Source organism: Glossina fuscipes, unplaced genomic scaffold (assembly GCF_014805625.2).
Source record: "Glossina fuscipes isolate IAEA_lab_2018 unplaced genomic scaffold, Yale_Gfus_2 115, whole genome shotgun sequence".
NCBI lineage: Eukaryota > Metazoa > Arthropoda > Insecta > Diptera > Glossinidae > Glossina > Glossina fuscipes.
Genome location: NW_023998458.1, coordinates 636,247 through 708,335, shown reverse-complemented (window position 1 = coordinate 708,335; position 72,089 = coordinate 636,247). Strand labels below are relative to the sequence as shown.

Below are 72,089 nucleotides of genomic sequence, written 5' to 3'. Positions count from 1 at the left end.
TTCATTATTGCGGTTATTATTATTATTAATATTATTATTATTAATTTGATTTGTTTTAACATCGTAATGTTTGCTGTTGTTTGCCGTAATTTTTTAAAATGATTGCATAACTGTTTAGAAAGCACTCTCAGCCGTTGGTCAAGATATGGTTGATTTCTTTTGTATCGCTAGCTAAAAACGAATGGATAATATTTGCTCTCTTCGTATACCCACACATAAGTATAAAATTCCTTTGGGTATTATATTAAAGTTAAAGTTATACGCCATTGTTGGTTTTTTATTTATTTATTTTTCTTTTTTATACACTACACCATTTGTGGTGCCAGGGTATGTTAAGTTTGTGTGAATGTATGCAACACCAGAATCATGTTCGGAACCGATATAAGCTTCTCTATACGCCTATCCGCCTTGTTTCCTTGTGTCCACCCTAAATGTCGTAGGTCTTGAGATATTTTGATGAAATTTCATACACTCACGTATTTTGGGCCAAGAACGAACGGTATTGAAGATGACTTGGATCGCTTGTTTGAACTCTTTCCATATAACGCCTTACTTTAATAAGCCGATAACATAATAACCATAATGCTCCCACTCGTTTGCGTATAGAATCGCTCAGGGTGCAATTCAAGACCAAGATCGTTCTTCAAGGTCAAGTTTTAAAGCATTAGTCGCAATTTCAAGGGATAACAGCTATACAGACATGCCTATATCAATTCAAGCTATTGAAGAATGTACACAATTTGTGGGTCACTGCTATATCTTCATCAACTTTTTTTACCTGACATATGGACCATTTTAGTTGGCTTTCGAATACGAGTTCACAAAAGGTTCTAAAGGAAATTATAAAACGATTTGATTTTTCTAGTCAAAGATCCCAATCAATATAATCAATAATCAGATGCATACTCTATTGAGGGAAATTGTATAGGGTGTTTAATGGTGAGACGAGGCCCATTTTTTTTTAGTTTTGTTTGCTTTTTCTTATTTGATCGTTGCTTTGTTTGCTGACTGGTTGGTCTTTGGGGATTTTCTTAATTTTAAGTGTTTACTTAAGCTCGCACATGCATTTCTATAATAATCACACAATCATATCAACAAGCAAATCAGGTGAACGGTAGCCATATCCTGTTATCTTGAAACTTGAAAATCGCAAAAAAAAAAAAAAGAGTTTTTTACTCGAGTACTCGAGTGTTTACTTTTCGTATGAAATGAAACGGCGTTCGTTTCTGCTTTACCGTTAAGTGAGGGTAATTGCACTTTAATTTTGAAAAATATTAAAAAACATTTGCTGTCGTTGTGCTTTTCACTATTTTCTGCGGTCCCTCCTTCTCTCCCTCGCTCACTTTTTCTCACTCTTTCCATCTCTCCTTGCCTTTTAGTGCTTGCGGTTTATGTGGGTTCTTCTCATTAATTTTCTACCCGGTTTTATTTTCCATTTTCCATTTTCCATTTTTTTTGTTTTTGTTTTATTTTACTATTTACTGTTTCATTGTTTATCTTTTGGTTAAATTTTGTGAATTTATTTGTTTTTTTGCTTCGTTTGTATTAAAACATTGACTTTTTCTATTATTTTTTTAAGGGTTTTTTGCAATTAATTTAATCTAAGCACAGATTTGTGATGTTGATGATAAACTTGTCACATTTTTTTTCTTTTTTTTTTCTAGTTTTACTTTCAAACATCATTAGTCGTCATAGCTATGTTTAATCCCTGACTCTCAGTCACGAAACGGGTTATAATTACTTTTAAGTTGGTCCAAAAGATGAGGGCATTCCACTATAAGTTTATACAAAAATTTGTGCAATAATTGACGAATACTCGAATCAATTTGGTCGTACGGCGTAATTAAAAATCCTTTTAAGTATGTGCGTAATTGTTAGCATTAAATAAAGGGTTTTTCATTGCTTTCGTCGCGGGCTTTAGTGCTGGGAAAAATTTTTTTTCTTCTGCCTGACATTTGAGAACGATTCTGAGAGGTCTGGGTGGGTTAGATCCGGGTTATATTAAATTGCGCGTAAGCCGCAAATGCTTAAGCTCTTGAGAGTCTTTCTGCTACCGGTTACGCTGCCAATAGAAAGGCCTGACTTTATGTCACTTGCAGAAAGATACGCATGGCGTAGGTATTTAATATCTTTTTAAGCGTAACTGGTAAGACGACCGGAGCGAGATATATTGTATTGGCCCAAGCTCCTAACTCTTTAGATTAAGGATTTTTGTGAGTCTCGTCATCTTCTTCGAAATTGTTAGGGAAGTTTTCTTTCTTTCTTTCGTTTCTTTTGTGAGGTTATCTTTTCGTATTTGAGTATATAGTACAATATAGAGTAGTGAACAATTGAACAATGTTAACAAATTTATCGATATTTCAACGACTCATTAACTGAAAACTTGAGTGTTGCCTTGTCAATGGTATGCCAGAATGGAAGGGGTAAACATGTCAATAGCAATAGCTATTCAGTGACTGAGCATTAACGCGGACGCTTTGTAACATTTTTAGGGGACGAATAGGAAACAAATGGGAAGAAAATATACTACACTGTCCCTGAACGTTTGGGGATAATAAGCTTCGATTTTAGCAAAATACTTTGTAGAGGAAATGTCAAAAAATTTTAAATACCCAAACTAAAACTAAAACTATTGTTGTCATTACAATTTATTAAAACCAAAGAAATAAGCTTTAGGATTGGGTGTAGGAAAAGCACTAACAACTAAGACTAAAACTGAACATTTAGTTTCCTGATGTAAAGCAAGGTTTTCATGTTCTTCCCCACTTTCAGCTTTTTCACTCCGTATTGTTTGAATTGTGTCTTTTAATCTCCCAGGATAAGTTACAGTAAGAATCATCCTTTGCTATATAGGTGTTACGAATACCAGTAATTAACGAGTTTAGACTTTAAAATACAAAAATAAAGACAAGAGATATTTTCGCTATCCGTTATCTATGGATGTTTTTGCTAAAATATGGTTAAAGGTCCGATCGAATAGCGGTTCGCCGTCTACTATGAACTCTAACACAATCGAGGCTAAAGATACAACACTTGCCTGTTGTATGCATATCCACTAGGCTACGGTTGCTCTCTACAGCACGCCGTAGAGCATAATCATTTTATTGGGGTTCCAATCTTTGGGATAGTAAACATTACATGCACTTGTGCCTTAATGGTAAAAGAATGGTATAAAAAAATTGTGTTTACTTTGTGCAGAATTCTGGGAAAATATCAAGCGTTCAGATTTACTTAATAATGAAGAAGAGATTTAAATAATCAAATCCGACAAATTTATACAAAATAGGACGAAGCTTCGAGGTCGGAAAACAACTAAAATACATATGAAAATATATGAATTAGATAAAGTAAGTGTCTTTAAGTATATATCAATGTAGTTTTCATTCTTCTATGATTACAAGGCTGAATGCGTTAATCTAAACTAGGCATTATAGTGGAGCACCATAAAAGTTTTCACAATGAAGTGTTATGTGAGAAGTGGTCGGAAAATCGTCCGATCTGAATCATTTTCAATAGCGTTTCTTCTTGATCCAAAACGCTTCAGCGTACCAAATTTCAAAACTTAAGCCTTGTGGATTGAGCACAAGAAACCAAGACGACCAGACAGGCCAGAGGGTGATTTTGAATCGATCGAAGTAATAAACGGTTGGTCTACCTAATGTCCTCTTGAAAGATGAACACGACCACGCAAAATATATCCTTGTATCACAGGTTATGTAGGGTATTAAGAATTTTTTTCTGTAATTATTTAATAAATTCGTTTAATAAAATCCACAAACACATTACTTCTGACATAAACCTTATTTCTGTGAATCACAAGCTATTGTCCTGCATAACTTTTTGCTCCGGAGGAAAATAGTTTACATAACATATTAATATTTTGCGAGATCAGATAGACGAATGAAAGCCAAACTAAAAGCTGCTCACATGCAACTGCTATGCAGCTTCAATCGCCACAATAATATTAGAACTTATGCTTCTAATGTCTTGCGTATGCAACAGCCAGCTCACCACTCTTGGAACTCCAGTGATCGTCATGTTCAACAGAAGTAATTAAAAAATGGTTGTCTTATGTCCTTGTAGATAGGACGTTTGACAAACCGAACCCAATCCCATCCTATTATTTAATTGTAACAAATTTAATAATTTATCATTTCAAATTTCCTTTACCCCTGCTTGGCATAATCAAAGAAAGGTGGTTGTTATATGATGCAGATAAGTAAATAAGGCTGGGTTTTGCTTAACAACTTTCGATTCACATTAAGCCCATATGTAAATTTCAAGAGTGCAGTGCTTAGGGTAATTTTAAAGTTTTATTTTCTTTCATTTGTTGACTCTCTGTCACCCGTAATTTATAAATTATCGTCAGCGCTTCATTTCCAGAAACAATTTAAACGAGCAGCAGTTAGCAAATTATATTTTATAGTTCGTGTACCTTATAGAGGAACGTTTATGCGTTTATGATTTTTTGTTTAAATTCAATGAAGTGCAAGAATTCAAATTTTTCACTGACGACACTTCTCGTGAACATATGAACATATGAAATTTATAATTAGCGCAACTAATCTGTATGATGTGTAAATAAATTACTAAATATTGTCAATCGGGAATTTATCTCAAAAGCTATCAAAAGAAAAAAAAAACACTAAAGGGGTTGTGTTTGCTTTACCTTCTTCAGCTAAAGAAGTATTTTTAAGGTACACTATTTTTTAAAATTTATATTGAAGTTATTTCTTTCTTCTTCTTCTTCTTCTTCTTCTTCTTCATCTGCTTCTTTTTGTAATATTACACTCAACCCTTTCGCTATGTTTTGAAAATTGTCCCTGGAAGCATTTCGTTCTCTGCATCCATTTGTGTTTGATTTATTTATGCGTAGTGGGTAAACATTTATTATATTGATTGCTTGTAATTTATCTTAAATTTCTTTTAAAATAAAATTTAATTATTTATTTAGGTTTTACTTGCATACATTACCTACTTACATGACACATGTTATAATAAATATTTATTTAGGTTTAAATACTCGATTTAGAAAAATTTCTTTGCAAAAAAAAGAAATCGAGTATAACACGACTTCGGTTTTTTTCTTCTTTTTTTCCTCTGTCTTCGTCATAACATTTTATGTGCACTCCCTTCAACTAAAACTTAATTGGTCTTGCAAAGCGGCTGGTGGCCGCCATAAAATGGTTAGCTAACAAGTGACAATCTTTGCAATTTTTGTTCCCCATACACTACACATGAAGAAAATCGTATGTAACTCTATAGTATCCTGCCAGGATATGAAATCTCTAAGAAAAGTTGTAGAGAATGTTGTTGTTTAAATTTCACAATCTCTTCTTATCTCCGTTGGACGTCTTTTTTTATTATCATCCTTAACACTTGAGCTTAAGTATTATACAGAATTTGTTGTTAAGACCGCAGAAAATCAAAGTTGGCACTTAGTAAATACATTGTGTTCCTTCCGTTACCTTCCGTTTCACTGGCGTGTTCTAGTCCTTGACTTAGTACGACTTAGGCTTAGTGCTGAGAGATCTTAAATAGTTCGTAAAGAGAGTTCGTGAGAATGGCTTCTTATCGTTAGATGCAGATGAGAAGCTTGCAAGGCCAACTACATTTCTAATATATCCATGTTTTATTAAAGGGACAGAAAAATCACATAGAGTTTATGTCGAACATTATTTCCAAAAAGCCTACTTCACTTTACTTTGCTTTCTATGCTTCCGCTAGCCAGGTGACACTTTCAATGTTTTAACAGCGTAAGCCAGAGACAGCTTTGTTCAAAAAGTTGGTATGTGGTTATTCTTTCTGACTGGGCACACGTTCAACCTTCCCCTCACATTACTGCTTTCTGACCGCCATCGTATTACGCGTATAGGAGACATTCTCTGAATGATTGGTCATATTAAAAAGAAAATCGAGCCCAAGATTTAATTGCTTTGGGTTGAAATTAAAGTACGATCTAATAAAGCTACCAAGAGAAATGTTGTAGGCTTAAACAATCCTTATCGCACAGAAGCTTAACGGAAGCTCATATCTTTGCTCGGTAACTATAAAAATGTATAGGGTTTCGGTTGGATTTGAACCTCGGATATCTTTAAAATTAAATTCGCGGCATACCCTTACAAAGAGGTTCACAAGAAGATGTCCAGAAGAAAGAGGTTGCAAAATGGATCCTTTCTCTATGTATAGTATCTTATACAGATTTCAGGCATCAAAAGTGAGAGGAGTATTATTTTCTCTCAGTGTGCAATGAAAGTTCTAAAAAAACTTTGCATTTTTTTTCAGAAACTCTTTCTTTCTCCCTTTTTCTCTCTCTAAAACCTTGTGGCTTGCATCTTTTTTACAATCAGCGTCCAAGGAAAAGATAAATTAGGTTTGTCATTTTATAAGTGACGCTTCGAAATACCCTCAGAAATTCCCATTAAGCGCGAATATATGTATATATGTGTGTATTATTTAAAACTTTTCAAGACTCCTTTTTATGCGCTCTTCAAGTAATTTTTCTACGTTTAACATCTTCTTATAGATGAATCCTTTGTTAACTAACGAAAAATTTTGGTTCTATTTTTCGTCTCAAATTTAGTTGAAATTTTACGAATCCCCTAAATAAGAAGTATTTTCTTGTTACGGAAACAGGCTTATACTTGCTAGAATCCTTGTTGACTAGTGAACGACAACCCTTTACTGTTCTTTCTTGTGCTGTTTTTCTGACACTTATGAAATTCAAAAAATGAAACGCCTTTAAACTTGTTCCTGTAAAAAAGCCGCTGAAGATCATGTAACCTCGTCTTCGGTATTGCTTATCTAATTGAGCATTAAGTTCAGCAAATACGCTCCATATTTAGAAAATTCTTGGGCCATGAAGCACGAAAATTATAAATAAAGCTTGTTGTTAAGAGGGCATTGTTTTGAAACTTTAGAAACGGTCAGGAGCACGGAAGGCATACGTTCCATTCTAACGTGGTGCCACAAAACTAAGCTTCTTTGATGGTCGTAGAAGGAAAGGTACTCCTCTTCAGCCATCTGCACTTCCACAGAAAAATAAAATAGGACAACTTACGATTCTTCATTCCATTCATCTCCGTTTTGATTCAGCTCATAGGGGCGAGAGTATAGCGGAACTTTGAAGCTTCATTTTAAAATACTTTCAAGAACAAATCAAGTATAAGAGATATCTTAAGTTAGTGTCACAATCGGGGAGTTTTTGGAGTTTAGTGCAGTTTCTCTTTTGAATCTTTACGAAGACTGAATGAAGTCGTCAACTAGCGGCCGAACGAGGCAATCAAATATTTCTAATGCTCGCATTTTATGCATTTACCGCAGCTATTTTTGATGGATCCCTTTACCGCCTCAATTAAGGGCGAATACGCTCATCAGCTGCTATCCGTAAAAACAGGTATAAAAAGGCCGATAATAACATTACCCGTAGAAACAAGTGCATAGAGATCAAGTTTCGAATGCACTTAAGTTTTGCGATTAATTCAAATGATGTTCAGGCTAATGAGGTATATTTTTTGTTTGTTTTTGGTTTACGTGATGGGTATCGAAGATTCGTTTCAAAGTGTTTATAGCTCTTGAGGTTTTACGCGTTTTTTTTTTTTATAATTTTGCTTTTATTTTCATATGGACGCGAATATAAATTGAAGTTTTTATCAAAGCTCGTGTCAAATCTCGTTTAAATTAATGAGTTTGGTCATTGTTTTCAGCAGTACATCAGGGAGTTTATTGCAATTTATAGCATAAATACCAAATAAAAGCGAGGAAGGAGTAGCAGCGTACTATAAACGACAAGTAAAAAAGTTATCTCCTATGAAAATTGGAAAATAAACTAAAAATAGCCGACTTTTTATCATTAAACGAGATTTACAATTTTAGATTATTTAAAATAAGTCGAGAAGATAAATTCATTTTCGAACAATTCCTATCGCACATTTTAAGGCGATACGAACGAGAAAACACCATTTCATTTTAGTTTTCTTAGACCTTTTTTTTTATTTTCTTAGATTTATGAGTAAAAAATCCTTAGATAGAAGTCTGATGAATTACTGATGAAAACATTGCTAAATGTATAACATTCCCCGAGGGAAAGGTCCAATAGCTGTTCGTACTGGGGTTTATATTTATCAGCTTCCCTTACTGTAAAAGTTATAAAAGCGGCGTCATCCAGGGTGTCTACAATAATTGTCTTTTATATAACGTATAATTTGTCTGTGACCTGAAACCGTACCTTTTATGCCCTGTTGTCTAATCAAAACTTTGGATCTGAAGGAGGTTAAAAAGGTAGGAGGTTGTTAACGGTTAGACGCACTTATCGTTGAAAAGCTATCTAGTTTGGTTTCAATTCTCATCCCACAGACACGCTATAGACGATTGCACTAAAGAAATTCACCCTAGGAAGACGGACAGACGAAACTTTCTTACTGGACAGACTGATGTTATGCCCAAGGCCACTTTATATCCTCGCCTACCTCCTCGACACAGGGTTTTATATGAGAGACCGCGATGATAATCCTTGCACGTTGTTTTCGGGAGTTTGATTCTATTGTCTGTGGCAAAGGCAGGCCTTCATTCAATATTCTGTTAGGAGTCAGCAGAGTCTCCATGGAAATTTATTTATAAGATGAGCTCGTCATTGAAAAATTCCGATTTTCGCAAAACCTTTGCGTATGGAGTTACCCCGCTTTTTACCCTTTTTAGGTTTTTGTAACATAAAAGCAATGTGAGGCTTACAGTGCGAAGATTATATCCTGGTATTGAAGAATTTCTTTTCCAGCCCCGCTTTACATATTTTAAAGCTTATGGCATGTTGTATGGCATCGAATTTTTTCCTTCTCCTTTTGCCAAATGTGACCAGAGGATGTCTACTATATACATAGCACGGTATCGAAGTGAGTAAAAAAAAGGAGATATCATGTGGCGACAGCCTAGAGGGGGTGTGTCCAATCGGTAAGAGTGAAGCCTTTGTCGACTAAGCTCTCGCTATAGCTATGCTTGGCTTGGAGATGGTAGTTCCGATTCTTAGCTTGTCTTACGTCTTTCTAAACTACCTGCGAAACTAATGGCAGAAATTTTTCATATGTGCTCGATGCGTACGTTGGCAAACTCCTGACGTGGAACATTCTGTTGCAGACAGTTGCAAGATACCCTTTGCATCTTAGGCTTCCCGCCTCATTCACACAATGCTTCATAATTAAATAATAGACTTTTTAATGTTGTTAAAATAACAGAAGAAAAAAGGTCTAACCTCACAAGCAACGAAAGAAATATGAAACGTCTTAATATGGAAAACGCTTTAAACATGAATGAAATAAAAATAGTTTAAGGTATGAAATACAGCATAGGATATATAACTTAATTTGCTGTTCCAGTAATAGGAGAAGTATAATTTTAATTTTAATTCTCCGACCATGAAAAATGAATTCATTATATGAAAGCAAATGTGAAAAGTCATTTGTGTACATAAAAGAGAAGCCGCTTATCGCATCGCTTGCTTTCATTTTTTCTTTTTTGACGCTTCACTTCATTATCTGATATTGTACAATATTTGACATAATTTGTTGCGCTTGATGACGGTGGTAACGCTTAATTAGTTGAAAAACTGGCGCTTCGCTATCATTGCAATTGGAGTCGTGAACATCTGAGAATGTGTTGTTGTACATGATGTATATGGAAAAATTCTGGATATGAATATCTCGACGATAATAATAAAGCCTCCGTTCTGTAATTGTTTGAGCTTATTAAATGAAATTAGTTACGCCTGCGACACAGCCACGACAGCGACACAGACACATTAGGAGACAACGGCTGATGATGATGGTGTAATTAAAATATCTCAACTTTAGGCTTTTTTCTCATTATGATAAACAGAAGTTTTTTGTTTCAGTAAACTTTTCTTCTTTTTTTTTTTTCTTTGTTTGTTTGTTTGTTTGTTTGCTTTTACCGATTGATTTATCAACCGTCAATTTAACAAACAAGGGCGACAACAACAACAACAACAACAACAGCAACGACAGAGACAAGAATAGCAACAATAAAATTACTTACACACAACTTGTAAATGTCTTCGTTTGGTTTCATTTATGGAGGAGCTTCGTTGTTTAATAAAGTTTTTTACCTCCTTCTCGCGGTAGTTCAGTCGGTGTAGTAAAAAATTTCTGTTTGCCTTAAGTGTTGACAACGCTTCAGTTAATTACTTGCCATAATAAGTTTAATAACTTTGCAAATGTATACGCTTGTGCGTGTGAATATATTTAGCAATGATGTTTATGCAGCAGTCATAAACTCATAAAGTGTAGATTGCTTGTTGATTGGTTGTGTATTAAACTTTTATGTTTTTCGTTTCTTTTCGTTTCTTTTCTCTTCTATTTTTTTTTTTTTTTTACATTTTCATTTTATAGGCTGCTCAGCTATTTTTGTTGGCTCGACTTGTTCGCTTTTTCTCACTCAATAAAATTGCGTATTATTTTAGTTACAATACGTTAATATGATAAACAATTTAATTAGTTACCATTTCCAGACTATTATAATAAGGATGTTGTGTTGACAAATTCATATGACAAATGTAAAAAAAAATGTAAAAATATTTTTCATATGCCCAAGAATGAATTAAGAAGACAAAGAACCGATGGGCAGAGTCTGTTACGGAGTAAAAAAATCGAACTATAGCTAGACACTGATATGTAAGCACTAATGGCTTAATGTTGTTACGAAGTTCCCTTTTTCCGGATACGGTTCGTATCACTGGATCGCGGATCTTCTTTTTCAGAGCACGTAATTTCACTGCACGACGCTTTTATTTACAATCAATTTGTTTAAGGATAGAAATATTTACATTTTCCACTTCTCATCTCTAATATTCTTTTTCGAACCAAATTTTCTTGTCCGACTGATTCTAATTTTATTAACCAAGTGGTTAATTACTATTAACCAAGTGGTCTTCATGGCTTCATTTATAATCCGTTAATCTGCTTTTCCGCTCATCGTTTTCCTCGGCCGGCAGCTGCATGAAGCGCCGAGAATGTGCTCTTGGGTTTTCCCGCTCTAGGAAATTTATTTATTTTTTTTTTGGGAAAATCAATTAATTGGAATGAACTGGAGTTAGAGAAGAAGAACTTATCGGGCTTTGCGTAATTTGTATTCTTCTAATTGAGTTCGACTCGTCTTCGAAGTAGTTCAGTTTGCATTCATTTATTCGCTATGATATGAGATATATAACTCGAGATTTTCGAGATCGAATAAACTATTCAAAGCAAGCGAAACTCATGCCATAGTGTTTGTAGACCATTTACTTACTATTTATTTGTTGATTAATTCGAACTTCTTACTTACATTTCAAAATTCAACTAATATCAAGATAAGAAAAAAAAATAGGTTTAACATTATCCGCAGCTTATCAAGTTCAGAGGTGGATAATACGTAACCAACAACACAAAACAAGTAAGGAAGTTATAGTGCGCGGGGGCCGAATCTCGCATACCTACCCCTACGCTTTTCGCATTCTACTCTCCAAGTTGTTTTATTTGACACCCGCATCGCTGGCAGTATTAACAAAAAATTAATCGCGGTGTCTACCATATGCATAGTATATCTTCATTTAAGGAGTGTACAAACCCGTTTTAAACAGTCTGTCTTGCTTGCCTTATGACAAATAAGCACAAAACCTCAAAAAAGTGAAAAAAACAAAATTTAATAACTTTTAACTTAGTGTGAGCATGGCCGATTGGTTCCGTTTTTTTGGACATAAAGAGTAAAATATTTCATAAAGCAGATCTGAAAAATTTCTAAGCCTTCTACTAATTTCCGAGTAACGAGCAAAAATCCCAAAATTTTTGTTAAGAAAAACCGAGTTGTTTTCAGTTTACTCTCCACTGCGCGCTTCCGCTCCGATTAATTTAGACCATTCTTAATACCAACCTGCGTGCAGAAACTTCCAATGTTTCTACTAAATTTAAAGTTGATATCTTCATTTTTGCGACCAGGAGAATGCAGACAACACACACCACACAGGCATACAGACGGTCAGATGGACAGACTAATGATTCAGAATATGCATACTTTATAGTTTCTCTGAAGTTTCCTTTTGTGTGTTACATGCAACATGAGTATACCCCGATCTTACAGTTGTGGGTATTAAAAGGGAGAAAATGGTGATATAATATAATGCTTATACAGGAAAAGTTCCTTATCCGCGCTTCCTTTATCCGCGGTTTCACTATTCGCGGATGCAAAAAATGCGACCAATTCCCATATTCGCGGCTATAAATTTCTTTATTCGCGGTTTTTGAGAATGAAAACAAACAGAATGAAAGGAACCTTATTACTCAATGAATAAAGTATTGTTGCGAAAATCCCAAATCTAGTTCATTTCGGCTAAGTAATTTTCCCAAATAGCAAATTGCCTAAAGAGGGAAAAACTAAATACACATTCGCATTCAAGTAAATTGATTTTTTTATGTAATTGATTTTTTTTAATTTTGTCACCTAGAAACGTATCCCCTACAATCCCATATAAATTACCACTCCGTATTCACGGTTTCTGTATTCGCGACATTTTTGTAGAACGCATCCCCCGCGAATAAGGAACTTTTACTGGATATGTAAATATAGGATTAAAGCATTAATAGTTAAGTTTGAGCACAGAACTACTATCAAGAAAATCGAATAATCATTAAACAATTGAGACAGTTCACACAAATGGAATATGCACACTGTAAATTGTGATTTATTAAGACTGCTGTCTACTACGAACAAATGCGAGCGCATCGATACGATAGTCGGGAAAGGGTACACTTGATTCTGTGTATTAAGTCTGAGTCTCGATCAAAGAGTGGGCATGAATCATTATATAATTTGAATAGACACCGTAGAACTTGATGCAACTTATAATTTGTGTGGCGTTGAAAAAGTTTAATCAGGTCATAGTTTCTGGTACGTCTGAGGATGTCAAGACCAAGTGGAATTGGCGAATTCACATAGCCTTTTGTCATTCTCGAGGCGACGGTAACGCCTAAGACTTTGTGTCTTGTTTACAAAGATGAGAGGTCAGTAAGTTTAAGCCTGTGCTCATATGGGGCAGAACAACCGAGGTATTCCACTCCGATCCACGAAAAGCAAATAATAAAAATTGTTTTTTTTTTGTCGACTCTAATATGTGACTTTAAGTTGCTGAGTATTCTCGGCCTGACCAGCAAGGTGAATAGGCGTTTATTAGTCCAACGTTTCATTTAACCCAATAACAACTTCGCTCTATTAACGCAGGCATTCATATCTAGGCAAGGGATCCAATAAAGCACCGTGGTCAGTTGAATTGAGGGGTTCGGTATAACGCTAAGTTCAGCTATATCTTTATCTTTAGTACTCAACACTCGTTTTTATAAAGGGTTCAAACAGCTGGAAATTGACTTTCTTTTAAAAAAGAAAACATCGGTCGGTTTAACGTTGGTCACATTGCTCTGACGAATGCTCGGGTAGCGTATGGATTCTAAATATTATCTAAATTTTCCAGTAACGCATTCCCTCAGCTCAACAACTTGAAGCTATCCATGAAGCAACCATTTTTTTGGATATGTTCTTACTATCGATTGAACTAAGTGTTAATCGGAAGCATGAATGCCCTCTGAATAAAACGCAATGGAGATGTGTTGGAACCCATGTGAATACACTGCTACTAGCATGTATTGTGCAAAACGTAAGCGAGCGTTCTCATGTTAAAAAAACATTCAATATATATATTCTGTGTGCACTATCTTTGTTGAATCGGATGTTGTCGATAGTTGTTTCCTGTGTTAATAGCCCTTAATACACATTTTTTCCAGCTGAACCTTCCAAATGCAGAGCACGTGCTTGGGATCGCAGGCATTTTCCTTTACCATAAATGTCACGTATTCAACTTTCTCCAATTGCGGTTTCTTGCGCTTTGCATTATCCGAGAGAGTTCATTTTTCTTTACCTGTCACGATTCAGAACTATGCGGTACTAAATATATCCTTGCGAGTTTATATACTGCCGCAGTGTGAGGACAGTGAGTGGGAGTAAAAATTTTACCAGACCTTTGACTGTATCGTGCCACATATAGCCACCAATACTACCAATGCATCTGGAGCTGTGATTGAGTGGATTTAAATCTTGCACCGGAGATATGTTGCATTTAATTTAACATTAGCTAATAACTTTATATTCACATTAACGTGCTGACTGTTATTAATAGTTGCAGCTGTATTTCGGGAATAATAATCAATGCGAGGAAATCGCACTCGCTAGCTACGTACCATAGTAGGGACTTCTATATAGCAGATCTTGATATTGCCTACTACTACATCATAGCATTCAACGTTATGATATATTTTATTATATAGAATAACAGTTTATTACTATTATTACAAAGCAGCAAGAAATAAAGTGCACATGTGCACCATATAGTGTTTGCTAGCTTCCCTTCTTATGCGATGCATTACTCTTTGTTTCTCCCATATAAAAATCATGCTTATAAGTGGGTTTCTACTGGCAAAAAATCATTACATGACGTGAATTGGGCGAGAAAGAGAGGTCATCGCACTACCGTAATCTATTCGCATCACAATTTCAAATGAAATCGTCCTTAACCAAAACCGATTTCACGATGAATTAAATCTGCTTCTGTCAGTTTCGAAAGTACGCTGGTGATGGGCCTTTCGTGCTAAATGATTTCATACGATAGTAGGCAGGAGGGTATAATGTTGGATTTGTTTCTTTTAAATAAACAAACAATTATCTAAAAAGAGGAAAGATTTCGAAATCGAGCACTTCTCAGCAGAGAAGCTGCTGATTCCAACTCAATATGAAAATTCACTTAAACTGACTTTTCTTTAAGCATATAAAGGAATCAAAGCAGCCAAGTGTTATTTCATGCGCATGTCTTTTTTTTCTTCTGATTCTATCTGCTTATGTTATTCTGTTAATCATAAAATTGAATCCGACAGCTTAGTTGCGTTGCTTTTTTTTTTCTGTTTTCAATCAAGGGGAAGTAAATACATATATAAGTATATATCTGCAAGGCCAGAGATATTTACATGTGACAATAGATAAACTTCTTATTTTCGCCTCTGCATTATTATTTATTTTTTTTTTAAAGGTGTTTTATTGTTTTTCTTCTTTTTTTTTGTTTTAAGCGTAAATCGTTCGAAGAGTAACAAAACACTCGTCGCAATATAGAAAAATAATGCTACTTAAGAGAAGAAAGAAAAAACCAGAAACGACCATGAAAAAGTGCAACTTTTAAATTATACTCATACCACTAACAAGTGTATGTATGAGATGTAATATGATTGGAGGTTTACGCGTATTCTAAGGGTAAATTGTACGTACGTATATTTACCACATGGTAAATTTCCCAAACTCTACTTAACTTTTGTTACGAGGTGTGGGGGAATTCTTTTTAAGCGTCAGTTATTTTTTCATTTTTATTTTTAACGGCTACCTCTAGATAGATGGGAATATACTTAATTTGTTATTCTATTTGCAAAATCTAAAGACCTCTCTAATGAGATCAATAAAGGATCTACAGTTAATTTTCTTCTTTTTGCTTACTCCTCCCTTATTGTAATGAAAATTTGTTGCATGTGTCTCTAGTTGATTCGCTTTGACCGCAGGTTAAAAAAGATGGTTCGATTGATCTTAAAGAAAGTTTTAGTAACTACAAGACAGTGCTTCCTCCCTTGGATATATTTTAACATCATGTTTATACAAATTTTGCTTTAGTCCAATTTCACAAATGGTTTTTCCATAACAAACGCACTAACGCAAAATTTCAATAGGTCCGTTTAAATACCAGTAGGAATAAATCCTAAAGGGTTCTCTTATAGCATAAATAGTTTGATGTCGTTGCACATTTTTTTTGCTTCCCGTAAAATTGCAACCAATGAAGTAAATGTTGTATTACCTACAGGAGAGGGGGTTAATTCGACGTATCTGAGATTGCTCCGTAGACAATTACGTCTGATCCGTCGAGCTTTTCTTTTAAATTCAATTACTTCGGAGGCTGACTCTGGGCCAGCAATTACTTTGCAACATCGGCCTAAATCCAGGAAGATACAATATGTTACAGCAAATTATTGTTTGCGATCTAAGGAGTTTGGGACCAATTGCTTTTCTAAGAAGTAAAGTTGCTCTATTTATGATGATTTTTTCTATCTTGCCATGTAGACTGTCCACCTTTGAGAAAAGTTGAATGAGTTCGGTACTTTTATGCCGAAGAGTTTCGAGAGGACGTTTAGCATTCTACACGGAACGCAAAAAAATGTAATTGCTGAAAGTCAAGTTCATTGGCAGGCGCCCATACAGCAATATTCGACATTAATGAGAAACAGTTGTCGATATGAAAGCTTCATAGTAAAAAGAAAAAGAGCAAGAGTAGTGCAACTGCCAGGGAGAGTAGTTGAGACGACTCGTTTTTAATGATTGCGCGTTATTCTCAAGAACGCTTCTCTGCTGGTCTACACTTTGTAGACCATTTCGCACGGCAGCTCAAAAGCTGGATGTTTCGCTTAAGATAACATGTTAGCAAAGCAAATTTAAGAATCGCATTTTGGAAAAAGAGAATCTGGAAAATTTCCCTACAATCATCCGAGTGATTTAGCGAAGTATTTAAAATACTTATCATATATCTGCCTTAGATGGTGTGAATCTAAAATTCGCTTAAATACATGTCACTTAAAAAATAATTCCTATTTCGTTGTTAAATCTCAACGTGATAGGATGAGATTCAAAAAAAAAAAATAAAAAAAAAAATAGCACTTAGTTGTTTACTTAGATTGAGTGTAGTGTGAGAAAAAATTACTTACGTATAAGAAAAAGAGAGCATAAAGAAAATGAAACTTATTTTATAAATGCCTCGAAGGTATTCTCGCTTAAAAAAAAAAAATGTTTAAATATTATGTTGAGTGTACGGTACACATACTCTTGAACATTTGTCCCGCACAGTGGAAGCCACCCATATACAGTTTTTATTCAATTTTATTTAAGTATTTTTTTGATTTGTTTTTTTTGAGTAACCTTTGAATTGCCAAAAATATATTTGTACTTGAAATAAAATTTTTTTTATAGCCTTTCTTCAAGCATTAATAAAATCTGTGAGTATAAAATCGAAATCTGTTCTCTTTTGAACACAAAGCAATCTACATATATACACAGATATTATATAGACATGCTAGCTAGCTAGCTTGCTTGCTAGTTGTTCAATCCGCATAGATTTTTCCTATCAATAATGTATTCAAATATTGACTGATGTTTGCGGTAGGACGAAAGTCGAATGAATTTGAATGGATGGAGTATGTATTACTATGGCAAAGTATGCAAAGTAGCAAATGTAACCAATTCTTGATAAACTATTATTTGTGATGATGTGTATATATTTGTATGTATGGGTGCTTATAAGACTACTCTTCACTTACATAAGTATGCGGTTTGCAGATGTCAATTGCTACAGTAAAACAAACATCTCTCTCTGCCACTCTCCCTAAGCGTATCTCTAGCTTCTTATTTGCCATTAACATTTTTTTCCCCCTGCCTTCTATCAGTGCTTAAGAAATTTTGTTGTTAGCTTTGGTTTCGCAAAAAAAAGATTATAAAAAAATTAAAAAAAAAAAACATGGAGAAGGAATGGCAAGAGAATCTTCTTCTCTCGTTCGGTTTTTACGCAATCGAAAATCGATCTCGTTTTCTTATTTACATTAAAATCTGTTTGCATTCACTTAAAAGGATAAGCAATGTCCTTTTAATGGGTTTCAAATTGAATAAAGGATTAAGTTGTTAGTTTAAAATTGAATTGCGTTACTCAACTATACTAAACTGCCGAGCGATGGGGAAGAGATGATAATGAAATCTGTTTTATTAAAATTCATACACTTCTATGGCACAGATATTATATGTAATTTAGAAATTAAAAAAATATAATTTTTTTTTTAACCGAAAAATTCCTATCAATGAACGCAGAATTGTCATGCAAGCTTAGGCTTAGGCAAGGCAGGACAGCTTTTGATCACAAAAAAATTTGCGAATGGGTCCACTTTGCTTACAACCAGTTAAGGCAACAGGATCTGTTATTCGTGTGCAAGATCTTTCGTGCATTTTGGCCCTGGTTGCCAAGTCAGCCAATACGTTCATATTATGTTATGTTACTTTTGATACTCTTTGCTTGCGCAGGATGACTTTCAGGATGACTTCCAGATCAAGACAAATTAAGGGAAGCCTGCCCATATTGCTGTTGATAGTTGCACCTTGTCTAGCTAGTGTGTTGGAATCGGTTTCTGATTTTCTTCAAGTATATCAGCGACCTTGGTAGACCTTAATGTGATGTGAAAAGACGTCACGCTGCTTAATAGATATTGATATGGATGGCTTTACCTGAATTGGAGTCTTTGCTTAGTATTGATTGGATGCCCTAGTGATGGTAGGCTTCGCAAAAGATCAGCAATTTCCTTAACGCAATTATAGACGCAAATGCTTAGATCTTCTGTTTAGAAATATTTAAAAAGAAAAAATTTCTCTTTATAAAAAAATTTTGTTTGTAAAATCGATCTTAGAGTTTAATATTAAAAGTTGTTGCTTGGCTTCATTTTGCAAGCCAGCCCTCCGAGTAATCCTAAAGATTAGCGTAGAGTGAAACGCACCTCCCACCTTTATAGTAAATACTTTTACCTAAATTGAATTCTCTGATTAGAGATAGCTAGCATTCGGGATCACCGTTCGACTCACCACACGTGTTAGTATGAAATCTTATTAGCGTTTGTGTGATGCCACCAGATGTCTTACAGATAATTTTTATATTTATATTTTGTCCATCAATGCTTTGTAAATAACGGCAATTGGTCGAAGACATCAAATACAAGTAAAGTAAATTTCATGTCTCCTAAGCACACGCCAAAGTGACCGAACACCCTTAGTAATCACTTAAGTTTTCGTATAGATTATAATTACAAGTTGACAGATATCAAATCAAGACTGAAATAATATTTATTTTAAAAGGCAAATATTTCCCAAAATATTCAACACACAAATAAACGAAGAAGGGAGCAGTGCTGGAAGAACATTGAGTGCTGAAAAGCAAATAAACAAATTGTAAAACGGCAGCTAAGTAAACTAATAAACATAGACGAGACGAAGAATACAAATGCGTAATAAATTAGTTCAACAATAACAAATGGACATTCGAGTCTTAAGGATTGTATACCGAAAGGAAACTTGTGCTGATAGGATAGATTCTTCATTTATCTTCTTTTCTTTTTGAAGATCACGGCAAGCAATGTTCTTGGGTTATCTTAGCTGCGATTTCAGTACATGCCTTGGTGATGGAAGCGATTTCTTTCCTAAGATTCCATTAGATGGCCCTTAAAATCGCCCTTTTTTAGGATAGATAAGAACATCTTTGATAGCGTATTGTTGGTTTGAACCGAAAGAGTGTGTAAGAAATGCGAATATATGCGTATAAGAATAAAAAGTAACTCACTCCGTTGTATGTGTTATGAAAGGCTTACATGATTGTCGAAAGTTGTAAAGCATAGAAATACGTATCTGATATTCCATACGGTTTGCATGTTTGTGATCAGTATGAATAGTGAATGGAACTCAATCTTGTCTGTCAACTTGTCGATTTGGTTGATGTGTATTTGCAAGAATCTCGCTTTGACTTTCGCTAAGTTATGTTCAAATAACGATCTATAGACCTTTTTTTTAAGATTCATTTGCCGTAAAATTTTGCCATCTTAGATTGTGTTAAGACATATGAACAATAGAATACATTTCACGTATATGAAAAAAGAATAATACGTATATGGTATTAATAGAAGAGTAACAAATGAAGAAAATGTACTAAAAAAAAGAAGGAATAAAGTGTAGTATTGATAAGATAACTATAAAAAACAGGAGTGAAAACACTATAGTAGATCACGGCTCGTTCATTAAATGCGTTACGTCACACTACAGTCATTCGTAAAGGGAATTTTCAATACAAGGCGCCATGCGGGAAGTGGCCGAAGAAGTGATCCGATTTGAACCACTTTCAATAGGGACCGGCTTTGGGCAACAATATGTTAGTGTGCCAAATTTCATTAAAATATCATGCAAATTGCGGCCGGTTGGCTAAACAAAAAAAAAAAAAATAAATAACTAAGAAGGACAGACGAACGGACAAACTTAGATTGATTCAGACTTATTTGCACAATAAAAAAAAAAGGGTGAGGCTATTTAAATGCTTTTGGGTGTTACGTATATCCACATAAATCCTTGTACCACAAGTGGTGTAGGTTATAAAAACATAAGGAAAATAAAAATAAATTAAATTAAACTTCTGAGATGATAGTTTATATCTTCATTCGATAGAATTATGCAAATTGTCAATGGATTGTCTAATAGGAGAGCATTTAGAAAGAGTCTGTGGAATTCAGTTCTTGGAAATCCTTTGGAGAAATTGTGACTAATTATGAGGTTCTTAAGGTATTCATTAATTTTATGTTGCCATTCAGAAAAACAGTTGATAGCCGAAGTAGTCGTTTGACATTAGCAATAATTTGATGATTTACTAGCACGAATGAAAACGCTATTAGCAGCGCGAAAAGCGCTTTCAATATTATCGCGAACGCTGACGATGTTAAAGGGTATTTTTCTCTTTAATGGACTCGTATCTCCTTCAGTCTCTCCTTTAGATAGTTTTGTTACGTGGTGCTCAACAAATTTTATGAAACTCAGTTTACGAAAGTATAAAAAGCTTTCACACTAAAGGAGGAATCCTTCATTCACTACTGATTATTTCATTGATTCACAAAAATTGGAAAATTTGGATTCGTTGATGTACTTAGGCATTGATCTCTCTGTAAATAAAGCTAGGTCAGTGCTCGGTTTTATTAAACGGTGGTCGAAAGAGGTTGACGACCTTTGTGTCACAAAAAAGCTAAATATGAGCCTAGTGCGAACAATACTGTCCTCATAGGCACTACGTGTGTAATTCAATAGAATCCGTTCAAAACAATGCGCACTATGTGCTTACTCACGACAATAGAAAGTTTTCGTCAGTCTTACCGTTGCTTGAAAAACACAGAGCTATCTTCGGTGACCCGTTCTTAATTTAGATAATAAATGGTGCTATCGACTCGTCGATATTACTTGATGAGATAAAGTCCAATGTTTCGAACTGTTTCCCTGGCAATTTTATTTTCATGAAGCTTAGCCAATGCGTAAGCATAACTCGCTTTTCAATCCTTTCATAATACTTTGAAAGTATCTAAATGACGTCTCTAGTTTAATCACAAGATCGGGTTCTTCAAATTCTATCAATTCTCCGTAAAGGCACGTGTTTTGCCTATGTTGTATCTACATTGGTTTCTAACGGCTGCCAAGCTTTTGTTTGCAACGACTTGGAAGTTCACCTCGGCAGCTGCGGGCGTGCCTCTATGTTAGATGTGTACACTTTTTTTCTCTCTCTTTATTTATACATGAACTTAAGTTTTTTAATTTTCTTATTTTTTCTTTATTTGAATAGTTATTAACAACACTTCAAGAATATAAGATCTCACTAAATTCGGCTATTAATTTATTTTAGCTGAACTTCACTTGCAAATAAAACTGAAATTGGAGGGGAACAAAAAATAGGTTGATGGAGATAAAACCGAACTTCGTGGAACAAGCGAACGGATTATCTTCACAGAGGATCTACTGTGGAGAAGAAAGAAAATTTTTAGTTAATTTAATAATATTTGAGGGGAAAGTAAGTAGTGTTGGAGTTTGTGTAAAAGAACTTTATGCCGCACGGAAGTAATAGCTCTCGCGATATCAATAAAGAAATTTCCACGACAAGCCGGGCAACTGCTGTTATTAACAACATCAACAAGTTGCTAATCCATCCTTAAGCACTAGTTCGACATTAACTGAAAATAAATCTAAAATTTTTCACCTTGCTTAGAAATGGGGATCCTATCCTTCCGATTACTATTGGATGGACTGAATGCCTTTTTAATGGTCTCAAATGGCAAGTGAAGAGTTATAAAAATTTGTCACTCCTAGTGCGCTCGCAGGCAATTACATAAGTTAAAAAGAGAATGATCGACTACTGTTCGCTTAAACCATAAGCGATAAAGAAAGAAATTGTTGTTCAGTCTTCTAAAACGCGAGAGGGATGACCGCAAAAACAAAAATGGTTCTTTTTAAAGTTGAAATCCGTAAGACTTTTGGATTATTAGATATGTAGAGTTTAATTAAGAATCGCGCTTCGACCGTAGATGGTAGATTAGTGTAAGTTTCTTGTCTCTGTTTCTTTGTTTAAGTCCAATGTAAATCTGTCATAATTTTAGTCTTACACGGTTGATGGCTACTTTTGTGTCAAATGCACAAACATGTTGTTACGTGTTTTTCTAAGAAATGACACTACCTTGCCTGTGAACATCGACCAGTTGCAAAACCTTATCGTTGTTCTTTGCGCAACAGATCAATCCTTTAGCGTAAGCTTACTTCCCAACTTTTAAGAAAGTTGGGCTAATTGCAAAAATGCCAAAGGGGAGAACCGTGCACTTATTTCAGAGGAAAGTCCTGCTGTCACTTAGCGATTGCAGGAAAATGAACACAATGCATTGCGGAAAGGAGACCGTCATCAACACTGACGATGGAGCAGAATTTTGCTGCCGAATTTAGGACAGACTAGGTTGCTGTAGACCAGCCAAATGAACCCATCGCTGCGGACCGCAACAGACAATATCTGGCACTATTTTGCCTTTAATTAAAAGAGAAGATGTACGAACTTATATTATAATAACTATCTAGCAACACCGAACGAAGAATATGCTGCCATCTCCGCCTTGTTCACCGGACTTTCCCCCTTCTAATGAGTAGTCGCTGCCGTAACAGCTAAGTATTAGCCAAACACGCGTTGAGTATGACTAATGAGATAGCTACCGAGTTGAGCGATCACATTTTTCGAAAGTCCCAAGCGATGTAATTCATAAACTAATGACACATTATCTACTCCGTCGAAGGCCTTGGAAAAGTGCGAAATGCTTGTTTCCTCAAGTTGATTTGCTTCTTAGGAAATCAGGAAACCTTAATACCCGATGTATCGTTCAACGATCCAAATACTTCAGGCAGCACGTTAAATTTGCCAGTGCTCGTATAATTTTTAATAAGTTTTAATGGACCTTTTTTGACGAGATCATACCGCCATCCATCCATCCACCTTGCAGTCTAAAAGGACCGTAAACGTTTTTCAGACGCAATAGGTAGCAGAATATTATTGAAAAATACAAAGTGGTACACTGCCATTACATCGGATTGCATCGAAGCAGACTGGAAGGAGGATATTTCACCTTTGGAAATGTACCCTCGAAGGAAAAATGCCAAGTGAGCTAATGGGTAGAATGACAGCGGAAAAAGAGAGAGAGAGAAAGAGATCATTGGAATTTGAGAAAAATGTTCTCTCTCTTTCTTTCTCTTGATTCCTAGGTATCTCATGTATATTTGTATTTCGTACCAATCCACAAAACATTCGCAATCGGAAAGACGAGTTTTGTCGCTTAAGTTCGATTTGAAGTTCAGTAGTCTTGTGATAATTATTGGTAAATTATTTAGAGGATTTGGAACCTTATTCGTCATAGTTGGACTTGGGCTCGGCGGAACTCGACTCCGAAGCTCAGCCGTGGATCGAAAAAGTCACTAAATTCGCACAAAAACATGCTATAATTTTCGTTTGCATCTAAACTCAAGCTGAAACGTGGTCACAAACGGGTTGACAGCGTTAGCTTACCTGCACCACAAAGGGACAAAAATAAAAAATATGCTGACTTTTGCTAGAAAAATCCATTTAAGACTTATTGAAGAGTAAAACCGAAAGAGAAGAGATTTTAAGTAAATCAAGAAAAGAAATAAATCCCTTTTTTACTTAAGGAAACAAGTGTAAAAGTATGCAATAAGTAGTTGGTCAGTAAATAAAAAATAAATAAGATTGAGGTTAGAAAAAAAGATTTTGAAAGACATATTGCTTTTCCTGCACCCACCTAATCTTCTCGTGAAACTTCTTCTTCTTTAACGAAAATCGAACGAAAAAAAAGGAAAGATTTTCATGTTTAACCCAGAAAAAAGCCGAAAAAGTGCTTCAGTATTAATTGGGTGTTCGGAATAACACTCAATATATATTGTCCCAAAAAAGGATTAGCAAATGTTATTTGTACACATAGACATTACAGAAAAGGGCAACAAAGAAGAATTTGATTTTTTGTGTTTTTTTTTTTTGTTCTTCCTCTCTATCTGCTTAAAAATTAAACAATTTTCCACTTAACCAGAAAAGTTTCTCTTCAAAATGTTCCTAATGAGTATTTTTTATTTTTTATTCCTCTTTTTTATTTATTTTTTTTGTTCTGTAAGTGAAGGAAACAACATATCCGGCTGTTTTAATTAGTCTTCACTTAGTGTTGTAGACTTTCTTTCTTTTTTTTTCGTTGTCGTAAAACGGTCATTTAAGGGACATTTAATACGACAACAACTTTACAACTGAAAAAGTTTTCACTTTCGTAAATGTTTCATTTTAATTATATTTTTGTAAAGTTTGCTGAGAGTAACAAGGGCTGCGTATCCCTTATGCGAGAGAGAAAGAAAGGGACAGAAAGCATCATACATAGACGAATCATAGGATTTTCCTGCTTTGCTTTAAGGTTTGTGTCTTTTTTTTTTGCTTTTTTTTTAAGTGTGAGTAACTTATGCTGTTAATTGTAAATATTCAAATTTCTATTTATATCTGCCATTGAAGAAGAGCTGGCCGGCCATATACCACACACAAAACAGCAAACATATGTAGAAATAACTTTCAAACATTCTTACAAGTACATGCAGTAAAAAAAGCATCTGCAGTGATCTACTCGAACCGTTCAACTGGTTTTGAGAAGAGTGCGAGAAAGCATGCGACGTTAATTCTCAGTGTTTTCCGGGATTTCATTTGTTTACAACATCCGCTTATTCACCTTGTGCTGATGTTGCGCCTTGTTCGATTTTTTCCACGTATAAAAGAATCAAGAACGGGATAGTGCCTTAAAGCAAATGCTTTCCAATGTCTATGCCATTATGTCACTCTTAAAAAGCGTATTCCCCACCACTCCGCTTTTAAGCTTTCAAGGTTAATTTAAAGTTGTGACTCTCAATATATTGCTTGCTCAATATAACCGCTTGAGATTCAAATTTCCGCATGGGTAGTTGAGTAGCTAAGAATCGCGACTGCCAAGTCCATGCTAGCTGGTTCAAATCTGAATGCGGTAGAGTTTACTTTGGTCGCAGTTATATTGAGTGCGTAGTTGGTAGGGGCATAACTTTACCGACTGAGCACACTCCCGCTAGGAGGCGGCTGCTTCCCTATCTCTCTCTTCACTGCTTTTCGTCGCCGCATTACACAAAATAGGGGATACCCCTGAGTGATAGGTCGTGTAAAAAACAAATTCGATACATGTAAGATTTTCCATATCTACCAAGTTTATCTTAAAAAACCATTGATGAAAAAAATTCAGTTCAATATCTCTACATACTCTGTAGTATTCTATACACTACTCCACTCGATAATATATTTTGCTATATTAGGTGAGGGTGGCCGATTCTTCTTTTTAATTTTGTACAGTCACTGGATATGCCAGATTTGTTAATCATTGAAACTGTTACAATTTATTCACAATGAACAAATCTCAATGGTTTTGCTTATGAAACCAAGGTGGCTCTCAGTTTATGCTATTTTTGGCATTAGTTTGCGTGCAAGAACTTTCAACAATTTTGTCAGCTTCAAGATGTCTTAATATCTACGACCAAGAGAATGTTTACCACTGACGGACACATAGACAGTGTATATCAAATTATTTACCGATCAAGATTGTATATACCGCACAGAATTTCCGAAACTGTTCTACGGATGTTGCAATCATTTCGAAGCGAAATTATTAGATCTTCTTTCTTTGATAGTGGGTATAAAGAGAATTTGTTACTTATTGTGCAATGAGATAACTTATGATACTAGCTCGTGTTCGTTAGCGATAATTTTGCTGCTGTTTTAACTAGGAAGCGCATTGCCGTCATTTAACTAGGAAGCGCATTGTAGTCATGTATTATAAGAAGTCAATTTTTTTCACAAGCGCAAGAGTGATACTTATCAGGGAGATCCACGATTCTTCGCGTAATAATCAATAGTATTCTGTTTAAAGACTAGTAAAACAATTTAATTTAAATCGCATTTCTTTACCGCCACCAGCAATTTAATACATATAGGTTGGCTTCACCTTAATTTTAGATCAAACTTTCTGCCATCATCTTTAGTGGTTAAAGAGATATGCTTGTTTGCTTAGATGCAAGGAAGCAGGTCTTTCTATTTGCTTCTTATTTCCCAAATCGAGTGAAAGCATATGTTCCCCTTTTGTGTTTTGAAAATACTTAGAATTCAGATGGCAATATACGCTGAATTTCTAATAAATTAATCTCGAAAAATCAATGCGGTCTTAGGAGCAAGAATTGTCAGCCGCTTCTGGTGAATCATTTGACATCAACTTACTTACAAGCATCAAACTATATTCTTTGTTGATAGCTTGCTTGGCCCAATGGAAGGAAATCGTGCTCGAATTAAAAAGAAGATAAAACATGGACCTTAGAGGTTATATAGAAGATTTTTTCAATCTTTGAAACGAAATAAATAGAATCTGCTAAACGATTTGTCATGTGACCTGAAGAGATATGCCGACGGATTGGGACCTAAGGACTTTAATGGTGTCTTAACAAAATATTATAGTAAATAAAGCTTAGTAAGATAATCTAAGAGAAATGTTTATCCTTAAAAAATGTTCTTAAGCTCGACGGAGACGCAAACAATTATCCAGAGCTTGTTTTTAAATAGAACTGCACACCGCATTAAAATCTTTTTTTTTTTTTCAATGGTAACATTACTGTAAGTTTCTCTAAACGAGAAACGGTTGGCTTGCTGGCGCTATTCGATTTATTTTACTCAAGGATGCAATAATAGTTTCACACTAGATATTAATAATTTTCCAGATAAGGGCATAAATAAATTGCGAATAAATTCAATCGTTATAGCTACCATGGATTTTACAAAGTTATTATAAAACTGTGTCTGCAGCGAGAACACCAACAACAATTACGAAAACAGTAACAACAACGATTATTAATATCCAATATAGCAAATAATAGAAAAACGATAACCATAAATGTTTACAATACAAACTAGTGGAACAGTATTAAAGTAAATATAATATGAAAAGGAACCACCACCGACACCATTACCCACACTGTCACACACTGTTAGGAGAAATTGTTCGCCATGCAACCAATGTAATGCTTACATAATAGATCGCACTGCGATAATATGACAATAATATCCTGACAGCATTCAATAACATCACGGTATGGCATTAGTGCTGCGAACCATTGATGACAACAACTACGGTGATGAATATGATAGAATTGGAAATGCGTGTTTGGGTGTGTGTGTGTGTGTGCGCGCGTTTGTTTATTATTTCCCTAGCACCACTATATCTATCAGGCAATTTCTAAGCGCATCTGCATTGTACGGCTTAACTAATTGTTAAATTCTCTATAATAATTCCAAACTTGTTAACCAGGGGGTTTTCCTTGACGCTTTAACAAAATAGCAGTAGCATGTAGCAGCGTATGCGTGTCGCTCTTTTTGCTATCCTAGAATTTTTTTTTTTTTTTTGGCAATGTTATAACTTTATAATGATGTGGAGGATTCGAAAAATTGTCATAACGACCACATGGGTAGATTGTTGCGTTCTTTTTCTTTTCATATATATACATATATATATACATAGATATACTTTTCGTTTTTATCATGTTCTAAGCTACCGAGAAAAGCCACTGTTCATGATTTGTCAGGTATGCTGTTTATTTGTTAAGTCCTTCGTGCTTGTAGATTTGCTCATTTGACATTTTCCTGTGCAAAGAGTTGTCTTGCTGTTCCTTTGTTCTCATTTATATCAGGTGGAAAACTTTAATGAACACATTAGTCTAAATGCCAGCATTTCAGATATTTTGTTATTCATTTTAATCTGCTTTGCACTTTTTGCCTCTTTTTTTTTTTTTCTTATTTTTATATCTTTTCTTTTCAACGTTTTCACTGTTTTCACTTCACTTAGTTTTGCTCGAGCATCCAAGAATGTCGGGCATATAATTATTCTCAACAACCACCTCCATTAATTGTTGTAGTATTATGTAATTTTTCAATGACATTTAAATAGTTGGAAGTTTACGGGTAAACAGCTACTTAGGAGAGAATATAAGAAATTGTGTTCTCTTCTTTACTAATTTTTTAAATTTCGGTTTAGTATGGTCTCCGGAGAAAATTTATATTAATACACTAAATGCATTCTATTTATTTAGGTATTTCGTTAACCAAAACTAATTTACAAGAGTTCATTTAACAAATAAGTTTCAAACTAAACAAATAAGAAGCAATTTTTGGTTTATTTATCGAATGCAATCTTCTTGGAAACTTTAATTATATGCTAAGTTAAGTTAGTATTGTTAGGACGCACACGCACACAGAAACGCATGCATCCGAACAATGGTTATATACGAGATTTGTTCTTCTGTCCTGAATCTCAAGTAATGGGCGTTAAAGACCCTGTCTTAGTCAACGTAAAATTATGAAGCAGTTTAATTCTATCCGAATGTCTATCAGTAGTCTTTTATGGACGCACCAGATGCTTTATAACGCAAACAATTAAAACTCTTCGTAGATGTCTAAAAAATAAGGGGAACATTCCACAGTCACGCCCGCAATTCACAATTCACGATTGATATTGAAACAATTCTTTAATGGAACTATGCAAAATTTTAGCGAAAAATGATCGTTAATCAACTACAAATACGCCCCCAATAGTACAAAAGTTGTGATATTGATGTGGAATCCAGTATAGATATTATCCAAAACCACATCCTAGAAACAGTGTTAACTAAATATTTACAATCAGAGCATTTTGCGTCTAATTTGAAAACTATATATCACCGCAAATGGATCCTTATCCTTATTATGTATGCCACTAACAGATGTATCATCTATCAAAGTTTTATGTCAGAGATCGTATAAAATAAGTGAATTCGTGACGGTTTGGAACTATAACTTATGTATATCATAGAGAATTTCATATGCAGAGGTAGTGCAAATATGTTAAGAAATTATAGCAAACTACTCCTGGCAGACCAAGGATCGTCGTGGATAAGTTAAGGAATCGAAAATATTTTTGTTAAATTAAAGAACTTTGCGGGATTCTCTGTTTTATTACAACTTTGCCGCATGTTTATAGGTAAAAATATATTAGTTTATAAAATTACAAATGTATATCAAAATTTCGGACAACAAAAAATGTATAAAGGCAAGGATGCAAACCAATTTAATTACGCATTGCGGATGTTGCTTTTCTTAAGTGCTTGCTGTTTAATTTTTTCAAGTTTCAAGAAATAAGGAGCTTATAGGTGTTGTCATCGTCGTGGCAAAGGCTTGCGGCATTTCGTGTGTACAAAAATATAAATTTATTAGCTATGCTGTCTTCTCAGAAGTTTTCCATTTGTTCGAAATATCTTATTAAAATTGAAATTCTCTAAGAGTGCCTTTAATGGGAATCTCTACAGCATCGAAACATCGTTCTTGGAAGTCCAGCGATTTTCGAATTCAACGTTGAGGACCTGTCTTAAGTTGCAAAGCGAAAATATATGGTTTTTAAAATAAATTACAAGTAGTACTGCCCAAGAAAACTGTAGCGAATACAGCATTAATTATAACTACGCCGTTGTAGGACTTGAGAAAGAAGCCAACATCGTTGGAAATTGCATACAAACCAGACAGGCTAAAAAATGTTGGCGTTGTGTGCTATGTACACCACAAAAGAAACTTTTTCATTTTAATTACTAAACATCTTTTAAGCTGAAAATGCGAATAATTTATAGGCTTGAGACGTAGGACCTGAAAAGAATGCTATCACCAAACAAATAATGCCGTTTTAAAGAGAATTCACATATGAGTTTCGTATACGAATACGTTCGCACAATTTATTCGAGGACACTCTATTAAATTTAGATTAAATTTGATAAATATTTTACATACGTTGATGATCGTTTTATGTGCAATGCTTTGATATAATAACAATACGTACTTATTGAGTAGAGGTACAAGGCGAAGGGAAATGTGATTCCAATTATAGAGGACAGAAATATAAGTATATATATATATATATATATATATATATATATATATGTACATATATATGTTTGCTCGACCAGTAGTGTAACTGATTTCAGTTTAATACTTTTGCACTTTGCGTGACGCGTTAGACAATTCAGTAGCACGCGTCTGGCCTTCTCTTAAGGATAAACAACTCAATTTGAATGCAGTTAACCGAATAATTGTAGCACGTGTCAAATTATGACTTGGCGAACGCTACCAATAACGTGTACAGCGACTTACTATTATTTAACTCGGTTCGGTTGTTTTTCTTGCGGTCGCTTTTGGGCGTCACCCGTAGCATAACAAATCGACCAAAAATTTAATGTTTTCATTTAATATGCTTGTAATCAACAATTTAAGCAACTAGTTTCCATTTTACGCAGTCAATTCATCATTTACATCCCTTTTGATTGCTTTCGTTCGTTGCTTACGCTGTATCATAAAACTTTTTACGGTCTTTATAACGAAATCATTACGTAAACGTTTTCTCACAAACGTTGCATGTAATTGTGCCGTAATTTGCTACGCTTGCCAGAAATTAACTGTAAATTCGTAAACGTTAAATAATTGAAGGCAATAATACCTACCTTGATTTTTTTTCCTTTTTAAGGATAAGTTTAATTATATATATATATATATATATATTTTTTTTTTTTTTTCTTGAAAAAGTATCATAAATGTTATCATATATGCAATAGATTGCAAGAACAAGAGCGTAAACTAGCTGAATAAATTGTGGAGGAAGTCACATCAGGAAATCTTGCAAATTTAATTCGTACTTTCGAGAAGAGAACAAAACAAGCACGATAACGTAGGGGATATATTTTTTCCTAGGGATGGCACGCTAAAAATCTAGATGTTTGATAGCCGAAAGAACCATTTGTTATATGCTGCATAGCTGTAGTTATCTTGCACTACGAAAACCAATCAGCTCGTTGTCTTAAGCTTACCATGATATGATATCATATATGATAAAATGTATCATTTATTGTTTTATTACCAATGAAGAATGGAGTTATACTCACAACGAAAACGAAGCTTCAGAGACTTTATAAGGGATATATATATTGTTGATCAGATGCATCTGTCTGTCTATGTGTCTATGTGTATTGACAGTCTCTCGATCGCAAAGACGAAGATATCGATTTCAAATGTGGTAGACACATTGGGAGTTTCTGTACGCAGACTGATATTAAAAAGGTCCAAATTGGTCTGAGTGGACGCCCGCAGTAACGCGTAAACTGTACTAATTCAGTTTCTTTAAGCAAAAATGTTTGTGTTTCTACTCATTACTCACAAATAGTGAAAGCTAGAAGGCTGTTTATATTTTTTTTACGAAAAATTCTACTATTGAAGTGCAAAAGCGAAACGAAAAGGCCATGCCCACACAAAGTTTTAATTTAATTTCTTCTTCTTAATAATGTCATCGACATTTGTATAACAGAAAAGGAGTTGGAGAGTAGAATGCGAAAGGTTAAGTGTGTTAATTCTGAATTAATTACGGCGGAAGGTGCGAAAGCCAAAGGAATTATTCATAGCAGATATAGATCGTTATTATCGATTATAGATCGTAATTATCGATTATAGATCGTAAGTATCGATATTCGAACTTCACTATGAGGCACGAATTCTTCAGCAAAAACCTCAAATTTCATAATATTTTCGAGACGAAACAAATCCATAAATGAAATAAACCCTGCGAGCTAACTAAATATCGATTTTCCTGGAAGACTTCAAAATAAATTGCTCGTGAAGATTACAAACGATAAATTTTATCATATTTGCGATAATTGATTCGTTTACAGATAACAGACGAATACATATGAATCATATGCAGTAAATAAGTTGCATTGTTGCGGAATTCTTCAAAGAGTTTTCTTAACTTCGATAGGATTTGAATTAGTCGTTAGGAGATATGATAAATATTATTACATATAATAGCAACTGCCTTAAGCGATATGGTTGTGTTTCACAACTGAAAAGAATAAAATTCTACTTATCGTCCATTTAAGAAAATCTTTAAAAATGTTTTCCACAAATTTGCTTATAGCCTCGCAATCTTACACTTTTCCTTGGAGTAGACATGCTTTTGACTGAATATTTTAGAGAGATTCAACCCTTTTTAAATTATTCCATATGTTGTAATCATTAGTGTTATGTGTTTACCGCAGAAACGGAAGGCTAATGAAATCATTGATACTTTTTGATTGCCTTTAAATAAACACAATGCCTTTTAATAGACCATAAAAACATAAAATTACAAGTTTTTTTTATTATATGTTATATTAAAAAATAAAAAAAGTAAAGTTATTATTATTATTATTTTTTTCTTTTTTTAAAGCAGCACATAAAATATTAACACGGTATACATTAGATGTGAATTCATAGTGTTGGAAATGACATACTATTGGGAATAGAAAGACGACCAAGGAACCTTGGTATTACCAAAAAAGCTTCCGTTGCTACATACTCAATATCATATAAGCGCAAATTATAATTTAATCCACAGATGTCACCATTACGATCAACGTGCAATCAATGCACGTACGTATAGTGTAACTTTAATACGGCAACTTGGTTTATACATTACGCCCTATATACAGTATATACAGTAACACGACGAGCGTAAAGGAAAACTTTCTCTGTCACCCCAATTTTTCTCATCATTTCATTCCTGGGGAACGGATAGATGACAATGGGTACAGTGAAGCGTATGACTGGAAACCTAAGAAACAAGTTATGTGTGAATAACAGGTTATCGTATATCCGAGCGATTGCATTGCACAACACAGCACAACAAAGTTGATTATAACGTGAGTAAAAGGCACGTGACACTTGAAATGGTGGTGCGTTGGCTAGTCTGCTTACAATCTCTTTAAAAAATGTCTACTTGAACAAGTAAAAAAGTCGTATTTAAGTTGAGGCGAATTTCGAACACTCAGCACCTTAGATCGACGCAATAAAGAGAGAGAAAACAAATTGAATATATATAGAAAATATCTTTAGTCATAATTTGATCGGAATTAAAAAAACCTTGGAGGTTTTGCCGGTTTGTTTGTTTGTTTGATCTCATCATTGACATTTGCTGTAAGTTGTAAGATATTAGCGGACGTGCATACAAAGTCCTCCGAAGATTGATTTATAATTCACTACGTTTTTATTGGAGCGGTTGTCCTCTTTGGCTTTGCGGCCTTGAATTGACTTTTTTTTCTTAAAAGTCTGCTACTTAGAGGTTAAGACGCAAGCGCAAACATTATTAAATAATTTCCAAATTTTAAGCCTAAGAAGTAATCTTTTTTGCACGGTTTAGTTTTTATGTTATTATTCTCTCGGTTATGGTGCGACAATTTACTTAATTGTTGCCCATTGTAGGTGTCCTCGTCTTTGCCTTTGTGGTATTGAATTGATTTTTCTTTCTTGAAAAGAATCTGTCTTAACAACATTTTGATGTCAATGACGGACATTGCTCAAGAAACAAATATATTCACGCTTCACAAGTAATCTTTATTTTGCACGGTTTTTACCTGTTTTTATTCACTTAGTCATGTTTTGACAATTTACTTCATTGTTGACCATAGTAGGCGTGCCGGTCTTTGTGTTTACGGCCTTGAATGGACTCTATTTCTTAAAAAACCCATCATTTAGACTTTAGCACAAGTGCAAGTAATCTTTTTTACGCGGTTTAAATAGTCTACGATTTCTTCGAAATTCTTACTCATCTGATTATTCTTAAGTAATTCGTTTGTCTAATTTCATATTTAAGGAGATTTCTTTCCGTTAAACGAGACCATAACTAGTAATATATAGTGCGGCTCTTATATACTATGTACTATGCTTTGTTCAGAAAATTTTCGACATGAGTCATTTGTTTGCGCTGTACAAACAGAGAGAAAAATTTAGTATACTACCATGGCTCGATGATGACTGGAAGAAAAAACGATTCATAGAATTGTTCATTCCATGGTATATTTACAAAATTATAATGCAATTACAACACCAAAAAAACACAAAACACCGTAACAACTCGAAAGAGTAACAAATTCTTAAAAAAACGTAACGTAACCTGAAGATTTTTCTTTAGTTCTCCTTATACGAAGAGCGAAATAGAGAAAGCATCCACCCCAACTAACCTCAAAGTCAAAACACATGTGTCTTCTAGAAAGAAAAAAAAAAGTCCGATAATATTCTAGTCCCTGGTGACATTTTAGTATGTGCATGTGCTTGTCTTTGTGAATTTCAATAAAAATTATAATATTCTTGTGTATACCTTCCTACCTACCTACGTACCTATGTCCCTCCCCTTCATCTTCATCGTGTATAAGCTTTTTGTAGATATTTTTAACCCAACGGCAAAAACAATGACAACAACAAATTTACTGTAATCGAGCTGGCAAATCTGTCATAAAATTGTCGTTTAAGTATCTACAACAGTTAGTTTTGTCTTTGTTGTTAACACTGGAGTTGTTGCTGCTATTGCTGCTATTGCTGCTATTTGCAGTTGAACTTTATTCTCTAAGTTAAGAGTACTCTTGGGACCTTGTTTATGTCAACTTTTTCTAATATAATTTATATTTTATGCGTAACATATGAGCTACAAACTTTTGTGTTTGTTGTTATATGTAATTGTTGAGGGTGTTTATTTGCTTATGCCTTTGATAGTATAAAAGCTGAAATTTTAATTGTCATTAGAGTAGTAAACAGTAGTTTTTGTTTTTCGTTTCTTTGTTTTTTTTTTTTGGTTTTTTTTTTTTTTACATTTTGATTGAGAATATTTGCGAAATGTCATTTTAGATGGACAACGTTGATGAATTGCTTTTATGCGTGGTAAGTGTTCCATAAATTTTATAATAAACAAAAATCTCTCCTTTATTAGTCCTTACCAAAGCTTTTTTCACGAAAGAACTGCATTAAATAATTAAATGTTTCAAGCAAAATTTTTCATTGGACTTCTCTGTGAACGTAATATAACTAAATTCGTAAGGATCGAAAAGCTGGACGGCTAGACGCACGAGCGAGTAGAGTAGAACTTTGTAGGTCGCCGTTCGCTTGCTTACTTAACGCTTAACATTACATTACATTATACAAAATATAATAATATATACTATATGTAATATGCAATGTATAATATGTAAAATTATATATTATGTAGTTTGTATAATAAAAATATACAAAATATAAATAATAGTACAATAATATTTTAAATATTTAGTGTGTAAACTGTCCTCAAATAAAAATTAATTATCTCCAAACTAGCAATTCATGATGCTTAACGACAGAGACAGTAGATTAACGCTTTTTTTTCTATCAGTCAGGATGCATTAATAACTACGAAAACTATCAAAGAGTTAGTCGGACAGACAGAAGGACCCGTGGACGGACATATAAAAAGCCAGAGAGATGAGTTTAAATCGATTAGAAAAATGATTTTATATCCAATAGAATAATACGAAAACTATCAAAGAGTTAGTCGGACAGACAGAAGGACTCGTGGACGGACATATAAAAAGCCAGAGAGATGAGTTTAAATCGATTTGAAAAATGATTTTAAATCCAATAGAATAATAAACTGAACAGGTTCTGCTTGATGCATACCTTGACCCTTATCAAATGTGTCCCAGGGAATGATAGATAGTACCAAGTAATAGACAATCCTTCAGCCAAAGAAAAAGTTACATTTTCTATAATTTTCTTTTCTCTTCAGTCAAATTCAACATTTGCCCGGGATAGTGAAAAGTGAAAAGATTAGGTTGAAACGATAAACATCACTGGACCAGACTTTAAGTGCCCAAGTTCATCAGTCTCCAGGTAGGCACGTATTAATATGAGTTTTTTTTCCAAGTTTTAGAGCATAGGAAGTGGGGATCGAAAGAAATTGTTCAATCGTCGTCTGTTCCGAAGGATGAGATACATTGATGCACTTTTGTATTTGATATTATGTATGTATGTATTAGGTGGTTGCATGTATTTTGATGGTTTGATGGCCATGCCATTCTTCTTCTTCACCCTTGCGGAGCTGCGTGCCAGCCAAGTCATGCTGCATCGATCTGAACAAGTGATATTCCGAAGGCTTCATGTCTGGTGAGTGCGCTGAGCGTGACAGAACTTTCCACTCGAGCTCCAACAGTGTATCCTTGACGACTATTGCAACAACCAAAACCGACAGTTGGGAGATGATGGAGTAGCATCGCCATAAGCTTCCGAACGTCGGCAGTAGATTTTTTCGCATAGGCAACAGGAGTAATGAAGGTCTAAAATGCAATTTTGAGCGCGCCATGCGATTAGCGTCGGCGTACGCTGGATAACTCAATAATATTAACCGCGAAACTATTGTTTTATGTATAGAAAATTTAAAACCATCGAATTTAGTCTTTATGCATATGGGGTACTTGCCATTTCTTTACAATTTTCTCCTGTAGAAATCGCCTATCAAAGTACATGCAACCACCTAACATAGTATATGTAGTCAACCTGAAATACCGATCATCAGTTTATCTATTTTCTGGCGCATCGTCGCTAAAGCTGTAACATTTAAGATAGCAATCTTACGTTTGCCGAATATTAGTATTTTTGCATATCTATAATCTAGGTTTGAAAACTTTTGCAATCCGCTTAAAAACATGTCGCAGATATCCCAGATAACAATACGATGTTCAATTCGACGAGCACTTAATGCTTAATACTTAAGAGTTTCAGATGAAGACTGAAAAAAATTGCTATGCAAGCTTGGTTTTAACATTGCTCATCACAAATTAAATCCTAAAGGTGTTTTCAAAAATTTCGAAAAATAATTCTAGAAATCCGTAGCCATAGAATAACTCATATTTTCAGCTAACCTTCACGTTACAATTCTTGCTTTTCGCTCAAGCTTGTTCAGCTATTCAAAAATTGTTTTCATTGAGAAACGCTTTTAGTTCCTCCTCGATATAAACCAACGCAACCTTTTTTTTTTTTTTTGGTTTCATTTTTAAAATTCCACACTTTCTTTATCTCGTATAGTGGGATTTTATCCCAGCTTCTCTCACATCATTGACAATGTAATGAAGCAAAGAAAATCTTAGTTTTCGTTCATATCAACGCAACTCTTGCAATTAATTTTCATTTAAAAAGCAACAAATCCGTGCCAAGCAATCGTTTGTAGTTAAGTTTGTAAGGCTATAACAACAGCAATAGCAACAACAATAGTGACTTTCACACGCTCGCATTAACAAAGGAAGAACTGAGATTCAATGCGCTGGGAATTAAACAAATTATCTCGACAGTAGCACAAGTTGACATAACTTGGGCTGTGCCTTTGTATTATTATTCTGCGAAAGTAGAGCTTTCCGCACGCACACAGATACAATACAAATTCAATTAAACAAATACAATAACTTGAGATAAATCCCGATGATAACTAAATACAAATATAAATAAAATACATGCACAAAAAAAATTTTGCAAAGGTTTAAACGGAGGGAAAATGAGAGAGACAGGGGAGATGTATATATATATATATATATATGTATGTATGTAGATATCAGGTTGAAGGTGAGTCGTTTGATGGCCATCAACCCACTAGTAATAATTATGCTTTCAATCTTAGAGAGAAGACAAAAACAACTAAATTATTTTGTAGTAAGACAAAAAAAAGTTTTTCTTTTTAGCTTTTGTAAATAAATAAAAACAAATTTAAGAAAAATGTGTATATACATATATAACAGATACATAAATTTTTATCCCAATACATACATACATAATTTTATCAAAACGTTTACAAGACCCGAAAGCAAGTCTCAAGGACCTCATAAAGTGCATATATTCTTAACCATCATCAGATTCTAATTCGATTTGGGCATATCAGTCTGTCAGTCTGTTGTCCTTTCTGAAAAATAGAAAAAATCATCTACGTCTACCCAGCCTTATAGAGTATAAAAATTTCATTCTTTTATCAAAACCTTTGCAGCACCCAGAACGAAGCTTCAGAGACCATCTAAAGTAAGCGTAAATATTATTGATCAGAATCAAACGTGATATATAAGTGAACTTGAAAAAAATGTTTTTTTTTTCCTTGTGGTCACATTAGGTGTTAAATGGAATTTATTTTACACTTGAAACAATTTCAAATTGATACCACTTATGAATGAAGGATACATAGAAGGGTGAAAACGTCCTTTCATTTCGCACGGAGCCTGTTTAAGTAAACCTTGCATACGAAACTTCTTAGAATGTCCCATATAAAATGCAAGCCTTACCCATATGATTCGACGGTGAATATAAAAATACAATTGCTGTCCGGAACACCCACCGCTTTAATCAGAAAGGCCTTGTATAAACTTTTTGCTTTAAAGAAATTCAAGGGAATGCTTTGAACAAAAGTCAGTGAAGCAACTGAAATATTTCACTTCCTTTCAATGCGACAAACGCACACTTACGAAATTGATTGTATACATATTCACATAATCTGCCTTAATTCGACGCAAAGATACCAAAGAAAAAAAAATTTTTTTTCCTTCCCAAAATTATTTTTTTTTATGTGAAATAAAAAATTTTCAAAAGAAAAAAGAAACGCGTGAATACGACAACACTCACGTAAACGATTTAATTATCTCAAGGATTTCTTTTGACAATCTTCTCTGTTACAATCTAACTCATAGTTGACTGCCTCCTTGCCCCAAATGTTTTGCATAATATTGCTACGAAGCTTGTTTGCTTAGAGCAAAATTGGAAAGCTATTATATTTATTATAAGAGATTTGAAGATTTAAATGTTTAGTGATTTAAGCCATTGAGTAGATCACCAAGCAAGAGAATTGTTTTAATAATACGACAAAAGACGTTGTGTTCGAAGTGTAAATAAAAACTCCCATTAACAACAACAAGAGAAAGGACGAAGATTGAAAGAGAGCATAGAGCAAAGAAGAAGATAGGAAGGAAGATGGAGAAACTGATTGGAAGAGAGTGAAGTTAAGTATTATTTGAGTTTCATTTTTTCCGTGAACGAAGGCTTAATAGGTCACTTAAGTTAATCAGCCTAAGTCCTATATTATTTCTGTATTCGCAAAGACAAGAAAACGATAAACAGTGGACCTAACAATTGTATCTCTTTTGTCGTGCACTTCTCTCTCTTTTTCACTCTCATTCTCTCTGTCTCTCTTCCCCTCTTTCTCTCTTTCTTCACTTCATCTACTCATCTTTGTGTTTCTGTATTCCTCTTCTTGTGCTCATTTCTATTCTCATCTCTTTTTCTCTTCCTCCATCTAGCAATTGCTCTTTCGTACTTAATAAGTAAGGATTAATTAAAAAAACTAGTAATCATCATTTAGATCCGTTCAGAAAAACGTTAAAGTGATATCAACGTTTTGCAACCAATCTACCGAATATGTAATGAAAAAAGATTCCCACGCTATACAGTAGCATTAGCATAAACATTTCATGAATAAATTATCTTATGGGTACTAAATGCGCGACGAGAGTTGCGATTATTTTCTAAGCAGACGCTGTTGAATGCTTCTCTTAAGCACCTAGCGATTTTAGGCTGGATCTAATTGCGAAAATAAAAATTACACATTCCAGTAGTAACATAACGACAAAAGAGTGACCTACCATATTACGCATAAGCATCGAAAGTCCTGTGGTTGAAAGAAGCAAAACCAACTGTGGCGCTTTTACCCAAAACTCAAAAACATTTCTCCTTATATCATTAATGAGCTTTCTTAAACCGAATATTACAGATTTTGATTGAAAAATTTCAATCTACGCATCGCTACTGGAGTAAAATCCATCCAGTTTTTGTTGAGAGCTACAAGGTAATGAGCAAGGGGTTCATATATGCATGCCAAAAAAGACTGGACAAAGGTACATCAGCTGCAGCAAAGACCTGATCGAGAACAAGTAAGGTGGCGTGTCGAGTTTAAAGGCATTAGAAGCGGATTTTAATTTAATCAAGGCTGTCTCGTCAGAACAGTGATTGATTATACTGACAACAGCTAATATCATTTAAAGGGGCAGCTGTGAATTAACACGTCCTAAGTCGTTCCAAAAAAAGGCTTTGCCGTCCCTCACGACAATGGCAGATCGCAAACATTTCTCATGACAGGAGGAGTAGGAGTTGATAGAGCTTACATGCGTCAAACGCACAGCCCACACGTTGCCGCCTACTGGGGCCATTTCTTTTCATCTCTGCAGATTGCTTTTAATTTTACAAAAATTTACTTCAAAAGACGCCTTCTCCTTCTTCTGCGAGTTGGCAAATACACAACAAAAGATGTACTGTGTCGCTCTTGTTCAAATGATTTAGTTTAATTTAGTGCCCAGATATCCGAGAAGTTCTATGGTACGGGAATAATGGTTTCATCGGAGAACACAAAAACTTATAATAGAATAAACGGAAGCATATTTGTTTTAGAGAAACTTTATTCAAAATATAAGAATTATGATAAAAAAAAACGCCACGCACTTCTTCCTTCGTCTATTGGAAGTTGATGCACAAAATCATAGTCACTAAATGAGAGAATTTAATAATTAGTGACTACATATTAATTAATGTAAATACCATAGGAACTTTCATATGATGTATGTAGATCCAATGCCTTACAACTTTGGTGATTAGTTAATGCAATCGGGTGAAGAGAAAGAAGAAGAAATCAATATCTCGTATAAAGCAAAGCAGAGCTCTTGATTATTACAAGCTTTATTCTCCTGAAGAGTCCTCTTCAAACAAATAGATGTTCCGAATATGATAAGTTCAGAGCAATCACAATTATTTACCGTAAAAATTCCTTCAAAACAGTAAACGCACTTAAGGAAAACCTTTAAAAATTTATGAGCAAAGAAAATTGAAGAGAAGACTCGATAAGAATCTCATAGCAGTACTATGTTATTAGCAGTTAGATGACGGTACATAACTGATAATTTTATTCCGAATAATAGATGAAGAAATGATGTTGACAGTAAAAAACTTTCACATTAAGTTTCCCTAAGAGGGTATAAGCTACGCAAAGCCTGTTTCTGTTGTGTGGAAAAAAATGTGCGAAAAGACTAATATGATAAAAGAGTAGCAGTAGTAGTAGCATTAGTAATAGTAATAGTAGTAGTAGTAGTAGTAGTAGTGTGTAGAAGGAAAATCACGCCATGTGATAGTGAGAGAGTCATTAATATTATGTACCGCGTAAGCATTAGCAGGCTTTAAACATTTTTTAACACACACAAAATATATCTTTATTACTATCTAAAGTGAAGAGAGCCTGTTGGCATATGCAGATATATGTGTATGAATATATGCATATATATAATTCATTTGTATGTATTGCAAATGAGAAATCCATTAAAATTTAATTGCTAATGAAATTAACACATGTCAGTCAGTATTCAATACCAATACTCAGGATACGAGTTGCATACTCCATATAAGCACGCATTAGCATTTACATGGAAAATTGAGAGAAATATGTGATTTACGAATGTGTATTCGTGTGGGGGCTTACGTCTATATGTATGTGTATATTTTATTAACTACAAATAGGATTTGAGGAAACTAATTGCACAGTACTTAAGTAAAGATTAAAAGCAAATGCTTGAAACAGAAAAAAACAAAAAACAACAACAACAATAACTAAAATGAAAATTAAGAGTAAAAGTAAAAAACATACGATTTTAATAAATTATATGAAAAATAGCAGTTTAAGCATTACATTGTATGAGATGCTTACACCACTATCTCTATACATAATTAAATGAATGTGAGTATATGCAAACCATTTATATGCACATATATTCACAAACATTTGTAATATATATATATAGATATGCAGTATACATACATCATTATTTTAATATGCAAATAAATTCCACAACGTATAAATTCAATTTAACAATGAGTGAAGAAATGCATATACATACGTATGTATTATGGGTGTATTTATATATAAGCGTTGATGATGATGATGATGATGATGATGATGACGATGACGATGATGGTAAGTTTGTCGAAAATTACTGAATATTCCATGTTCCCTTACCATTAACAAATATGTAAGCGAGAGCATATGAAACGATATATAAAAGGCTGGTAAGAGTACGGTACGTACGCATATACCGCCTGAGTGTATCTGCCCATGATCATTGGTGCGCTTGCATGTGATGATGATGATGATGGTGTTGGTGGATTTGTTGTTTCATAGCTAGATTATACTGAGAAGAACACACATAATAAAGTGTTGGTTTCGGTATAAGCTTTTTCTGACAGTTGAGCAGCCTGAGTGTGAATTGATAATATCGCAGTCTTTTGAAAGAATAAAAGAAAAGTGGAAAAAAAATAAAACTCGCAATTGGTTATAAGCAAAAAGAAGAAAAAACATATTTTTCTTTGCTAAAGCGTTTCTCTTTTCTTCTTTTTTATTTTTGTTTTTTTACTCTGTTATTTTTGACTATTTTGCTAAAAGAAGTCAATTTTATAAATTAAGTTAAATATTTTTATTACTCATAGACTGAATGAAATAATTTTTCATACAGACTGCTAGTAAGAAATAAGGATATATTAGAATTGTTACTATGGTATGTAACGATGCGTGCTCGACTGTTCATCCGTCTATCCGTCCTATCACTATTACGACACCCACGATCGTAAAAGTTAACAAACAGAGTAACAAAATTTCGCTCAGGTATTGCTAGTTGTTAGCTAGAAACTGTATGCCGGAATGGACCCGATCAGTTTACAAAAACCCCTATAAAGTCGAAATATTCAAAATATTGACGTATAAGTTAAACGTATAAGTTAAACCCGGTAATATTTTTGAGTGGGCAATAAACTTTCTTCTTGCTTAAATTTCCCAAAGAATACATCCTCAAAAAACTTTCACTCACTAGGCAAAGCCGACTCCAGAATACTTCTTACTAAAATTGTACAAAGACTTAGAGGGAAAGTAGTGCCGACCACACGATTGACTTGCTTAGAATTAACGACATATTATGTGATTGCTAGGGAGAAGGGTATCTAAAATTCGGTGAAAGTCAATTGCGATTTCATAATTTTCTTTTCATTTTCATTTGCATATAATATCTACTGGACTTGTGTATGTGCTTTCACGTTTAACGTCAAATAAACCCACGCATGTCTATCCGTCTGTCTGCATGCTTGTCCCTTCATTCTTTGCGCTTTCCATCATTTTATGGCAAGTTTTTATTTTATACGGTTTTGCTTTGATCCAAATGTACATTTCTGTGGTGGTGTGGACTGTAAGCCGATTAAGAAATTCCATTCACTTTCACATAATTGAATGTTATGTCAGTGCTTTTTCTCTCGTTCGCCATCTCTTACATATCAACCCGTCGCGGCGAGTGTGTGTCGACTATAATTTAAAATTTTCCATTCGACTTGGTTTCCGTTGTCAAACAATTTAGCCATTTTAATACATAATTTCATTTTAAATGCATTCGTATTGTATTGGTCATAAGATAAGGTGCTGTTGTTACTTTTTTCCAATTCTTTTTTCTTTTGTTTTTTGCTTTTATTTTTATTATTGTTTTTGTTGTCATTGTTTATTTTGATATTATAATGAAAAGGATTCATTTGGGCGATTGGTGTTGCAAAGCAATCCAAATATGAAAAACGGTAGTCTTTTTATTCGTATTCAAGAAGCATTTACTCTAGTGAATATAATTTAATTTAATGTCCTTTCAAAGAAAATTAATAATCACTTTTCGGTCAACTTTTCGATAAAAAACAAAAACGCTAAAGGTATTTAGTTCCCATTCTACATCTTCTTACTTTCATATTGTAACGAAGTACTCCTTTAAAAGAAGTTAAGTCATTTTTATTCGTTCTTCATTTAGCCTCCCGCCTTACTTTGAAAAGCAATTTTTGAAAGTTTCAAACCTTATAAAATTATGGAGGATTTGCAAAGACTATGAAGCGTTAATTTAGACACGAAATTTCATTGTTACGAAAAGTGAATTTCTCAGTTCTTGTGGAAAAACCTTTAGGTGAGAAGACATCTATGATTGCCGCATATTTATTACTATAAGAATATAAAAATTCAATCAATAGACTCATGTGTTCAAAGAGATCTTAATAAATTTTCTTTTAATTCGAGCAGAGAGATTTGACGCTTTAGACAGTGCCTTGAGCATTCTTTAGATGCGAGATTTTCTCTACAATTGTGAACACCCTCGTGGTATAATCGCAGCCCTTTTCAACAACAACATCTAATCGGCTCTAATAGAAATGCATGTGAGACCATTATAACGGAACAAATTCACTACTGTTTTATCACAGAAATCAAAAATTAAATATGTTTATCATATTTTCGGACACCAAGAAAATCAATAAAAAAGGCCAGTTTAGCTAAGCAGTTCTAGTATTATTTTGTTTTATAACCTTTGTTTTGAATTCTTGCGTTTTTAAAAACAGATTGGCAATTCATTAGTGTTTCATTCAAAGTATTTTATATCTCAGAAAGGCCGTTTCAATCTATTATTTGCATTGACTTTTCTGATAATATAGAACAGTTGTTCTTCTTATTCTTCTTTTATTACCCATCTATTACTGGATGGAAATGATTACATTTTTGCTTTTTACAATTTCATGGTATTATTATGTAATAAGTTATATTAGTAACTAAATTTTTATGAGATTACCTATGTAGAGGAGAGTCCGGAAAATAGACCTTTCACTTTCTATCTTGCGGAGTGACCAGTGCATAAACACTTGTGGAGATAGACAGACGTTTGAATTATTCTTATCCGACGGTCAATGCTTTGATTCGGACCATTCTACACTCTGCCCTAGCTACGGTCTGTTTGGCCTCATAAATTTCTCTGGGAAGTAAACGAAAAAGTAATTCTAGATGAAGTGGTATAACAGAAGGTGGGTCTAAATAAACAACAAATTATTTAAATTTATTCAATTTTATTTATTTCTTTCTTTAATTTTTTTTCTTCTTTTTTATGTAATTCTTTTTCTTTTTGATTTTCTCTTTGGTTTGAACATTTTTTTTTTTTTTTTTGTAATATTAAATCTTAAATTTTTAAATAACTAATTACAATTAATTATACGATGGACATACATATATATAATTTTCCAATAATTATTTGTTATCGTAACTTAATTAAAACCATTAATTGTATTTTGTAAATAATTTACAAGCGAATAATTTTTATGTCTTTTGTTTTTTATTTAAATACAATTATTTACAATGTTTTTCAGAAAAATGTTTAAGAAGAGAAAACACATAAATGTAATTAAGTTTTAGAAAAAGGTGTTTAATCTTACACATCACAATAGTTTGAAGTACTATGCAGCTTATGGCGATCAAGATAGCGCAACAATTTTTGTTGCATTTTGCATTTTTATGAATGCGAATGGCTAAGATGATGAGCACCAAGAGGATGAAAATAGGGACCGTAAGGCGGATAGGGCATGGTATGCGAATAAAGGAGACTGCTGGCATAGGCACCGGGACCGAAGGAGCCACCAGATGGTGGAGGTGGTATAGTAGGACTATTAACATCCATACCAGGATTTTGCTTTTTCCATTTCGTGCGACGATTTTGAAACCAAATTTTCACCTGAAAACAAGAAGAAGAAGAAGAAGTAGACGAAGAAAATATCATATTAATTAACTTCTTCAGTACAAATTATCTTTCACATAATCGCCAGTGTGTTTATTCTTCTGTTTTACCTGCGTTTCTGTTAGGCTTAAACTCAATGCCAGATTCAATCTTTCACAAACACTCAAATAACGAGTGGTCTTAAATTTATTCTCCAATGACACCAGCTGTTCATATGTAAATGCGGTCCGTGCTCTGCGTGGTTTCGAACCACCACCACCACCGCCACCACCACCCCCGCCGCCGCCGCCGCCGCCGCCTCCACCACTACCTGAACTACCGTTTTGTGATTTACCATCGCCATTACGACTGCCACCCTTTTTCGAATCTGTTTCACTTGCGTGATCATCAATATCACTCATGCCGTCATCACACATGTCATCCTGGTCCATATCGTTCAGGTCTTGGGCTGAAAATTAAATCAAAGAAAATCCAAAAAATGATAAGCATATCACCTTTCTCTTCTTGTACGCAACAAATTACTGTTTGACTGGAAGCAGAACAAGACTAAGCAAAAGACAGGGTTTAGAACGAATGTTGAGTACCTGCTTTCTCAAGCCTATAACAAGGCACACGGATAAGCTTCAATATCAAATTTTAGATCAATATTTTTGCTTTGTCTATTTACCATACACAGATGGCACTTATTTAGTTCTTGTCTTTCTTTCCACTCCTTAGCACCCAGCAGATCCTTACGCTTTTACAACAAGCATTTTAAAAGTAGTTTTGAACAGCTGCTCCGACGGTACTTGTACCAATTAGGAATGTGTAGCTTTGCGGACAGACTCACTCGCAGGTACATAGGTGCATACGTACACAGAGTTTACGAACAACTTTTATTGAATGTTACAAACGAAATGACAAATTTAGTTTGCATTTATCGTTTGTGATAACGGAATATAAATTTGCAATCAATTATAGGAAAAACAACACGTATGTCAAGCACTGCTCTATACCTACAATTCATATGATAAACATTGGTCATCATATTGTTGTTGTTATTGTTTTTTTTTTTTTCTTTTTTTTTATTGAGTATAAAACGTAACTGGGTGGTGGGAGAAAGCAAGGATACCTATATGTAATACCCATGAGGTTTGGATGAACAAAATAAAAAAAAAAAACAAAACCAAATCTGTACGTATTGTGAAATCAATCACTTCAATAGTAGACATATTGATAGTCACTGTGATGTCCACTCATTGTGTTTACCATAAAACACGGAGTCGAGGAAAAAAAGAAAAACAGAAAAATTTCAATCAATTTATACGTGCAATAAAGAAGAATAAAAATACATATATAATTGGAAAACAATTTTTTTTGTGGGGAACTTCACCAAAACTGAAATTTGATTTTTAAAGGGTCGATTGCCCTTCCTTCCTATCGTATGACAATTCATTATAATAATTGATAGTTTAAGTGCCCAGAATAATGGCATTTAGTGAACTAATTAGACAAAGGCAAATCAAACTCAATCGTCTCGAGAGATTTAAAGCCTATTACGGCAAATAAGTAAAACGATAAGTAAGATGAATGAATTACACCATCGCCTTTCCTATGGATTCATTTAAAATTAACACCTGCTCATGAATCTGATATATAATAAGAAATGATCGAAATGTTCTGAGCTTATATTGGACAGAAAAGATGAAAAGAAGAAGAGGTTTGCAAAGGTTTGAAATCGACGTTAAAGATGGCATATTTTATAACTAACGCATTTTTGCCTGCAGTCAGTAGGGGACTCGATTTAGATGTGCATGTCTCTCAGTTCGCCAATTTAAATCCCCATTACGATTTTAAAAGTTTAGCTAGAAAACAGGACTTGAAATGTATTTTGTCATTGTCCCATAATTATTAAGCAAAATGTTTTTTTTGCTTTTCTTAATCTATGGTCTCGAAATTGAAGTCATTTAAGGCAAATAGAAAGATTGTGTTAACATTTGTTAACTGCATTCGAATTAGGTTTATTTTCTTGACCCATAACATTTTCCTCGGTAGAAATATTTCTTAAGCATTTTCTAAATTTTAATAACCGCGTCTGTCCATCTGTCTGTCTGATACTTGTCCACCTAATTCTGTGTTCAACCTAGAAGTCAAGATATTAAATACACTGACATATTTTGATCCAGCGGCATACTCTATTCAAAATGGACTGGACTCGGCTTTTCTTTTTTGGCGACTTCCTTTTGACTTGTAATATCTCTCAATAAAAACCGCCAAAAATTATTTTGGCATTCTCCCTTCCCATCTCGCAAAAAAAAAAAAAAACAAACCTTGATATGGCGATGACGACTAGCTTTTAGTATTTATCTGTGAAAATTGACAAAAGAAAAATGTTTTGACCCATAAATTTACTACATAACAAGTTTGGAGTAAAAAGGTATACCCTTCGAAATTCTCGGTAATGAAGGCTCTCGCGGAAACTAAAGTTTTGCATGAGAAGAAATTATAATTTTTGACGAAAATAAATAAATAATTGCAGCAGCCGAAGTGGTGTATGGAATATAATGATCGGTCTTGCCCAACCATAATGTTTTAACTTCTTTCTAATCCGAATTACTAGCGTTTCTATTAAAACCAAAATGCACTTTTTCATGGCGATTGCGTCTACTATAAGCCTTCGTTTTTCCTTTAAGAATGCCAAGTCAGATTTGAAAGCCTGGTAAATTGGGTCAAGGGTTCGCGTACACTTGTCAGAAATCTTGAGTAAATGACAAGAAGGTATATAAATAAATTTTTTGGTATGTACAACAATGCATAGTATAATCTAATTAGCACAATGCAGACAAATTAACACTGCTAACAACACTGCTAAGCATTAAACAACGTTGCTTCTCACCAAAAAGCGATGTCTCGTCAGCAAACGCAATTCGGATGTTTCCGCGCTTTTGAAAAGATCAAAAGTGTTATCGCTAACACCACTACAGCTGTCCGAAGTTATACGATTTTATATATGATATGATATTTTGAAAAGCTTGGAAATAAAAATTTTTCGTTATACGCAACACCTATTTGTTCATCCCCGATCAATCGTGGTATGGCAATTATGAGCATAATTGAGATATGATTGTTTCGCTGATTTCCAAGCTCTTTTGAGGATAAGTTTAGTTATGACTAAACGTACTTAACAAGGGCCTGCCTAAATAGCTGACTATCCAACAGACACTACTATCTGAAAAGCTAATGAATAACACTTAGCTGGTCTCAGTAATAAATCTCCGCAACTTTTGATCTCTTATGCAAGATTTTTAGTGTTCCGTAACTGCAACAATGTGCAGAAAGAAGGTCTACGAAATGATTCCGATTGGTATCAATATAAAATTTTCGAGTATCAAAATTTTCTACGGGATGACAATGAAATTCATGGACTTGTTTTGTTTTGCGCTTCAATTGTGAGTCCTTCTGCTATAACAGATAAAGGTTACGCACTCTCCAACTAAGAGCCTGGCTTTCCAAAATTTTTATTTAATTTCGCTGATAAGACAAGTCAAAACATGAAAGGCGGGCCATGGCTGCCCATGAAATACTATATGCAATTTCGCTTACTCTTATTCGTATGACGACTTATCGAAAAATGCATTACACGGGAAACAGGCGGAAAGTGACCCGATCCGAACCATTTGCAACAGCGTTGTAACCAATTTCATTTAACAATCTGTGATCGGATCAGAAAGTGATTCGGAATCGATTGATGCAACAAAACGTATTCCTTATTTACATATATATAAACTTAACATAACTTCCAAGGACAAGCGATGTAGGGCATGAAAAAAAGACATGATTTAGTTGTCAATTGGAGCATAAAATGGGTGAAATAATTCTTTTGCGAGTTACCTAACTCCGAATGTAACCGTAAGTCGGTTGTAACTGTATATCGATTGCATCAACAACATTTCGTCAGTCAACCTTCAATTTGTCTTTTTTGAACGAATTTTCAGAATTTAAAAAAAAATTTAAAACGCATTGCTTAGCGATAAAATGTTTCCCTTCGTTTATATATGCATGTAAATGCGCCAGTCGTCTGGTTACTGGTAGCTTTGTAAATAATCAACCAACAAAACAGCCGGCAGCAAATAACGCGCATTAGTGTTATTGTTGCTGGTGAATAAGAGAATTGCAATGAATAACTGTTGTTGGTTTACGAACAGACATCCATTTACGAAAGTAAACTCAAATACATATACATTTTATATACATATATAAATGTTGTTTATTTTACAACCGCCATTATACGCCATACTTGAGCAGGCAAACAAACAGTTAAACCCACACGCAATTATGTGCATATATATATATAGATATGTACGCGCATGTATATATATATATATATGAATGAAAATATATATGAAAGTGTGCAGATAATGGCAGATATACAATTACTGTTCCACTGTTTCTATGTGTTTATAAGAGAGAGAAAAAAAAGGACATTGGTCAACACAACAAGCAGAAGCGAACGTTTAATATTAAATGAAGCATTGATGTTAATTTTCTGATTAATTACCGCAATGTTTATGGTCGGCTATTTGCCGTCCATGTGTTTATATGCCGACGAATGCATTCTATAAACGTTAAGTGGAGTGCAAATGAAATTGCACTGAATTACTCTGAGGCCATATGTATACATACATACATACATACATACATAAATGCATACATTCATATACATCCATGCATGCATATATATAATAGGCAGATTATTTGCCTACCTATTTAGGGGCTGGAAAATGGATGTATGTATAGGTATATACGTATATATATGCACATATAAATACATTAACTTAACATATATATATAGAGACGTATGAAATACAAACACGAAATGCTAATTGCAAAGTAAATGAAATAAACTGAGTGCATAGTAAAAAGGGTCAGTAAAGGAAAATGAATTGTTACCTGATTAGGCTGCTTAACCGAAAATTACCATATAAATAACCTAAAAGTAGGCAATAATTTTGCGAATGCAATCTTCGCCTAAAGTAATTCTTACATTCTTACGTCTTTTCATAGCAAATCTAAACGTAGTCTCGATTGTAGTAAATTGGGGTCTCATTTGATTTCTACACCTTGTTTTTATGGTTTCGCTATCAATCCTTGCTAAGCGTTAGCTGGTTGAAAAGGGTTGACTTTTTTTTCTCCTATAATTATTTACTTTCATTTTGATTTCTTCTTTTAATGTCAAAATCTGTAGCTGTACGCGATTTGATAGCAATTTATTTTGCTTTAATGGATTACAATAAAAGTTTACCCCTTTTGTAAGCTATACTGTTGTCTTCATTGTTGTTGGTGTTCTTGTCCTTGTTGCCGGCAAATTTGTCATTTTAATGCTTGAGTGCTTTTTAACGCTATTTAAATTCTTCATGTTGTATTACACATACACAAGCATGAAAAAGGTAAAAGTAGAAAAAACCAAGCTTTTCAAAGGGTTCAGCAACAACTTAATATTTAAGACTTCCTTCTACTATTTTTATGCTAAGAGTTTAAGAATACGAACAAGTGCTTAGAGGGTTTTCTAAATTGTTTTGTCATGTTAGTTAATTTGTTAACAAGCAAAGTTTTTTGTGCTATTTCAAGGAAATGAAAGTAATTTTTGAAGTAAAATAATGAAAGTAACAACAAAAATGAAGCGTTTTAAGCTTAAAGAGATTTTAATGACAATTAAAAGTTTTTGCATCATTTTTCCAAAAGAATGAAAGGATTATTGCTGTACTGAAGGTTGAGGCGACATGTGCTTGTGTCGCATACAAACTTGTATCAAAAACCTAGTGCATATGTATGCAACAATGAATTTCATTTAGAAATATCGATTTCTTACTCGTTCACTTGATTGACCGTGCGCTTGTTTCTCTAAAGTTCCATTCGTCTGTCCACCCAAGAGCCCATCAGACTACCTATCCATTTCTCTATTTCTCAGTTCAGTTGGCTGCGGTATGTCGGCTTGTCGCGTCATTTATTTGTTGTATAGCTGTGTGTTCCGTCGCCATGACTTCTAACATGTCCTTATATCTAAGTCCGTACCGCCGTCTATTTTTACCACTGTTAACCACTCTAGGGAGTCACTCTTGGCTTACCATTATGAAGCGTTAAATTTGTTCTAAAATATCAAGATTAGCTTAGTTCAAGTGTAGCTTAGTTCTGAAGGTCTTTACATTTTAAATATCTAAGAACTATTTGGGGACCCAACCCCAAGTTTTTAAAGAGAGACAATTTTTTTGAAACTTTGCAATTTTGTAGATGAATACACTAAAAATAGTTTTTGTGCGGTCTTTTTTTGTGCATGAGTGTAGCTATAAAATATAGTTTTCACAACATAGCTATATGTGTAAAACTGACTTTTAAAGAGTCTTAATGTTGTTCGCAAAACTACAATTTTTCGATAATTTTCACAAATGAGAAATGTGAGATTCGACTTTTGAGATGGGGCAACACACTAAGCACCTCGATTGTAGTATAACTCAAAACTATTGCATAATTTCAACTTTTACTGCGTTTCAGCTCCAACTTGTAAAAAAAATATTAATTACTGCGAAGCTCCAATTTCTAAGCAGTTTCAAATTTTGAAGAGCGCTGCCTTTTAAAAATGTTCTATATGTAGAGAGCACCAGTTTGATAGTCCAACAACTCCGAGTTATGGCGATCTGCAATTTCCTAAAAACACTGATATTTGTAAAGCTTCTCATTTCCGCTTCCAAGGAAGTTTCACTTCTTCGGCTTTCGAAGACAATCTGCTTTTGATGAGTACCTATTACCGAAAAACTTGAGAACTCCAATTAAGGCATATTCCTGAAAGCTCCGGCATTTTTTGGTATAATGACTTTCAAAAATTACTAATATTTACATGTCCCTAACTTCGAAAAGCCTCGGAGTCTTTGTAAAGCCTCCTCTTGTGCACAATCCCTAAAATTTCGAACCATTCCTAAAATTTTGCACAAAAGCCGAAATTTTTATTTTTTGTCTCTTGCTCCGTCCTTAGTAACTCCTACCACTTCAACGTAACACCTCCTTGTGCAGAAATGAGTCTGTGTTAATTCATTAAGCTAGACCGCTATAATTATTTCATTTGAAGCGAAAAAACAGGCAATAAATTTTCGAACCACAATTAATTTGAAGTTGTGGTTTGAAAACGTACCCAAATTGAACTGATTATCAATTTGCACCTTATCACAGTGACCGCAAAGACCAACACGACAACCAGGATCCAAATGTTTTCATTGATTGACATAGAATGGAGTTGAATTAAGTCAGTACGATATCAGCCAGACATCGATATATTTGTATTCATTTGGTATCCGTGACAATTGGATATTTTCATTTAATCATTTGCATACGTGTATCTTCCTTTTATGACCATTTATATTGGCAATGTAATGTTGTTGTTGTTGTTGTTATTGTTGTTGTTGTTGGTGTTGTTTTAGCCTTTTATTACACTTTTTTATATAAACGACAACCTTGACCATTATATATACGTAAGTATATATGTATATGTGTACTTATATGACGCTGGAGGGTATTGAAATTGTGTCTGGTCGGATTTCTCTTTCTCTACAATCGTTAGCATCCTGGCTGCTATATATATATTGGCGGTAGCGATTGCTTGGTGGTGAAACAAACCACAATTGACAAGTAGAATTGATTTTTAGACTATATAAATGCATGAGTGAATAAATTAACTTATACGTATGTAAAATGATTCAAATCGAATTTTTATAGGCAAAGACACTACAGGTGTAAAAAGTGTCATTGTGAAAGGGTTTGTTAAAAATAAATTAAAAATAATTCTGAAAATAAATTGAGTTTTATCAATAATGTAACCTGGTGCTTCACGATTTATTTAAAAATATTATCACCAGTGCTTTGAACTGAGAGATAAAGTCTCGCTTGCGAAAATTCGTAGTAAAATTCGATTAAAAAAAATTCTTTTTTGTATAACTTGCATAAATTGCAAATTACTAATAAAAAGCAAGAAAATTTTATATTCGGTGCGTGCCGAATTTCGCATACTCATCCCTATGCTTCTCGCATTCTACTCTTCAAGTTCTTTTATTTGATACCCATATCGCTGGTATTATTAACAAAAAATTATTCGCTGTGTCTACCATATTCATTTTAAATTGCATCCATTTTTAGGCAGATTATATATCTTCATGTGAAGAGCGTACAAAATAGTTTTAAGCATTCTCTTTCGTTTGCCTTATGATAAACAAGCAGAAAACCTCCAAAAAGTGAAAAAAGAAATTCAATTTAATTATCCGTAACTTTGTGTGGGCAAGGCCGATTAGTTCCATTTTTGCACCTAAAGAGTAGGTAAAGTAAATGTGGAAAATTTCAGCCTTCTAACTGAAACAATTTCTAAGTAATGAAAAAAATCCAAAAATTTTTGGTGGAAAAAAACAGAGCTGCATTCAGTTTACGCTCCACTGTGCGCCTCTGCTCTGACCCCCATTTGCCCCATTTTCAATACCAACCTGCGCGCAGAAACTTGCAATCTTGCCATGCTTCTATGAAACTTGAAGTCAATACCATAACTGTTGCGACCAGGATAGTTGCCGACAACACACACCACACACACAGACACACAGATGGACAGACATGACTAAATTAATTCAGAATTTCACGCCGATTAAGAATATAATATATACTTGGAGTGTCTCTGAAGCTTCCTTTTGGGCGTTATATACATTACGAAAGAAAACAAAATGAGTATACCCACCATCTTAGAGTCCTGTAGTTTAAAAATATATATATTTTTTTTTTTTCGTTTTCTTCTTGTTAGGAAAGTGTTAAACGCGTTTGCATTATGTCTTAGTTTGTGTATATTTGAGAGGTCTAACAATTTAAAAGACTGCAAATAGACAAAGATTTCCAATATCAAATAAAAGTAGAGAGAGGATAGATGAAAAGCTTCGATGCATCCCTCATATAACCCAAAGCCTTGCCCATTCCGATCATCCTTTGTTATGCTCCCGTCATAATTCTCTCGGTAGCGCTCAGTTGGCTTCGAAAAAGAACTGTGAAAATCGGTTTTTTCGGTTTTTCGTTCGTAAACTCCGAAGTTTCGGCAATAAAGTTTTAATGGTTCTTATCACAAAACAAGGAAAAACGCTACAGCGGGTCCCGGCCCTCCATTGAGTACCCTACACTACCAAACAGGTAGTCACGTAAGCACTTTCAATATGAAGTGCTAACTTGGAGATGGTTAAAAAAGTGGTCCGATTGGAACGATGTTCAGCGGGATTCGTCCTTGGATGTGTTTCATCAAAATATATAAAAAATTGCGGACTGTCGGGTGACCGTAAAAATGCATGCGGCAGAGGGACAGATGCCGATTCGGAAAATGGTTCCGGAGAATGGTTTCGGAGAATGGTTCCGAATTGATTGGTATAATCAAAGGTGGATGGTTGGCGTTACATACTTACAAAGATTCTCACTATAATCTGTACCAAAAATGATGTAAGACATAATGGGGAACGGTTATAACTGAATTTGGCATATATTTGATCTGATAAGGTTTATTTAAGATTTTTAGAAATTATGCTTGAAGTTTTATGAAAGTTCCTCCCAACGCTTACCTAATAATTATAGGCAGACGGACAGCCAAATTTACTACCTATGTTCATTTAGGTTTGTTTATAAAGTCATTTAAAAGTTTTTGTTCTTTTGCATCTTCAATGATTTTCTTACATCCGACGCTGAAGGATAGGATATATTCATTTCGTCAAAGCTTTTGTAACCCTTAGAAGGGAACAACAGAGACCCTCCTAAACATGTATGCCCGATCAGTGTCAAATTCTAAATCGATCTAGGCATGTCTGCCCGTCCGCGTGTTCACCTGCTCAATGTTTGTGGCAAACATCTCCTTGGCCTCAAAAATTAAAATCTCGCCTTCAAATTTTGCGGAAATATTGAAAAACCCTGCAAGCATTCTTGGTTTTGAAAATAGATCAAATCGGTTAAAGGACACAGTACAACGTGAAGTTGCACAGCGTCTCAACCTCAATCTCATTATTTATAAACTACTACAGACATATTCTCCGACAATATTCTCCGCCCTTATGCTTCAGGTATATAATGGAAAGTACATATTGCACGTACTGTACAAAAATGGTAACAAATCTGGCATGGTAAACGATTCATTCATATGTATGTTATAAACTACGCAAATTACATTTTTAAAGTTTCTTTTTTTAAGAGTTCGTTGGTGTATATGAAAGATTCGGCGTAAACCAAATAAAATTTTCTGACTTGTTTACTTTTTTATCCTTTTTTTCCTCAAAATTTCTATATTTTGTTTCACTAACGAAACTTCCTAGTAATCCATAAATAATGTATAGAGCACGCAGCGAAGAAGACGGGAAAGAAATTCATCTAAAATGTATGAACCGAATGAGTATCAAAGAACAACAGTTGTGCACTGCTATCAAAATTGTATGACAACAATGTTGGGGGTTGTTTGCCAAACGATAGAGTAAAAATATATTTTCTATGTTTTCTTTATGGAATATGGGAGTGGAAAGGAGTTATAAAAACTCTCTCTCATACAATCGGCAACAATAACAACCAGTTTGTCAATAACAACAAACAAGACAAGGGAGCGTATTTAACAAAATGGTGACTTAAATGCTAGTACATTTTCATATCGCACGCGTAATTAAAATAAAAAAAGCAAAGTTTGCCAAAAACGAAAAAGATATTCGATAGCAACATAGAAGGAAGCAATATAAACCAAGCGTCTAAATCATGAATTGTAGCACATATATAAAATTTGATATAGTAAAAGAACCTCTATGGAATCATACATATCTTGCGTTTATGCTCTCTACAGATGTTTATCGTTGTACGTTTCTCTAACGCTATAATGTCAGAAAGGGTTAATTGTAACCTTGAGTTTTTTATCAACTTTCTAAATTTGCCTTAAGTAAAAGGCGAAGAGAATAGGTTTTTATCCCGTTGGAATTCATAATTTTAAGTAATCTATTCGCGAAGTTTTGATAGAAAAAATGCAAGCCTTCCACATAGGTCTCTGCATGTACATTTTATTACCACTTCGGCAAAGGCAGCCCCTTTCTTAACGCGCTACTAATTATGCATTGTTCAAAAATTGAGTTTGGAAATTTGAATTTTACTATTAACAAGTACGGACACCATTCGTGCCGTCATTAAATACCCGCTGTTAAAGATCCTACACTATCCTACATTGACAAAGTAATAAACGCACGGAAAACGAGACTGGGGCGGACGCTTGGGCAAAAAAATAGATGTGCAGGTCGACTGGATAGGCGGACAATACGCAAATGCGATACGACAATTAAGTCCTCTTAACTTGTGCTTAAGTTAAACTCTTCAGTTGTGGTAAAATTGATGTTCAAACATGTTCTTGTCTGTGATGTGGGGCAAATTAAACTAGTGCACCATATACGCAGAGGGTAACGGGACGATCGATATTCAGAGTTTTCCAGCGAGGGCCACCGAACTTTGTTTTGTCCTATAAGTGAATTTTTTCGTCAACTCTCCTGCACGTTAGTTAGTTTTAAAGGAATCACATGCTATATATGTATGCCCACTATTTGTTAGACGCAAAGACACTTCGCTCCTGAACACAGTTTGTAAAATGTAACTCTTCACCAGAATTCCCTAGAAGGGATAATTAATCTCAATCCTCCTATATATGTTAAAAATTCCAGCACTTTGCCTATAAGAGCAATCACGATAAACTTATCGTGGAACTCGATCAAATGAATTGAACATGAACGAGCATGCTTTTCCAAGATTAAATGGTAAACATGGATGAGAAGAAACGGAAAAAGGAACTGGAATAAGTATTCTGGTTGAACCTGAAAAAAAGGCCAAAAATAGGTGGCAACATTCATGAAAAGCACGCAATTTCCTCCATAATCCACTAGTGGGGACTTATTCCCAGTAATCAGTATTAACTGTGGCGAACGAAGTTTTTCTAAATACGCGAATAATTGCATTCTTCTACTATGATCGCAGGATTTTGATTACGATAGCGCCGTCGTTAACTTTTCAAAAAGTTTACAGCCGCTGGTGAGGGATAAAGTGAATCGAAAGAAAACTTAAAGCTAGAGAGAGGTAATCAAATCATTCAAACTGATGTGCAACGGAACTAACCTTAAGATTTTAATAAAAAAATAAAGTTTTATGCCAAGTGTCAAAATCTTTTTCGATTCTTTCATTAAATTGCAATAATCGTCGCATAACGCTTGAGAATATCAAACAGATTCTCTCTCGCAGCTCTTATTACCCGATTTGCATTAACGCTGACTGATTGCAGGTGCACTGGCATACGTTAATGCTACTGTTTGTGTTAATAAAACATAATTAACTTTATCAATGGCCGGTCCAAGTAAACACGCATGTAAACACATATACAAGCGTACAAAATTTCGCACATGCTTGCGTACACAGGAATGTACACGAATTTTAATGTAAGAGTCCTGGCATGCACACAAAAACACACGAACACACACACGCACACACATACTGAAATATATGCACATACAGCTTTCTCAGCTTGGTGTGTGCGCCATATTGAACTTTTCTAAAGCAGTTTTACGATCATTTACCGCCGGACTTGGTGTGAAATAGCCAACAACATAGCGAAGAGACGTTTACACAGAACGTATGCACGCATGCATACGTGCTTGCATGCATGCATGCATGCATACATACAATATACACGTAGACACGCTGTGGCATAGATACCAGTGGGAGTTTAATTGTGATAATGATTTTAATGGTGAATTATAGGGGAGGACAAAATTTTCACAAACATAAACACTGTGATATAATGCTTTACCTCGCTATCATCATTTCATCATTTCGAGTTAATCAGTATAAATGTGTCTGTGTGTTATACATCAATTTCTTCTTTAAAACCCTTTTTCGATTATACTTCACTTTACTATTTGTAAGTACTTCAGTGTGTACAGCCATTAATTAGCAACCTTGTTAATTACCTTGGATTTATGTGGAGCTCTTCATACATTCATACATCCATACAACCATACGCCCATATATATGTGTGCGCAGTTATATTTAACTGCACTATATCCGATACGTACATAAATTAGTTTTCAAATTTGAATGGAGAACTTTAACTGCACTTTAGCTTGGTGGCAACGGTAGCAATGATGACGAGAATGATGCCGGTGGTGATGGTAGTTATCGTTATGATGTGATGTGTGTTATAATCACAGCCATTTTCCTTTGTATGTGTATTTTCTTCTTTTTTTTTCTTTTTTTTTTTTCTTACTTTGATAATGTTTTCTTATTTGACGCATGCGCAGTGATTTTTACGCCTTAATGGCGTTAAAACGATAAATTACGTTTTATTGTGTTTTTAAGGTGTTAAGTGCTTATGTGATGTGTCCCCAAATTAGCAAAAACGAGCAAAAGGTAAAATCCTTTGTTCTGCATTTCAGTTATTTTACTGTTTATGCGTTGCTCTGATACCATCATCATTATGATGATATCGGAATTTCGTGATGAGACTGTTTACACACGTATTATGTCAGATGAACAATAGACGTGAGTTTATATGAATTTGTACAGTTGGGATTGTTGTTGTTATTTTACGATAATTACTTCTTCCGCTTTTGATTAAGGCTAGCAAGACTTAATAAATAAATAATTGTCGCTAAAGCCGCTATCCAATCAAGTTGGCCAAGTGCTTTAATTATGTATGAAACGCTGCCAACAGCGTTTCAATTAAAATTTTCTTCAAGTTGATTCGATTAGCGCGAGAAAAATGCCTCCTATAAAGTTATTCTACCTTTAAAAAGGAACCTCTTGCAAAATCACTTACTTGATGCTAGGTGCCTCGAATTCTAGTGGGGTCTTGCGACGCATTATCATGATGCGTATAAAATGCCTTTGTAGAATAAATAGAAGGATCGATTTGATTTTCTATGTTAACATTGTTACTCTCTTGCCGATTAAACTTATATTATATATCTTAAAGTAGATAATTAAAATGCGTACAGCGTTCGAAATGTAGCGTACGGACATACATATATAAACACGAATTAACCAAATCATATATCATAAATATACCCGTGCGAAAGAGTATATCAATCAAGTAACATCAATAATAAGTAAACCTATGCACTTGACGAGGTCTAACGTGATCAGCCTATTTTTGAGACGCGTATGTGACAATATATGCACGTTAAACTTTTTTCTCTAAAGTCAGTCGGTGCAGAAGCAAATGTGAACTGCTATGACTGAATAAAATGGCTTAATGCAACGAGCGAAGCTAACGTAGGCGAAGTACGATAAGCAATTGTGTGAATCCTAAAGGGACGTTCTTTGTTATGGGAAGTTTTTCTAAGCGCTACAAAGTACACTAGATTAATTGCGAAATTGAATCATAGCAGAGTATATAAATAACGAAAGGTAAAATAACATAAATTGGTTTGCAGGGTTCCCTGTGGGAAAAGTTTGCACTAAGCTGCTCAGCTTTCGCGCACGCGATTAAACTACATAATAGCTTTTAACCTATGCTGAAATTGGGAATATTTTCAACTTGGATCTACTTCGAACGAACGCCATCTATAGATCCGAAAGTCAGCTTTTGAATGGTGGTTGATTGGGAAGCCTTCAACTAAAATGTACACATATTACTGAATACATACTAATGCCCACTTCGTCCCGAAAAATTCAAAAAATGTCGTATCTTTTGACATGTTAAATTTCCGCTTGTAGCGCAATATTTATAAGAATTTGAAGAGGAGGGTCCCTCCTTCATTATACCGATCGATTGAGAAAGTGATTTTGAAGTTTGTGTGCCCGTCTGATTCTTTATTTTCTTGTTTTCAACGTAAAGACCGCAATTTTTGAGATTTTTTCACTGGTGTATTTCGGCTCAAGCATAAGCGCTATTAAAACTGTTCCGAATCGGACCGCTTTTACCTTATTTTCAAAAATCGTGATACCAATAGTTGTAGAATATTGGAGAATGCCTCATAAACTATTTTTAGGCGTTTTTCTTCTAAACTATTACATATAATAAAAGATCAATATAACAAATTCAGCATACTTCCTTCAATAATCTCATCCTTTCGACCATTTCCCACATAATACATCATATTCAAAACTTATCTTGAATTCGTTCAACTTATAACTCATATGATCTTAATTAATTAGAGACTGACTTGACACTACATATATATAGGTTTATTTGACTGTGCGCAGATATATATTTTTTTATAACGTAGAATAGCCGTGGGCACCAAAATATGATTATGCGGTAATTTATTATACTAAAATATTTTATCATATTGTAATCTAGTTTGCATTGCCAATGCGTATTTGTTATCCTGTTTGAAAAGTATGTTTGTATGGTAAAGAAGTTCAAGATTCGAAGGTAAAGACTGATCTCACAAAAGTTACTAAGTTCAAGATCAAAAATATGCCCCAATCGATTGGCGATTACGTCATTAAGTTCAAGTAAGACGAAGTCGTTTAAAAATAATAATAATCGATGAAATGGTCGGTCTTTAGCCGAAAAATATTCCTTAAGGCAGTTGACATCTTCAACTCGTTCGGATCGGTCGTGTTTGGGAAAGTGTTTAGAGTAAATTTATTTATGTAAAGATATTTCTTAAAAGCGAAAGAATTATTTGCCTATGTTAAATTATTAAAATCTTAAATATGCATGGGATTTAGAAACACTATCAGTTGTCTTATAATATTTTTTGTCATATGCTGCATAGCAAAAGCCATTGATGTCGCGCGATTAGCTAATTAACGTGCGCAACGAGGAGACGCAAAAATTGCCGAACAACTTCACGCAAAATAATATAAATAAAAATCTGTTAACACTAAACACAACAACAGTGCGTTTTATACAACTTGGTGTCATAAGAAAAAGACAGAAATTTAACTAAAGTTGGAAGTGTATTGTGTACGTCGTACAATAAACTTTGTTAATTTGCTTAAATATTTTACGGAAGTCAGGCGGCGGGTATTCTTCCAACTCCGGTTCGGTTCGATTCATGGTAAATAATTTATTTTCAAGACTAATTTTTATGGTGACTTCTGCAACACCTTTTGCAACAAATATGCGAGTTAAGTTATTATACACATATGTGTTTGCTTGCTATCAAGATAGGATGAGAACGAGAATACTTTTGTTCAGTTAGTCGAACAGCAACAGAGTTTGGTTTTAATGCAGGATTAAATTACTCGATGGTTACTTGAGCAACAAGGCCCAGGTGATGCTTCGACCTATGAAGGAACTTTCCTTTGCGGATTTTCTCAACTCGATTGTTTAATGGCAAGCACGAATTTGACCTGTCGCTTGAAATTGTGTGCTTCCGATCAATTATTGCAAAATATAAAAAAAGTTTAAGTTTCAAGACTTTTTTACACGATATAGAATATTTTGATGTCAAGTTATTTAGAAAAGTTTAATCCTATTGTCGAATAACCGATGTTGAGCAACCATGAGCTTGCATCACCCGCCAAACTATATAGCAATCGATTGGTTTATCAAACGTATTCCGGGACTTCTAAAACTATATTGGGAACTTCTTCGGCTAATCTTTCCTTAACATTATTGCTTTTTATAGGAACGTAAACACTCTCAGTTATATATTTCTTTTCTAAGTAAATTTTAACGCAATCGTTTAATCATCGGACCTAACATACATTTATAAAAAATTCATTTTCAAAATTCAATCATAACTTTCCATTATATGCATATCCATATATGTGTGTGCACGTTCACCCAAACTCTACCTCTCTCTACTTTTGAATGCTAAATGAAAGCTTAAAAATGGATACGAAATTGTTGTTGAATTTGTTTTCTTTTTTAGAGCGAACAACAAACAAATCGAATAGAAGAAAATAAATCAAAAGAGAACATATATGAGGATAGATAGGTAGATAGATAGATAGATAGATAGATAGATATATTGAGTTCGATCACAATCTGTCATATAAACTGGTTTTACGCCGTATGAAAGCATAGAACAATTGCATATATATACATCTTGTCTCTCACCTACACATTTTTATATATGGAAATTCACTTATTCATATGGCCACCACGCAATAGAAAAAAAGTAAGCAAATCTTTATTTGGAAATGATAACAAAACCACTTGTCATCTCTATTTGAAGTTCGTCCCATTTTCCTGTCGCCTATCTTCCACTGAACATGCAAAACAGTAACAGAAACGGATACATCACGAAAGTGTAGGAAATGTATACAGATACAAAACTTTAAATATTTCTCAGGCCCAGACTGGGAGTGAAAGGCTTTTCGCCAACGTGTTAAACACTTTTTATACTATTTCCTCCTCAATCATAAGCATCGTCATCATCATCATCATCATCTTCATCACCATCATCAAGTGTGTTGGTGATGGTGATGGTGATATACGCTGGTGCAGGCGTACAGCAGTTGTTAGTGGTTTTGCTAGAAATTTTGATTTGAATTTTGTTTTTCTTATATATTTAATGCTATTGTGTAGTTGTGTAGTGAGTTTTTATTCTATTTACTGTAAAATCCAAAACGAAATTTACAGGTTCAGTATTTTTCTCTATCATTCAAACAAACAAAATACATACAGCTATGTATGCATTTATGGGCGTGACGTACATATATATATATATATATATATATATATATATACAGAATTGTTGCTTAGAATATTGATGTAGCAATTAAAACGTGTTCAGATTGGTAGCCGTACATGCACAAGTGTCTGAGGTTTTGAATTTATTTGTATAAATGATTGATTTGTGAAAAAGTTACCCCATCTCCCTTCCACCCTTCGACCCCTATCCCTCTCCTATTCCGATTCGTTTCAATAGCAGCAAGTCGATATACAAATACTTTTAAACAAGAGTAGAAAGGATTAAGCTACCTACACTTCAGACTGCCTTTTACGCTTGCGAATAATTCCTATATGGGTTTAATTAAAGTTGAAAAAAAAAAAACAATACATAGACATAAACGCTCGTAGTTATATTTCGCAAATATTTTATGCAATTTTCAAATTTTCCTTTTTAGAAATGTTGCTTTTTTTTCTCTTCCTTACACTTACCCGACATATCCTCACTATGATCATCATCATGCATATCATCATCACGTTCATAATTATTGCTGCTACCGCAGCTCCATTGTCGTTGACTGCTATAAGAGAGTGTTTCATGCGTTTTCCCAGTAAATTTATTCGGATCCAGTATATTCTCAACTGAAAATGCTAAACGTTTTGCTGACTCTTTGTCACTAGTTGTGGTTGCTGATGAAGTGGGCGACGCATTCGCACAGGTTGTCGCCGAATCGGGAACAGAACGCGTTAAGTCAACTGGACAAACCTGCAAAAAAAAAAGATATCACAATTTTTTGAAAAAATTTTGGTTCACTTGACAATTAAATGCATTTGAAAGGAGTCAGCAAAACGACTTACAGTCGCTGAAAGAAAAATTTTTATTTTTACTTTGCAATACTTCGGATATCCTTACGTTTTTTTTTTTTTTTTGCTTCTACTTTGACCAGTGCGATCAAGGATCATGTTACCATATCCGTCCATCGGTCTGTCCGTTGAAAATGTTGATTTCACAAAAGTTAAGATGTGGAGATAAAAATTATGTTAGATTTACATTCTAGCAGCGATGCCACAATATGTGTTCAAAAATAATATGATTGGCTTAAGGAAGTGTTTGTAGAAGAAAATATTGACACAACCTGAGAATCTGAGTTTTTATCAAAATTCGACGACTTGCAAGGATTGGAAGACCCTAGCTTGGACGCTAGGGTCTTCAAATTCAACTCTATATCTCTTGAAACTCGACTCCTGAGCTCATTTGCAGTTTGGCATTTTTCTCCTGCTTGTTTAAGTTACGTGGCTTTCTTAAAAGGGCCAATCATGTAGTCTTGCAACCTCCATAAGAAAAATAGAAACATGAATGCAACATAGGTTTAATTATTTTGCTGCAAAGTACTTACACTCAGTATTAACTATAAATTCGAGAGACCTTGTTATTAATATTAACTGTGAGCACTCGTGACCTAATATGAACTGCTTGCCAAGAGAAGTTGCGAGTAAATTCGGCATTAACTACTCCTTTTTATCCTGACAAGTTTGAATTGAAATTTTTAGACTATTTTGCTTTTCTAGTTGACGGAAGCAGGTAGATTGGTAGATAGATTGACAGAGAGGGACAGATAGGTGGATTGATTGAGCAGAAAGGGACAGACGAGCACACAGATAGAATGAGATAGAGAGGGAGAGAGAATGGTATGAGAAAAAAAAGAGACGGAAACGGAAGATATCTCTCCCAAACGCGTCCAATATTTTGGAGATTTTGGAAGCAATTCATTCTTACATATGCCGAAAAGTAGTTGAACAACCATCAAGACCTTGCAAGGCGTATGATGTTTTGGTACTGGCACCTATGCTCAGTATTCGCTGAGATGTTGTGCTCAAACTTACTGGCTAGCAATGCAACCGTGTTGTGCAACAGTAAAATATGTTCACTTATCTTCCTAACCTACCTACCAACAACTGTAGCAAACACAAACAATAATCAAACATCAATCGTTACTCTAAAAATTCAGGACAAAAATGCATTTATACGATCAACAGACATTCCCACAAGTAATACAAGCTTTGGTGATTTCGATAAACTGAGTTAAAAAAATCCAGTCCGGCAAGCATTCTTTACATAAGTTCAAACACAGACACTTCCTTAATAGCTAGAAGAGGAAAAGCTTGGAAAAAAACATCGTCAACTCAAACATAATCCTATCGATAACATAAAAGAACTCATATGAAAGGGCATTAAATACAATTATACACTTATACTACCAAAAGGATTAACTCAGTCTTATAATTTCGTATATTTTATTATTTATCGGAGAATTTTCCCTTAAGACGAGAAGACTTAATTTTGTTATTTACTTCATTCATATTAGCTCAAGTGAAATTATGAAATTTCGAATGGAAAATAAAGTCTCTTCTCTTAAGATGCATGAAAACATTCAACATATCTTACTTACCGTTGGAGTGCCTTGCGATTCGTCGTGACTATCCTCATCATTGCCATCCACATTTAATTCTTCACTGGTGTCACTTCGCGCATAATTAGCGGCAGCTATTTGACGCGAAGTGGCTGCTGCTGCTGCTGCCGCTGCCGCCAAGCCACCCAACTGTATTCGAAAGCCGTAATCGCTTAAATCAGGACGCACCGATGAATTGGTTAAAGCAACAGCTGATGAGCGTGCTACTGCCGCTTGAGCTTGTGCAACTAGCTTAAATTTTTCCAAATTCATATCAGGTTGATGATGATGATGATGTTGGTGCGGATGTTGTTGAGATTGATGATGGATTTGCGTGGAGGGTAGCGATGTAATTGATGAAGAAGTCGACGATGAAGGGCTTAAAGTGTAATGGGAACCTGTGGTATTCGCCGTCTGAGTTTGTGTGGAAGATGGCAATGCGGCACTGGCTAGAGCCTGTGAATTTAACAATAATGCCGAGGGTTGTAATGTATTTGTTGCCGACAATTGCTGTTGTAAAACCAAAGGATTAGTCTGACTTAGTGTTAATTGCTGCAGCTGTTGTTGCTGTTGCTGCTGCTGTTGTTGTTGTTGTTGTTGTTGCTGTTGTGGATGCGATGATTGTTCGGAATGTTGTTGTTGATGCTGAGGATTAGTTGCGGACATTTGTGTTAAGATGGGTGATGAAGGCGGCGAAAGTGGCGATGTAGTCGGTGATGGATGTGTTATTGTGGCGGAATTATTAACCGTTGATGGCTGTTGTGACATCGTATTACTGCTTGTTGTGGGTAAAGATCCTCTTATATGGAATGCAGCCGCCGGTAAATGCTGATGAAATGCTGCTACATGCTGATGAGCATGATGCTGAGCAGCTGCAGCGGCTAAGAATTGAGGGTTTTGTAAGAGATGTGGATGTTGCTGCAACAGAACAGCATGCGGATGTTGTAACGGCTCCGGCCGAGCCAAAGGTCGTGCTGTAGTCAGTTCCAATAATTTCCGTGATTGAGGAAATATTTGAGAGTTTAGTGGCGGGGTTTGTGATCTCCGACATAAGCCGCTGTTACCGTTCAGATTTGATTGTGTTTCAGAATCTTCCGTCGCAGGACTAAGACGTTGAGCGTCAGTTAATTGCTTAAGCCTTTCCATAGAATATCGAAAGCTATCCTCGTTACTTTTGACAGACACACTAGCACTATTTAGGGCTGTATTGTGATTGCTGTTGATGTTGGGTGTTTGTTGGGTAATGATAAATTTAGGAATTTTCGTTGTCGGCGAGTTTATGCTCACTTGTGTGGCGGCATTGTCTGACGTTGCGGATTTAGACACTTCTGGTGAAGTGTTTGATTTTGGCGAGTCGGGATTCGAATTTGGACTCATTTGACCGTCGGCTAACGTTGGCGTGCCATTAGCACTTTTTGTAGGTGACTGTAACATCACCATCTTTTGAATAGTTATTGAAACACTTTTAATTATTTATTTTTAAATTTTTTTAATTTTTTTGTTTGTTTTTTTTTTACAATTTTTATATTTTCGTATATTTATTTAATCAAGTAATTTTTAAAAATTTTTATCTTTACACTCTTACGCTCGTAACTCTCATTGAGTTTTATTTATTTATTTATTTATTTATTTATTTTTTTTGCTTTTCTTTTTAGGTAATATTCAAAACATTGCGCTAATAAATGTTTGAAGAGTCTTTCTCAACGATAGAAGAATGCGCGTTTAATCTTTGCCAAAGTACTTGTCACTTTGAAGTCAACCAATTGACTGTTGGTGATTTCACATCCGCTGGGCTTTGTTGCCGCTTAATCCTACATCTGTTTTTCAATACAATTTTGTGTTTCCCGTATAAGCAGCGCAAAGGGTGAGTGAGTAAAAATTTATTTTCCCCCATTAAACACTGCCAGCTATAGACAAATTCGAAAAAATCTGATTGTGTTTCATGAAAGCAATGGGAAAGCAAATGCTCAGCATCCCTGCATGCAACTTTTCACTCAATTTTATTCAGGGGTTATTTTTAACTTAATAAAATTTTTGCTGAGAGAAAATCTCCGTCTCCGCCCATTTTTTCCATATTTACTCTCAGCATATTTACGCATAGCTCCACCTTTTTCATGATGTTATGGCATCATGTTTTTCACTCTACAAATTTTCTTAGAAGAATTTCTTTTAATTTTCTTATTTCTTTTTTGTTTTTGTTTTTTCAATTGTTTTTTTTCTGCTGGTAGTATTTTATAACAGTTTTTGTTTGTTTTTGTGGTTATTTTAAACCGCCATTAAATCCTTATCACTCCATTTCTCTCCGACTACGTTTTTGTAAACTATGCAGAACCCCTTGGTGTGCTTGTTCTCTCAACAGTTGTTTATAGTTTTGGTTGTAGTTGTAGTTGAGTTGGTGTCTAGTAACTAGTCTTTCGTATTTAAAATTATGTACGTACGCATATCTATGTGTGTGTGTGTGTGTGTGTGTGTGTGTTTTTGTGTTTGTGTGTGCAATATTACTTACATTTCGCTTAAAAGGATCACTATCACAATCTAATGATTTAATTTGTTTTTCCCCCTCGTTTAGCAAATGTAATGATGTGTTCCAAAGGCGTCTGCATCTACATACTACACATATACATATACACATACATACACATATATATATATATATATATATATATATATATATCATTTTTTCTGTATATATTTTATTATATAGCCATTGTTTTATAAGAAGAAGAAAAGGAAAAGATTTTTTTTTGTTCTTGCGCTCTCTACATTTACCACCATTCCTGCTGCCCCGAGATGTAAGTAATTGTCAAATTATTTAGCGCAAAATTTGTTTGTTTATACGCTTGGTTAGCTAGAAAATGAATCTTTGCTTATTTTCTGTTTAAGCTTTTTTTTGCTTTCATTTTTTTCTTTGTTTTTTTTTTTTTTTTTTGCTTTTCATTTTCTTTCACAATACAGTAGCAATATAATATTCTTATTACTGACTGATATGTATGCAAACAAAACGCTTGTGTGTGCCTCGTTTTCTTAATGGATAGTTTGTTGTTAGTCATGTATGCATGAGTGCTTAGTGTTTTGCTGTAAAAGCTGCAGTTTGTTGCTAAGTTTTTCTGCTCCTCTTTTATCGTTCTTCTTAAAAATTTAATCTAGACCACATAAATGTGTGCGAGTATTGAATATAAATATATATGTATATAGACACACATCTACGTACATCGCTTCTCAGTCTTTCAAACCTAATTAATTATTGTGCAATTTGTACGGTTGGCTCTTAAACTTTTTAGTGCTATTGAGTGCCTCTATTGCTTTTGCAAACATTAGGCCAAAACCAAGATGATAATTGAAAGTCATTAAAATTTTATGCTTTCCTAATAGTCAACTATGCATGTATGAATGAAAAATTTCTGCATTAACCGCCTAGAAGTGTATCTAAGATGTTCACAGATATGTGATTAATTTAAGAATATTTTATGTTTTTGTTTTGTTTTTTTTTTTTTTTTTAGAGACTTATATAAACTTTGATTTATCAAATCGTCTCATCGCGGTATATACCATTAGTCTTTCATTCAAATTTAACAGTACTTGGCGTGTCAGGTTGGCGCGAATGACTTCATTGCGAAAAATTTCTCTATATCTTTTCTCTCTTCGACTCTGTGTCCGATACGCTTAATAAATTAGTATAAAACGAGAAGAAACACAAATAGTGAGCCGAGGCTCGCCATTAAATATCCCGCACCATTCTACAGTTATTCATACATTGAGTGTTCAAAACAAAGCGCTATCTGGGAAGTGACTGAAAAAATGGTCCGACCTTGGGATTTGAAAACACCAAACAAGGACAGACACAGAGACAAGCGAGTTTACATCGACTCAGAAAATGATCTTGAAACGATCGGCATAATAAAAGATAGGTCTTTCTTAAGTTCTTCCGGGTGTTGCATATACCTGCGCTAACTTCATACATCCTTGTATCACAAACGGTGTAGGTTATCAAATAGCTTTTTTTTTTTTAAATTAAATTGAACTTCGTAAATGGAGACATTTTATTAAAATATTCATTTTATGACGACATGTTATATGTATTGCACATATTAGCGGTGGAAAATTTTTATGAAGCGCTTTTCTCAAGAGAATCGTAAAAAATACTTTATATGAAGTATTGCGTATCCCTAGCCATACATTTTTTGCCATCTGCATGACAGAATATGAATTCCGAGCCCGCAAGCAAACATGATCTTCTAAGGCCGTTTACGGAAGAAGCTATGTATGTATATAGATATATTTTTTATTATGATATAACTAATCAGCGAGGGGACATCCCCTCTGCGTCTAATACGGAGACGATCGGAGAGAAAGAGAAAGAGATAGAAAAGTGGCCGTAGTCTAGTCGGTGAGCACTCACTATAACTACGGGCAAAGAAAACTCTACCGCATTGAGATTTGCACCAGCGAACGCAGACTAGGTAGTCGTGATCCTTATCTACTCGCCTACTCAAATGGCGAGTATGTGATAATATGTAAAAAATCTTTTTTTGATAGTATGGTCCATCGTTAGCTATTAGTTGTTCGACATTTGTGAGAGAGTATGATATCTTACCTGAAAGGACAAATGGTTTTTGTTGAAGGAAACTATTTTTTAAGTAGCGTTATAAGAATGTAGGCGCGGCTCAGATAGACAACAAATCATTGGTCGAAAAAGTCGTTAATAAGAGGATCGAGGACCTACAGTTGTGAACGGCTACTCCTCAAGACCGAAGCCGAGCGTCGTCATGTTGAAAAATCACCCTATAACGATTGTCTGCTCGCATTGCTCAAGTTATCGGCTTACTTTCATTACCTGGTGTTAGCATCATGGTGTCATCAACATATAATCGCCATAATTTTTTTAGGCTTCCAACTCTGTTAACTTACTGACTGAAGTTTTTCGCTCTCCCCACTCTATTGTAATCCCGTCAATTTGAAACAAACTCTAATGACATCGCTAATGGTAAAAATTAAAATAAATTTCACACTTTGCTGGAACGGGCATCGGGATTGGTGGCCTTGAGAACAACCATAAATTTTGAAAGAATAAACTTGAGTAGACTCAATCTGAAGTCTAAAAAATAGGTGTAATCCCAGATATTAATTAGTTCACGAACACGCCTCAGTTGCACTGTTTTCAAGTCTTCTTTGAAATTTTTCTAAAGCGAACGTAGACTTGATTTAAGCCATCGGAAATACTAGATATATGAAGACAATAGATATAATTTCCAAAAAGCCAGTGTCCGTGATGCCTGCGTATCTTATAATTATTTAAATATTAAGACATAAATTGCAATGGCCGTTGTCCGTTGTGCACAACTGACCCCACTTAGTGACTCAGTGAAGTTGAACATATAGTAACGATAACGATTTTTCAAATATTCTCGAAAATTGTGCTCGACATAGCTTAAGCAAAAAGAAAAACGTTTTGTAGTCTATAACATAAAAGTAAAGTAGAATTTTTATAAAGTTACTTAACGTAGCCACCAAATCAAGCACCATAGCAACCAAACGCCGTAACACACGTAAGGGATGTACATACGGAGGACATAAAAACAAATGCTTGGAAACGCAAACATACAATCATTTTTAACTAATACTTAATCCATAGATGGAAAAATTATACAATTATGAGTAGACGACATCCGCATACGAATGCCTGACGAATCCATATAACACTGTATAGACCATTGCAGGAATAGCTCTTTCTCATGCGAGAAGCGCAGGCGTTTTGAGTGTATAAAATTTTTATTTTCCTTTCATATTTGTTTGATTTTTTCCTTTTCCTATTTCTTGTTTTTTTGTTTTGTTGTTGTTTAATTTCTGATATGTTCTATCGTTCCTGCGACTCAATTTGTTGGGAAAGTTGTTTAAGTTGACTGAAATTTATGGTATGGGCATTAAAGCAGAGTAAAGCTCGTTTTTACATAAAAACACATCGCATACACATATACAGACTTTTATACGAGCAATTTAATATCGCTTCCAATTTGCGGTTTATATGGTTCGCAAAGTGTTGTTTTCCGTGTGTCAGACTTTTCTTTTGTCAGCCGAGCAGCGCCTGGATTGTTCCTCATATAAAGATAAACTTTACATACACATATAAAACGTTTGCAGTCGTTAATTTTGAGAGCAGTATTAACAAGTAAGAAAAACGTGGGTGAGCAATGAAAAAAAGAGAATCTTCTAGCGAGCTTCACTGGTCTTAAATAAGAAAAAAAGAAAAA

General features: G+C 34.4%; 1 protein-coding gene across 1 annotated transcript; it reads right to left on the bottom strand.

The window, feature by feature from the left end:
* Positions 1 to 45,452: 45,452 nt before the first annotated feature.
* LOC119640161 (homeobox protein slou) lies at positions 45,453 to 67,607 on the bottom strand. The gene is made up of 4 exons (XM_038038016.1): positions 65,842 to 67,607; positions 63,884 to 64,157; positions 45,888 to 46,225; positions 45,453 to 45,774 (listed from the first exon to the last, which is right to left on the bottom strand). The coding sequence occupies exons 1-4, from the start codon at positions 67,279 to 67,281 to the stop codon at positions 45,556 to 45,558; spliced, it is 2,271 nt and encodes a 756-aa protein (XP_037893944.1). The 5' UTR covers positions 67,282 to 67,607; the 3' UTR covers positions 45,453 to 45,555.
* Between the last annotated feature and the right edge of the window lie 4,482 nt (positions 67,608 to 72,089).

Coding starts and splice junctions, on each gene's coding strand:
- LOC119640161 (XM_038038016.1), bottom strand. CDS start 67,281: ATGGTGATGTTACAGTCACCTACAAAAAGTGCTAATGGCACGCCAACG. Junction 64,158..65,841: donor AATCGCAAGGCACTCCAACG/GTAAGTAAGATA, acceptor TTTTTTTTGCAG/GTTTGTCCAGTTGACTTAAC. Junction 46,226..63,883: donor TCATAGTGAGGATATGTCGG/GTAAGTGTAAGG, acceptor TTTAATTTTCAG/CCCAAGACCTGAACGATATG.